We start from the raw sequence: 69,290 nt of genomic DNA, 5'->3' as shown, positions 1-69,290 counted from the left end.
CTCGTTGATATGGAAGTCGGAGACCACCTTTGGAAGAAAGGAAGGAACGGGCCAGAGAACCAGGAAGGGTTCTCTACAAGAAAGGGCCGCCAACTCAGACACCCGTCTGATGGAAGTGATAGCCACAAGGAAAACCACCTTCCAGGACAGGAGTCGGAGAGAAATCTCCCGTAGAGGCTCAAAGGGGGAAGCCTGGAGCGCTAGGAGGACTAAATTCAGATCCCAAGGCGGCAACGGAGGACGGTACGGAAGAACCGTATGTGCCACTCCCTGAACAAAAGTCCTTACAGGCCCGATGGGGGCCAGAGGGCGCTGGTAAAAAATAGAAAGCGCCGAGACCTGACCCTTCAAGGAGCTAAGGCTCAAACCAAGGTCCAACCCTGATTGAAGAAAGGAAAGGATCGTGGGGAGAGAAAAATGAAGAGGAGGAATGGTTCGGTTTTCACAGAAACCCAGGAAGGATCTCCAGGTCCTGTAATAGATCCTGGAAGAAGCAGGCTTCCTAGCCTGAATCATAGTGTGGATAACATCCACCGAAAAACCTCTTCGCTTTAGAATAGCGGTCTCAATAGCCACGCCGTCAAACGAAAAGACCTTAAATGCTGATGGAAGACCGGTCCCTGCGAAAGAAGGTCGTCTCTGAGCGGCAGCGACCAAGGGACGTCTCCCAGAAGAAGAACAAGGTCGGCGTACCACGATCGACAGGGCCAATCTGGGGCGATGAGGATCGTCGGAATGCCCTCCATCCTGATTTTTCGTAGAACCCTGGGCAGGAGGGGAAAGGGGGGAAACGCACAAAGGAGGGAGAACCCTTGCCAAGAGGAGATCAGAGCGTCCGCGCCGTAAGCTTCCAGATCCCTTGCGCGGGAAAGGAAGGTTGGAAGTTTCCGATTGAGCCTTGAGGCCATCAAGTCCCCGTCGGTGCGACCCCAATGGAGACAGATAGTCTCGAATACTTCCAGGTGGAGGGACCACTCACCCGGATCTATCGTGGTCCTGCTGAGGAAATCCACAGTCCAGTTCACCACCCCCGGAATAAAGATCGCTGAAATTGCCGGTACATGGGCTTCTGCCCACCGTAAGATCTCGGCAGATTCTTGCATCACAGCGAGACTGCGTGTTCCTCCCTGGTGGTTGATGTACACTGGACTCTGACTGGGCGCCCCTTCAAGAGGTGGGTCCAGTGCCGGAGGGACAGAAGAATCGCCCTGAGCTCTAGGACATTGATCGGGAGCTTGGACTCCGACCGAGACCACGTGCCTTGGACTGTCCTGGGAGGGAATACTCCTCCCCAACCCAGGAGACTGGCGTCCGTGGTAACAACCGTCCAGGAGATCAGAAGGAAGGACCTTCCCTGGACTGGAACCGACAGCCACCAACAAAGGGACGACCTCACCTGAGGAGAGAGGCGGATGGGATAGTCCAGACTCTCTGAAGATTTGTCCTAGGAGGACAGGATCGCTCTCTGGAACGTGCGAGAGTGGAACAGGGCAAAGGGAATCGCCTCGAAACAGGCGACCATCTTCCCTAACGTCCTCATGCAGAGCCGAATGGACGGAGGTCTGAAGTCGAGAAGTCTCCTCACGGAACTGTGCAAGGCCAGTTGCTTGTCCGGGGGAAGGCAAACCTGTGCCGTGGCCGTGTCCAGAAGCATACCCAGGAAGACCAATTGCCTGGAGGGCGTCAGAGATGACTTCTGCAGGTTGACCAACCACCCGAAAGGGCTTCTAGCGTGAACTGTACGCTGTTGGATGCCTGAGCAAAGGAAGGGGCTTTGATGAGGATGTCGTCCAGATAAGGCATAAGAAAGATGCCTCTGGAACGGAGCAGGGCGAGAAGAGGGGCCAGAATCTTTGTGAAGACCCGAGGCGCAGTTGCCAGCCCGAACGGGAGGGCGACAAACTGGTAATGACAGTCTCCTATCGCGAACCTCAGAAGCGCTGGTGACTCCGTGCGATGGGGATGTGGAGGAATGCATCCTGAATATGTATGGCTGAAAGGAATTCCCCCTGCTCCAGACAAGCAATTACGGAAAGAAGGGATTCCATCCGAAAACGCTGAAGGCGAAGGAACTTGTTTAGCAGTTTGAGGTCCAGGATGGCCTGGTAGAAGGCGGCTGCCCGCTCGGGGTCCCGTGGAAGACGGGATTGAAAAAACCTGTCTGGGGGAAGGGACAGGAACTCGATCAGGTATCCAGAGGATACAATCTCGACACGTGGACCCGCCAGATGTCCTGGAAGAGGAGGAGGCGGCCCCCCACTCGGTTTGGCGGGGGCGCACCTTCAGGCTGAGGCCTGTTTAGCCGCAGGGGGTCGAGCGGCCTGAGACGCCAGGAGGGCTGTGCCCGAAAGGACGGCTTCTTGTGTCGATCCTGTGAAGGAATGCCGCCGTCCCCAGCGGAGGAACTCGCTGTGGGGCGGGAAAAAGTCTGCCACGTGAGAAACCTGACCTAACGTGAGAGGCCCACTTGGCCCTAGGCTGTGGAAGATGAGTGGGCACCCATGGCCTCAGAAATAATTTCGTCTAGCCGAGAACCAAAGAGACAGGTGCCAGCAAAGGGGAAACCGACCAAAGAACGCTTAGAAGTCGCTGCCCACACCTTTAGCCAAAGCTCGCGGTGTAAGGTGACTGCAAGCGCCGAAGAGCGCGCGATGAGGGCGCCAACATCCAGGGACACTTTGCAGAGGAACTTTCCTGCCTGAATGATCAGCTGCATCAAGAATTCCATCCGACGATCTTCAGCGGACTGAAGAGAGGATCCATCGGCCATCGGAATAGCCGTATTTTTGGCTAGCCATGCTACGGGTGGGTCCACCTTAGGAGGGGATGTCCACGTGGAAACGCAGTCCGCTGGAAAAGGATATAGGACGTTCAGTTTTTGGGGGCGGAAAAACGCATATCTCGGCAATCCCAAGTTTGGGAAACCACTGCCGAAAAATCCTTATGGCGAGGAAACACTTTTGAGGCCTGTTTTGGACAGAAGAAGGACACCCCCTGCTGGTCAGTGGGGGGATGGGGATCGTCCTGCACCCGGAAGGTGTTGCGGTCGGCAGCAATGAGGCTATCCACAGTGAAGGCCAACTTAGAAGACTGCTCTGGTATCGAAATCCGAATACTCGACCTCACCGTCGGACGGCACTTCTCCAGGAGAAGAAAACCCAGAGCGAGACCGTACACGTGGTGGAGAGAGAGATGCGTCAGAGGAAGAAACATGGCGTACTCTAGGACGCTTTTGTGAATGCCGTGCACTGACGGAATCACCGGGAGGAAGAGATCTGGGGGGGGTCACCCGAGCCGGAAGCTCTGGAGGGTGCATCAGAGGGAGGCGCAGCCTGCAGCGTTGGCGGATTCTCAACCAAGCGACCCCTTATAGATAGGGTGGATTGGGAGATTTGAGCAAGGTTTTCCACCGCCTGAGAGAGCGTTTGGGCCCAGTCGGGTAACTCAGATGCCAAGGGGGAGCAGCGGTATGGGCTGAAGGGGGGGGGGGGGGGGGGGTCTGCCTGAGCGTCTTACAAGCAGTGCAGACAGAATCCTGTTGCCCGCAAGAGAGTTTAACCTGACATAAAGAGCAGGCATAGTGAATAGCCGCGGAAGAACCCCAGGTGGATCAGATATGGCGAAAACCGCAAGATATCCGAGATATCTGAGGCTAGAGGGATACAGTGACCTGAGGAGAGGAGTAACAGCTCTTACCAGGACCAGAGATGTCGAGAGAGAGACCGGAAACTGGCCGTGCGCTGAGGCGGGAAGATAGGCCACGCCCCCTCAGGTCCTGCATCCCTCCAGAGAGCCGCTCTTATGCGTGCACATGCGCGTTCATTAACCCCCTTTGCTGAAATCGCTTCTCTGTAGCAATCCCCTGGTCCCCCTGCTCTGCTAAGGCAGCGCTATTAACATGCGGCTGCCCGGTCCATGAAGCACAGGATCGCTGTGGGCCTGAGCCGATTCGGCTGTAAGCGCTCCTGCGCTTGGCTCCGCCCACCGATTGCCTGCACCAGAGAGCGGCCCATGTCTGTGCCCCAGCGCTACTCCACAAGGCGACCGCCCGTCAGGGGGGCACATGAGGTGGTAAAAAGTAATGTCAGGGCCCTAGTGTGTGCCCCAGAGTTTATTACATGCAGCTTACAAGAGGCAGTTGACTGGCTGGGGCTGGAAGGCGGGCGGGGGTAGGAACGATGGCCTGGAACAGGCTCTCTTATCTGTCCAGCCGTCATCTTCACCCTTCCTGGTCCAGCAGGGTCTCCCCTTCAGCCACTGGCACCATAGTGGCAGGAAGAGACTTGGACGGGTGACCCCTTGGCTGGCGGGATGCAGGGAGCGAGGCTGCCCTGGTCCACCTTGTCTTCTTGTGGGGGGGGGAGGCAGCGTGGCGAACCAATGCTGGCATGCTCCCCCCCGGGAGAACAGGGAGGCGAGGCGTCCACTGTTTCCTACCTGAAAATAAAATAAATCTTCAGGAGCTTCCCTCCTATTGACACAAGAAAAAAACTGAAGCTCTCTCTCCAGGGTGGAGGGGGTATAGCTGCCAGGGGAGGAGCTAATAGCTATCTAGTGTCAACACCTCCTAGAGGACATAGCTATACCCACGGTTCCTGTGTCCCCCAATGAATATGGGTGAAAAAAATGAGTATGTAGTAATTGCTGAGCCTTTTAGACATGCTTACTTAGCAAAACAGAAATATAGCTAAGCAAGCCTCCCATCTGCAACTAGCTCTTGCAGGACAAAAGCCCTTTACCAGAGCAAAGCAGATAGAATTAGCTTTTCTAGTTGAGAGACCTTGGAGGGACCTCTGGCTTGGTACTATTTCTATTATGGAGACCAGTTAATATACACATGATGACTACTGTAATTTAGCCCCGCCAAAAATAGAAGGCCACGCAATAAATATAAATAAATACTTTGTTTCATCATAAAATGGAATCAGGATAAAAAAATTCAAAAATGCAGTTTGGACTGGCGCCCTCAGGAGGAAGTTAGACAAAACGTACATCTGGGTTTCTTACCCCCCCAGACTTGGTCTGTATCTCATTATTTTCGCTCCATCATTTGTATATATGTTTATATTGAATGCAATCTGCACTTTACATGATGATATAAATACTATATAATGCGATTGTTGTGCAACATGTTGGTATGGCTATGATATAGGGATGATGACTTGTTAGTCACCCTTGTGATTCTTGTCCATTGTGCGATATCCTATATACACTTCTTTTGACTTTACCCAGTATCTTCCTACCACTGTGGTTATGTGCCACCCGTTATTTATGGTGTTGGGTGGGCTATATTAGACCTGGACTTTGGGAGGTGGACTTTGTCCAAATTGTAAGTCCAAATTGCATTTTATGTTGAAATAAAGGAATGTGCATTATTACACGTTGGTATTTGGTGTTCTACTGTAGTTTAGGCAACACTCCTCTTGGTTCCTGGGAAAAATATATGCAAATTAGAATGTCTAACATCAGATGGCAACAGAAAGAATTACCTCTCTCATCCTTCTGGTCTTTCTCACATAAAAGATAAAGCAATTCTTTCTGATGCCAGTTGATGTGAGACATGCTAATTTGCACATATTTTTTCCAAGAAACCAAGTGGAGCATTGCCTAGCCTACAATAGTCATCACATATACTAACTGGTCTCCATTATAGAAATAGTACCCAGCGAGAGGTCCCCCCCAAGACATCTCAACTAGAAAGGATGATTCATCTGCTTTGCTCTGATAAAGGGATTTTGTTCTGGATAGAACTATTTGCAGATATGAAGCTGGCTTACCTGTTTTGCTAGAAAGCCTGTTTAAAAAGCTGAGCAATGATTTGTAGGCAATGCTGTAGTTGTAAAACACTCAGCATTTTAAATTATTATGGAAAGAAAGCTGAATTGCACAGGTTTTTCGTGTACCAGGAATTCAATCCTTTCTGGGTAACTACTCTTTAACCGAGGTGAGCAAAGAAACTTTTCTTGGCTGCATACAAGGCCTTGGTAAGGGTACTATTTCTTTTTATGCCTGGTGCAGAGTATGCATGACATGTATCGTCAATGTTACTCTAGGATTTTGGGAAAAATATATGCAAATTAGCACATCTAACATCTCCTGGCATCAGACAGGCTTATTGAATATCTTTCCCAGAAACCCAGAGGGGCATTGCCTGGCCTTCAATACTCTACACATAATAGGCAGTCTCCGTAACAACAAAGAATAATCCCCAGAGAACGTATATATATATATATATATATATATATATATATATATATATAGCCAAGAAACCCAGAATAGTATACTAGGTGCTCTCTCATTTTTTAAAAAAAATTGGCAAACCAAATTTTAAAAGGTCTGCTCATCTCTAATATACATATTTAAGTCTCAAATAATAAAACAAGCAGACAAATAAGTTTTATATTTTATTAAAATATGTTCTGTAAAGGTGCAACTGAGCAATTTGTACATAACAGACATACAGTCATAGTACTGCTCCACTTCCGCACATCCAATAAATAGTTTTTTGCAATTAAAAAAATCATGGACAGTGGACTGTGATTGTTTCCATGTTGAAAAAGTTGAAACTTATCAAAACCACAGACAGGACTTTTCGTTATAGCCCGATCATATGGCATTTTATTCAAAAGTACTTTCGGATTTATTCATACCATAACTATATGGCCAAAAGCATGTGGACACTGCAATGGGTAGGACTAAAACACCTAAATAAGGAGCAAACAGTTCAACCAGAGCCGTGTAACCATATGTGGCACTCCTTTTTTCAATTTGTGACATTGGGTGGGTGGTTGAAGCAAGTGGCAAGTATACACTGTAGTCATCTGTTGCATCACCTCAAGCTGCCTTTGAAAGTGGCAGAACGGTGTCTCAAAAATGTAATGAAATGGGTTTCCATGGCCAAACACCTGCACACAAGTCTAAGATCACCATGTACAAAGCAGAGCTTAGTGTCAGCTGGAGTAGTGTAAAGCACACTGCCACCACTGGACTCTGGAGCAGTGGAAAAGTGTTCTCCGGAATCATGTAATTTAGGATTGGCGGAGAACAAGAGAACATTACTTACAGGAATGAATAATGTCTACTATAAAATGTACTATACGATAAAACTTGCAAGCCAGATTTTGACACATCAGAAATGAATAGGCACAAATTCCCAAAGACTCACTCTAAAATTCATGAAAAGCCTTTCCAGAAGAATAGAGGCTGCTATAGCAGGGAAAGGGGGCCCAATACCAAAGGGGTTGTCCACGTTCAATAAGAGCTCAGGCCACCCCTGTAAATGATCTATAATATAACTAAAGAAGAGATACTTACATCTTTTCTCACATTGTTTTCCAGTGCTGCACTCTGGTCCTGCCAAAGGTATCTGTGCAGCCAATCATCAGTACACAGGACCAGTAACTGCCTGCAGTGTTGACCTGTATGCACAGAACATTACCGCTGCAGCCAGGGAATCAACTGTAGCCTGGAGGACCGATGCGGCAGGGGAGAAAAGAGGTATCACCTATTTTGTCATTTCAGACCATTTACAGGGGCTAACCTCGTTTTTCTTGAACTCCGACAACACCTTTACCACCCATAGTATTGGAATAGAGTGTCCTGCAAGGTCATACAGGTTATGTTGCAGTATCGAACTACTTTTGGCCAACAGGATTGTTGCTGTAATGCCACTGTGGTAAAAAACTGAATCCAGCAAGAGGCAGGCTACATATTTATATCTTGTCAAAAAAACAAGTTCCAGGTAGATTTTTTTACCATAAAAAATAGCACATCAATAGGTCTGTGAAGGTTCTCATTTATCCAGGTCATGGTATATCTGTAAAGAATAAATCAAGGCAACTGGACTTACTGTAGATTTCTTGACAACGTTTCACTCGTTCTTCCAACGAGCTTTCTCAATTCTGAGTGACTGTGCAAGAATTCTCTGGGAATAAATATGTAACTGAATCAACATCTGGTAATTATACCCAGCATGGGGTCAGAGGTCATTATACCCAGCATGGGGTCAAAGGTGTTGATTCTATTATCCTAATTGGAGTCAGTAGGTGATAATAAACTCCCAGAAAAGGGTGTCAAGACAGCATTGTATGTGGCAGACAATAGATGTCTAACCCCCCCGCCTCTATTCATGCTTGGTTTCTCCATTTTTACGTAGATGGCCTCCTTCACACCTCGTTTGTACCAATCGGCCTCCTTGTCCAAAACACGTACTTAACTGTCTTCAAAGGTGTGACCTGTTTCTTTTAGATGTAAGTACACGGCTAAATCTTGACCAGAGGTTTTGGCTCTTCTATGCTGAGCCATACGCTGATGTAGTTGTTGTTTTGTTTCGCCGATACACAGTTCTGAGCATTCCTCATTGCACTGGACTGCGTACTATTGTCTGCCACATACAATGCTGTCTTGACACCTTTTTCTGGGAGGTCATTATCACCTACTGACTCCAATTAGGATAATGGAATCCACACCTTTGACCCCATGCTGGGTATAATGACCTCTGACCCCACCCTGGGTATAGTTACCAGATGTTGATTCAGTTACATATTTATTCCCAGAGAATTCTTGTACAGTCACTCAGAATTGAGAAAGCTCGTTGGAAGAACGAGTGAAACGTTTTCAAGAAATCTACAGTAAGTCCAGTTGCCTTGATTTATTCTTTACAGATAGCACATCAATAGGTGAACTTGGTCTTCATTATCTCCTATGACATTTAACACCAAAGATGAAATGCTATAGACCTTAAAATCATTTACGGTATTTCTGAACAGTTTTTAAGTCTATATAAAATTTGAGTATCATACAGTCCTTTCATTTACATTTCAAAGACATATTAAATTAAGGCAGAGGTGAGTATCCTAAATCAGACTAAGATGTCAGAAAACATTTATTATTATTACTCCTTAGGCATGTAAGAACAGCAGAGAAAACTAGGACATCAGGTGGGCCAAGATGATTTACTAGTTCAAAAGTGATCCTCCTCCTCATACATTCCTGAGATTAAGAGTGTCCAATGCACAGAACCTCAAAGAAGGCAGGACATTCTCTTCACAGTCTCCATTAGATCCAAAATACTAATCACTCATTTTCCTCAGAACTTGTTAATGGAGTCAGTTGCTCTTTGGTGATCAGCAGACCCTTCTCAAATAGCATACTGGCTACGGCAAGCTGAAATACAAATCAAATAATGAATTAATAAAAGCAGTGTTACTATATTCTCTTATTTTATATGCTGTTTTAGTATGTGCCCCCACCCAAAAAAAAAAGCTGGTGGATTCAAATATCTAGCCTTCATGGCTTCCACTGAAATAAAAACTCAGGTTTCCATAGGTAGGAGATTGGGGTCTACAAGGTTATGGCCAAGGCCACTTAAAGGGGTATTACTGTTATGACAAGTTATCCCCGGAATACCCCTTTTAATCATCGGTTCAGCGAAAAAGTAATCGTTTAAGGCCTCCTGCACACGATAGTGTCCATATTGTGGTCCCCAAATCAGAGATTCGCAAAACACGGATACCTTCTGTGTATAATCTGCATTTTTCTCACTCCTAAATTACAAAATACAGTCATGTGTATGAAGCCATAGAGGCATGTAGCAACACCCATTAGTAATAAGCGAACATGTCTACCTTGTCATCCAGGTCTCCACGGGGAATGCTTTCTACAGTCACATAATGAGGATAACAGTGGAGAAGATATTCTATTACTTCCACATGCTGCAATGGAAAAAGTTGTTATTGACAACACAAAGAGTCAGGATTTAAAAAATTCAGACTACAATCAAAGGCAATGCAGTGACGGCTATTACACGCTCGCACTCGTGACCATGACTCCAGCATATGTAAGAAGCCCGAGAAGCAGATTCTCTTACCTCAGCATTCACTTCAATAGACTTTGGCGCCTCCTGGTGGTACACTCTGGAATTATCTGTCGAGTAATACAATACACAGGCTTCTCCCTCACTACACAACCTGCAGAGAAGCAAAGATTGGGGTAAATTTCATAAATGCAGTGTGTATATCACAGACATGCATGACTTTCTAATCTCCTGCACAAATAACTAGATTCCATCAATACTACTCAGCTGTCTGCAAATTATTTGAAAAGTTCCATGTTGGCCCTTCCAACCACAAAGCTAAACTAATGTGTGTCCCTAGAACACATCTGAACAGGTACCTACACAAGGAAGCAGCAACATAAGGCAAAACAGTCCATAACCACTTTAAGCTCCCTGCGATGCTAGGGAGGCTCGTCCATTATAGGGGTTGGACCTTTAAAAAGGTCAATATACTCCAACTCTGAGGGCAGCATAAGGTAGTGACAGGCACTATGATTTCAGTGGTCTGTCACTAAAGGGTTGTGCCACTAATAAAACCTATTCTCTATCCTTTAGGCAACATTCACACGACCGTATGTGTTTTGCAGTCCGCAAATTCCGGATCAGCAAAACATGGATACGGCTGTGTGAATGTAGCCGGCCCTATGATAGAAATGCCTATTCTTGCCCGAGATTGCGGACAAGAATAGGACATGCTCTATCTTTTTTGCGGAACGGATCTACGGATGCGGACAGCACATTGTGTGCTGTCCGCATCTTTTGCGGCCCCATTGAAATGAGTGGGTCCGCACCCGTTCCGCAAAATTGCGGAACGGATGCGGAGCCAAAAATACGGTCGTGTGAATGCACCCTTAAACAGTAGTGGAGTTCTTTCACACGGTGGTGCGCTATACACGCAACTTACAAAAAGATACATGGGATTTAAAGAACAAAAGGGGCCCATTTCCAGGACTGGGTGAGAATCCAGAGCAGGTAAAAGATTAAATCGTTCTTCTGGAAGGAACCATTTAGACAAATACATTGTTCCTGTTTTGTGCCCATTATTTCAGACCATTTATATGCCAAGATGTCAATATGAAATCAGAGACATCTCCTAAATTAGGCCATCTAATAGCAATATTTCCTGCCTTATACATAAATAATTCAATCACTATAGTGAAATCAATGCATACAAAGTAAAATACTGCACAGAAAATCCTGAGCCATTCGTGGGCAGCATTTTTGCTATATTTTAATTATAGAAACTGGCACAGTCTCCAGCTTGACATTCTCAAATGATCCAACTGTAGTATATGAGACTATATGAAACTTTGTAATATATACTGTATATCTTATTAGTTAGAAGTGGCCACAAGTCTGTTGCTATCCTTTCCCTGCCTGCGGGCTCTGTGCAGGAGACCTATGCACCGTGAAAATGCAGTACAATCTGCAGGCAGCGTGTTATAGAGCAGGAGGAGCTGAGCAGATTGATATAAAGCTGTGGGAAAAGACCCAGTATCATTTGTATTTCATTCACTTAAATCTTTCGGAGCTCAGTAGCCATGAGGGCAGTCTTATCAGTGAGTGACAGCTTCCCGTGTCCGAGTACGTACACCGAGAAAGCCGTCAATCACTGAGAGGACCACCCACATGGCTACTGAGCTCAAAATGAGGAGGCTTTTAAATATATGAATTTAAAGTTTTCCCATAACATCATATATCAATCTGTTTAGTTCCTCCAGCTCTATACCATGCTGCCTGCAAGACTGTACTGCATTTTCATGGTGGCAGGTTCTCTTTAAAGGGATTATCCGGGAATATTGATGACCTATCCTCAGAATAGGTCATCTTTATAAGAATGGCAGAGGTCTGACACCCTAGACCAGGCATCCTCAAACTGCAGGCCTCCAGCTGTTGTAAAACTACAACTCCCACAATGCCCTGCTGTAGGCAGACACCTGTAGGCTGTCTGGGCATGCTAGGAGTTGTAGTTTTGCAACAGCTGGAGGGCCGCAGTTTGAGGATGCCTGCCCTAGACCCCCGCCGATCAGATGTTCAAAGAGGCTACAGCGCTTAGGCCTTTAGTCACTTCACATCAGTCACGCGGCCTAGGTGCAGCTCAGTCCCATTCAAGTCACACGGCGGTGTGCTTGGTAAGCAGTGAGGACGCCGCAGCGTTCACCGGAGCTCCGGTAAGCACAGCAGCCTCTTTAAACAGCTGATCAGTGGGGGTGCCGGGAGTCAGACCCCAAGTGATCTAATATTCTGAGGATAGGTCTTCAATATAGAGTTTCCAGATAACCCCTTTAAGAGCCAAAAGGTGGGACAGGATTGTGTCATGGGAGAGAAAAAAGGCTTTCTATATCCAAACCTGTCAGTCATTCTTACGATGATCGGGCCAATTACAGGGAACGAATGTGGTGATGAGCCGACAAGCTCATTTATCAGCCATTCGTTGTACTGATGTAATTGTATTATCCAGCTGGAGTAACGGCCCTCTTTGCAGGAACACCCACCAGAAATATTGGTAGGCACCAACAGATGTTCTCAGTCCAATCATTGCTATTGCTTGCCCCACTCACACTGGAACAATTTTTCATGAATTGGGCAAAAACTGTATGCAAAGTGCAGCTAGAGCAGTAAAACAGGACAATAAAGGCAGGAAATCTTGCAGTCTCCACACAGATGTGACATGGGCTGAAAAAGCGCTGACTGCTTTGGTTTTAATTATTTGCTTGAAGGAAAATGTAGATCACCTAGAATGGTTGCTACAAGGTTAATTATTGGTTTCAAGAGGGTGTTCTGTGTCACCAACATCATATCTGCGGGGGTCTGACTCCAGGTACACTCATGTGAGCGCCACGTCCTCTTCACTGTTTACCTGTACACCGTCTAGATTGTAATGGCGGTGCAGTGTAATTACAGAATATGCAATCGGCTGTGATTACAATACACTGAAGAGGATGCAGCGCTAGCGCAGCGGCCTCCTTAAACAGTTAATCTGCAGGGGTGCTGGGAGTTGGACCCCAGCAGATCTGATATTGATAACCTATTCTGAAGACAAGACATCAATATCATGACACTGCACAACCCCTTGGCTACATGCACACAAATGTTGTTAGTTTCAGTGTCCGTTCCTTTTTTTTGTGGATAGGATGCAGACCCATTCATTTCAATGGGTCCGTAAAAAATGCGGACAGCACACCATGTGCTGTCCGCATCAGTATGTCCGTTCCGTAGCCCCGCAAAAAAAAATAGAACATGTCCTATTCTTGTCCTTTTTTTTTTTTATAGCAAAAATCATTTTTATTGATTTTAAATAAAACTAGCAATAAAATACACAATGACCAAGATCCTGTCAGTCATTTACATGGACAGAAACTTGATGCAATGACATTACAGAGTAATACAAAGATTTTGTTAGATAACAAATTTAACTTAATTGAAGGAATTGGAAGAATGCCGTTTTGGGTAGGCCAAACTCTTCCTGAAGTTCAGTAAAAGATTTAAACACTCCATGAGATTGAATTTGGTCCAAAGAGAGTATGCCCCTCTCCTCCCATGGGGAAAAGCCTTCCAGCCTGAATATTTCTGGTAGCTGGGGGTTTCGCCATATTGGCGTAATGTCATTGAATTCTGTCAGATTCGTTAATTCTTTAAATTTTGCCCAAACCTTGGCCAAAAGGGAAAATGTGGGAAGTTTTTTACCCAGAGGTTGATGCCTACTTATTTCCAACGAGGCAATAGGCACTTTTTGTTTCATAGTCTGGGCAACAATATCAGCTGAAGGGTCTAAATTAGTTGTATTAATCCATCCCCTAACGTGTTGTAATTGTGCACCTATGTAATAGGACCATAGGTTCGGGAGAGATAGGCCGCCCTCTTCCTTACTTTTTTGGAGTGTTTCTATGCAAATTTTCGGTTGTTTCTTTTTCCATATCAGTGATCTAAAAATCCCCTGAATCTTATAGAAAATCCTTTGTGGGATCCATACCGGTGAATTGTGTAATATATATAATAGTCGTGGCATGAATATCATTAAGTAAGTTACAACGGCCAATTACCGTAAGGGGTAGTTTGCACCAAACATTAGTTAGCAATTAATGGCTCTAGATTCAGTTTTATGTATTCAGATGGTATCGGTGTTATCATCACCCCTAAGTATTTGAATTGAGTGGTCAGCTGCAAGGGAATACGAGTGAGGTCCAATTGTGGTGGGGTAGGATCCAATGGGAGAATTGTGGATTTGTCCCAGTTTATTCTTAGTCCAGAGTATTTCCCAAAATCGGTAATTTCGTGCATTATGGGGTCTATAGACTCCTGTAGATCTCCCACATACAATAATAAATAGTCTGCGTATAACGAGACTCTTTCATCTCGGGGCCCTATTGGAAATCCCTTCCAGTTTGGGGAGGTACATAAAAGACAAGCTAGGGGCTCAATTGCTATTGCAAATAGTAGGGGAGATAAGGGGCAACCCGGCTGTGTGCCCCTATGTAAATGAAATTGATTAGAAAGTATCCCGTTTGCCCTAATCCTTGCTAGCGGGGAGTTATACAGCAATTTGACCCAAGAGACAAATCCCGGTCTAAAGCCCATGACTTCCAAAACCTTCCATAGGTATTCCCATTCCCATCAAAAGCCTTTGCAGGGTCTAAGGAAATTATTGCCCGGCAACCCCTGGTATTTAATGGCCTCTGGATATTCAGGAATAATCGACGAAGATTACTGGCCGTGCTCCTATCTGGCATGAAGCTCGTCTGATCCTTATGTATTAAAGGAGTGATTACTTTATTAAGCCGGTTGGCCAATACTTTGGCTAGAAGTTTTTTTATATCATTTGATAGGAGAGAAATGGGTATATAGGAGTCAGGTCTTATTGGGTCCTTATTGGGTTTTGGAATAACCACCACTATTCGCCTCCCTCATAGATGTAGGTAATTATTAAAAGGTCTCTAAAAGATGCGGGAGGAGACGGTCTCGATACAGTTTAAAAAATTCCCCGGGCAACCCATCCGAACCTGGGGCCTTTTAATTAGGGAAGGAGCTCAAAGCTACTTCCAATTCCTCCAAATAAGGGGTTCATCCAGGTATGCAGCAGATTCTAGGGACAATTTAGGGATTGATATTCGCCCAAGATACTCCTTTATACAGTCCTGATCAAAAGTTTAAGACCACTTGAAAAATGGCAAAAAAATCATATTTAGCATGGCTGGATCTTCACAAGGTTCCAAGTAGAGCTTCAACATGCAACAAGAAGAAATGAGAGTGAGACAAAACATTTTTAGACATTCAATTTAATGAAAACAACGAATAAACTGAAACAGGCTGTTTTTCAGCTGATCAAAATTTTAGGGCCACATGCCTTTAAAAGGCCAAATCTGTGCAAAGATGTGGATTCATTGTCATTTTCTGTCAGGTAGTCACACGTTGTGATGGCAAAAAAAACCTCTCCCTTTTTGAACGTGGTCGGGTTGTTGAACTGCATAAGCAGGGTCTCTCACAGAGCGCCATCGCTGCTGAGGTGGGACGCAGTAAGACAGTCATTTGGAATTTCTTAAATGATCCTGAGGGTTATGGAACAAAAAAGTCAAGTGGAAGACCCAAAAAAAATGTCCTCAGCACTGAGCCGGAGGATCCAATTGGCTGTCCGTCAAGACACTGGACGATCCTCGACCCAAATTAAGGCCCTTACTGGTGCTGACTGCAGCCCCATAACCATCAGACGGCATCTGAGACTGAAGGGCTTCAAAAACAAAAAACGTCTTCAAAGACCTCGTCTCCTTGAACACCACAGAACTGCTCGTTTGGACTTTGCAAGAGAGCGCCAAACATGGGACATTCAAAAGGTGGAAGAAAGTTTTATTCTCTGATGAGAAAAAAATTTAACCTTGATGGTCCTGATGGTTTCCAATGTTACTGGCATGACAAGCAGATCCCACCTGAGATGTTTTCTACGCTACAGTGGAGGGGGCGCCATAATGGTCTGGGGTGCTTTTTCCTTCAGTGGAACAATGGAGCTTCAGGAAGTGCAGGGGCGTCAAACGGCCGCTGGCTATGTCCAGATGTTGCAGAGAGCATTCCTCATGACTGAGGCCCTCGTCTGTGTGGTAACGACTGGGTTTTTCAACAGGACAACGCTACAGTACACAATGCCCGCAGGACAAGGGACTTCTTCCAGGAGAAGAACATCACTCTTTTGGCCCATCCTGCGTGTTCCCCTTATCTTAATCCAATTGAGAACCTTTGGGGATGGATGGCAAGGGAAGTTTACAAAAATGGACAACAGTTCCAGACAGTAGATGGCCTTCGTGCGGCCGTCTTCACCACTTGGAGAAATGTTCCCACTCACCTCATGGAAACGCTTGCATCAAGCATGCCGAAACGAATTTTTGAAGTGATAAACAATAACGGTGGAGCTACTCATTACTGAGTTCATGTTTGGAAGTTGGATTTCTGTTTTGGGGGGGGGGGGGGGTTTAGTTTTTTTTTGGAGGTGTGGTCCTAAACTTTTGATCAGCTGAAAAACAGCCTGTTTCAGTTTATTCGTTGTTTTCATTAAATTGAATGCTCAAAAAATGTTTCGTCTCACTCCGATTTCTTCTTGTTGCATGTTGAAGCTCTACTTGGAACCTTGTTAAGATCCAGCCATGCTAAATATGATTTTTTGCCATTTTTCAAGTGGTCTTAAACTTTTGATCAGGACTGTATCATATCGTTCCATGGTCATTTTAGAAGAATATAATTCCTTATAATATTTATGGAATGTATCAAGGATTACTGAATTTTCCACCGAGAGTGCCCCATCCATGGTTCTAATTGTTGCTATTCTGGACGCACCCTCTTGTGACTGGACGACTCTGGCCAGTAGACTACCCGTACTCTCCCCTGCCTCAAAATATTTTTGTTTGATGAAAAAACATTTATTGTCTGCTATATGCAGTAAATGGTCAGATAGTGTAGATTGTGCATTTTTCCATACCATTTCAGATTGCTGGGAGGGTGTACTGATCTACAATTGCTCAATCCTTGTCACTTCCTGCTGTATAGCTTTGGCGAGTTCCCTAGTTTTAATTTTGCGTCTATTAATTTTCTGGATATAAAGGCCTCTTACATATGCTTTCATAGCGTCCCATATTGTCCCTATAGCTGCTGATCCTTTATTGAGATTGAAAAATTATTTTATTTGGTTCGTTAGGGGGTCTTCCTCGTCTAATAGCTGTATCCAGAAGGGATTGAGTTTCCAGAGCACTGAACCACAGCACCCTCTCATTTCCAAACCTCAATTCTATATTGATAGGTGAATGATCAGAGAGGCAGCGCGGTAGGTATTCTATAATAGAGATATAGGATAGTGCTTCTAGAGACCCAATGGGTAAATCTATTCTGGATAGGGACCCATGAGACGCAGAAAAGCAGGAATACTGCCGTTCCTGGGGGTATCTAGTTCTCCACAAGTCATGCAGGTCCAGTTCTCTGAGTAACTTTGCCAATGAAGTCTCACCAGTATTTGTTAGGTTAGGAGGCAGCGGAAATTTTTCCAAAGAAGGATCTAAATATTTGTTAAAATCACCCAGTATTGGCACCTGTGGCCCCTGAGATACCCATGACATTACCTTCCTTATGGCGCCGCAGGAGTATGGCGGCGATTCTTGTCCGTTTTAGGCATTGTTACAATGGATCCGCAAAAAAAAAGGCTGGCATAAGGATGTCATGTGTTTTTTTTTTTGCGGATCCGCTACAAAGAGACACGTAAAATAATATCAATGATCCTTCACCCTCTCCAGTAATTTTTTGAAAACTGGAAAGACTGACCTTGCTACCCCGCCTCTCAGAAATCGTACTGGTGTGTCCTTCTCAAGTTGTATGATGCCGTCTTTCACTTCTCCATTTTCCCATCTGGCTGGAGCTCCATGTACACTTTGGTCTCTCTCAGCTGCAAGGGAGACATACATAATGGGGGTGAAGATTCCTGGGTATGCCCGTCAGAATCAGCAGTGCAGTGCGAACTATCACTTAGTGCACATATCTGTTGGAATATGGTGCAGGTTGCTCCTGGCGATATTAATTTATCTAAACAGAGATGCAGTAGTAAACGTTCACTGACCAGCCTCAGACTCTTGGTCGGAGAAATACATCAGGAGAATTCTCAAAAAAACAAATTTTACATTGTACAGTTAAAGAGGTTGTGCAGCGATTTATATAGATAACCTATCCTCGGGATAGGCCATCAATATCTGATCGGCGTGGGTCCGACACCTCTGCCAATCAGCTATTTGACAAGGAGGCAGCGCTTCTCGGTCATTACATTGTGGAGCGGCGGCATAATGTAATTTCAAGCACTTGCTCCATTCAAGTGACGAAGTGCAGTGTAATGAACAGGAGCTCGCATGGGGCGCTGCTTCCTCTTCAAACAGTTGATCGGCAGCGGTGAGAGGTGTCGGACCCCGGCCAATCAGATATTGATGACCTATCATGACGATAAGTCATCAATATAAATCACTGCACAACCGTTTTAACTGTATGGTGATGCATTTCATCCTGAGTGAGACCAAAACATTGTCCTTTGTTGGCTAAATGTGGGCCTATGGCTACGTTCAGTGAATGTGCTTCTCCAGAGTATATGCCAAACTAGTTCACTGAATGCAATGTAGACATCGCCTTACTTAGCGAGCCTTGAAAGCCAGACCACCGGTTTACCTACTTTTGTCATTACCTTCATTTTATTTACTGTAATTATACTAGAAAACTGCCTGCACCAGTACACCTCCCCAAATGGACCCATCTACAATAACAAGGGCAGACAACAAAAGTGAATAAATTGCTCATAGTAACGTGACTAGAGAATTGGCTTTTATTTTTCCCTCCAGTGTGGAATAGAAAATAAGGGTGCTTTCACACACTGCAGATTTTGTTGCAGAAAAGTTATAGATTAGACGCAGTTTCATTCTTTGCACTGGAAAGGGTGAAACCCGCAGTATAAATTGACATGCTGTAGATTTAAAATCTGCAGGTCAGTTTCTACTGTTCACTCTGCTGGTACTGTACTCTGCCGTACGAAAAACAGTCACTTGTGAAACCAGCCTTAGAGTTTTTTTTCCCCGGCTATGACGCTCTGCACTGCGTTTGGACATCGCTACAGCCAGGGAGAGGGAGACGCCCATTGAGAAACCCTGGAGTCTCCTCCTCATTGTTCCGATGCTCAGTATTAGCATACTGAGTGGGAGAAATCCAGCGGGGCACAGCGGCGCATATTTTTTTTAAATCAGCAAGTACAGGTATATATCTGTCCCATAGCGCTGTGTGCTTTTATTGTGTTTAAAAAATAATTTTATAGATATGTAAATGAGCCTTGTAAGGAGCCCAAGGGGCTGTACTAACCTTCTTGGTGCCCAACCACGCCCCCTGTGAAGGAGCCCAGCACCACCTGTGTCCTCCGAATCTCCTCCTAGCTCACAGTTAGATCGCCATAATCTCGCGATGCGCAATGCCAATATAGTGTTCCTTCCCTGTGCTGGCATCAGCCTCAGGGAAGGAACTGCGCATCGCGAGATTACAGCGATCTAGCTGTGAGCAAGGAGATTCGGAGGACACAGGCGGTGCTGGGCTCCTTCATAGGGGGTGTGGCTGGGCTCCAGAATGGTTAGTGCAGCCCCTTGGGCTCCTTACCAGGCTCATTTACATATCTATAAAATCATTTTTTACACTCAATAAAACCACACAGGACAGGTATATTGCGGACATGCTAGCGGCGATCTAGCCGTGCATGTCCGCAACTCTAAAAGCCAAAACGAGGTGACAATCCCTTTAACAAAATTAACTCTTAATTCCTAAGAGCAATTCCTCAAAATAATAGGGCAGATTTACTAATCCTATAGATCTGTGATGGCTAACCTCCGGAACTCCAGCTGTGGTAAAACTACAACTCCCAAGATGCACACTTGCTTGGCTGTTCTTAGAACTCCATAAAAATGAATGGAGTATGCTGGGAGTTGTAGTTTCACCACAGCTGGAGTGCCGGAGGTTAGCCGTCACCGCTATAGATGGTGTAATCTTAGACCGGCTGTGTAGACCTGCATCGGATTTATCACAGGGGCTCCGGCTGGATGATAAATCTGGTAACTTTATACCCCCAACTGGGTGGCCTAGTTTGAGACAGAATTTTATGCCAGGGTTGTGGCCTAATTTTTGCACAAAATGTGGCACATTAGGCTACCCCTATTTTCCCATGAGGCCACATCCCTTTTCAATTAAGTCATGCCTCCTTGTCAGACTAGGTGCAGTAACATTTTAGTGAAATTTATGCCAAAATCTAGGTGCACTCACATTAGTAAATGTGAGCTCCTCCAATAAACTTTTTAAAAAACATAAGCAATACACCACACCACCATAGAATTAAAACTCTAGAGAAACACAATACATTTTACGAAAAAAAAAAACATGACCAGATCATACCAGGTGTCAGTACAGGAGGTAAGCAATCATGCAGGAATGCCTTAGCCTTCTGATCCACCGCAGCATCGACCGGCGCATATTCTGCCAACTTTCTCATCAGCACCCGAGTTTTTTCTATGAAATTCTTTCTCCGCGGGTCCGACTATACGAAAAAACAAAACAAAAAAAAAAAACATAAAAGCTATTAAAATAACTGATAATGGAACCAGAAATAACAGATTAAAAGGAAATGGGACAGTCGCAGCACCAGCCGTGCATCCATTGTAAATCATTAGCAGTTTTCTCAAGGCCACGTTCACATTTCCAACCATTTTTTTGTATGTCCTCAGTGCAGACTATGCAGCTCCATAGTAACTACTAGCAAACAAATGGTGTGTGTTAGGGTCCTGCAGCCTCACATTTCTTCCATTTGTCCCCTACTGTGTGAAAATGTACATCTGGAATGTTACCCAGAAGACAAATAGAAGGGAATAGGACGCAGGATCAGACTACACTGAAATCCGCAAAGTCCTAGAGTTTTGGGAGTCAGAGGAGTTTTTAAAACACAGCATTCTCTGCAAACTACTTATTTCTTGCCACACAAGCGAGTTTTCCGTACGGGTGCAAAGCTTGAATTGAACGCACTGTACCCGCACTGAATCCTGACCCATTCGTTTCTATGGGTCTGTGTACATGAGCGTTTATTTTCATGCGTCACCTCTGCGTTACGTGAAAAAAAATCGCGAAAGAATGGAGCTTCCGTGAAAAACGCATTGCATCCGGATACAAAGCGTTTTTCACTGATGGTTGCTAGTAATTCTTCCGTTTTTTTTGACGCGCGTGAAAAATGAACCAAAATAAAAAGAACTGACAAAACTGACAACTTGCGTGCAAGACCTTTATTTTTTTCACTAAACAGACCCTGAGAGAATCCGTAAAGCTCGTGTGAAAGAGGCCAAAGACTGTTTTCCACAAATTACTTCCGTATATACAGAAAACACTATGGGGGAGATTTATCAAAACTTGTGTAATGGAAAACGGATTTGGTTTACCATAGCAACCATGCAAATTCCAACTTTCATTTTTCAGATCGGCTGCTATTGGTAACTAAGCCACTTAGTTACTTAGAACATCCTTCTAGCCCAATTAAAGGGGTTTTCTGGGAGTACAATATCGATGACCTATCCTCAGGAAAAGCATCTAATGCAGCTCCGTACCCCACGGCTCTTCAATCCTACCTGGTCCTGACTGGACACACTAGAAATGCCAGGAAAGACCTGTTCAGCCATTCACTGGGCAGAGCGCTGACCCGTCTCACCTAATGCCCGACTGAGTGTGATATTCCTAGCGCCATGTCGAGGCAGGACCAAGACGTGAAGAGCTGCAGGGAACAGAGAAGCTTTGGAACGGTAGGCGGGATCAGTGAAGATGAGCAATAACTTTTATTTTTATTAACCCCTCCTGACCCGTGTTCTTAATACGACTAATGATTGAAAATGTACCAGTCTCTAAGTGAAAACAGAAACAAAACGCACTTACTGACTCCACGTTTTGTACTCCCATATAATCAAGGTAATCTAAAGGAAGTCCTTTGAATGCCCCTTTAAAAAGGGTCTCGTGGGAATAATGATGCCTGCCTCCATAAACAAAAGCTTCATACTTAGGCCTCATGCACACGACTGTTGTGTGTTTTGCAGTCCGCAAATTGCAGATCCGCAAAACACGGATGGCGTCCGTGTGCGTTCCGCAATTTGTGGAATGCCACGAACAGCCATTTATACAACTGCCTATTCTTGTCCGCAAAACGGACAAGAATAGAACAGGTTACATTTTTTTTGCGGACCACGGAACGGATGCGGACACCACACGGAGTGCTGTCGGCATCTTTTGCGGCCCCATTGAAGTGAATGCGGCCGCATCCAAGGCACAAAAACTGCGGCTCCGATGTGGACCAAAACAACGGTCGTGTGCATGAGGCCTTACCTGCACATCACCGCTGAAGCCAGTCATTGGCTGCAGTGGTTCATGTGAACACGCCCCCATGCGGCAGCGGATGTAAACACCACGGGGACTGGAACATTGACATGCGGGAGGCAGCGTGGAGGACCGGAGCAGGAGGCAGCGTGGAGGACCGGAGCAGGAGGCAGCATGCAAGTATGAATCTTCGGTTTACAGAGGCAGGCTGCAATAATGTCATGATTTCTGGACCCTTTAAGATGATAAAACGAAGGCTTGAGGAAACATTGTCTCAGATGGATCCTCTGATGTGTTCACCTTAATAAATGCCTTTACAAGCTTAAAGATACTTGAAAAACAATTGAGTCGCCTAATGCTTCACAGTACAACAAATGGTATTATGTGCGCTGGCTACCTGCCGCTTTCAATTTCCACTTAATGGCAGGCACTTACAGGCTCAGCTTGACATTGCTCTATGTTTTTATTTCTATTCTTAAAAAAATATAAAAAAATATATAAAACTAGCAGACGGAGTACAGGATACTTTATAACGACACTTTACTCTTAAAGAAAACACGCCTAATGACAGAGACTGATACATTTTCAAGGTGAAAACAGAAACAAAACGCACTTACTGACTCCACGTTTTGGACTCCCATATAATCAAGGTAATCTAGAGGAAGTCCTTTCCGAAACTCAACATCCTCTTCAGCAGCAATCTGGAGGGCAGCTGGAAGGAGCTGGAAAAAGGTCATTACAAAAGGAGACAGTCAGGAAATGTTATATAAAGAATGGCAACAGAAAATACAGTTAAAGGGGTTATCTGACTATTTGTAACTGATGACCACAGGGGAGCAGGTGGCATGGCAGGAGGCCCGGTTACACCAAGACTGGCATGGGAGGGCACATATGCACCAGGGTATTCTGCTTGGTTCTTTTTTCGCTACTCCCCTTTTTTTCCCACAGGTGAAATCCGCAAGCAAATCTGCACCAAAAGCCACAAGACTTGGTGCGAGTCTGAAGTAGCAGATTTCCCTGTAGACTAAATTGCTGCAAAAACTTTCTGTAGCAATACAGCCAAGTGTGCATGTGGCTTCACAGCTGGCCTCAGGAAAAAGAACATCCACAGCGTGAAATGCTCTTGGAATCTAAGCGGCATTTGTGGAATTGGCGCACTGGATTTCTACATAGATTTATCAATATGAGGGCTCAAGCACACGACCGTATGCCCTCCGAGACATACGGTCCATGAGCGGGCCAAATGTCCCGGAGCGGCATACATTGTGCGCACGGGAGTACACAGCATGATATTGTCCTGCACTCATATATCATATCATGAGTGCAGGACAAATCGCCCCACGGGCGGCCCAAAGCGCACAGCATCATAGTAACCTATGATGCTGTGTACTCCCGTGTGCACGATGTATGCCGCTCCGGGACATATGGCCCGCTCACGGACCGTACGTCTCGGAGGGCATACGGTCGTGTGCATGAGCCCTAATGAAGAGGACGTTGTTGAGCTTTTGTACCACTGGTACCGTTCTCACCTTGTCCAGCAGGTCCAGCCAACTGTTCCTCTGAAATGAAGAGACAGTTATGTGCAAGGAGTGAGCATCAGGAAGGCAGTCACCTTGGTGAATAAAACCTCTAGGAAAGTACAAAAGGTCTCCAGCTTCCAAAATGGTTTCTAGAATGGGCTCCCCAAGGTCACCGTCGGTGAAATTCACTGTTGGTAAAAAACAAAGCTCAGACCGGAAAACTGCAACAAAAAGCTAATTTAAAATACTTTAGGACACATTTATTAAGAACGGCATCTAAAACGCTAAGCCCTAAGCTGGCAGTGGTTCCGCTGAAAATGATGATTACACTTACCGGTAATCGGATTTTCCTGACCCCACGACAGCACCACTGAGAGATGGCTCCGCCTCCAAGGACAGGAAACCTGTAGCATAAAAAAGGTGGAGCCACTCTCCCACCTCAGTGGGTTTACAGAGTATGAGAGGGACTCCCCTTTTGGTTAATACAATATCTAAATCCTTTTTTTTTTTTTTTTTTTTGCATATCACCACGTGAAATCTTAACACCAACCACCACCTTAGGGAGGGAATTAGATGGGTGCTGTCGTGGGGTCAGGAAAATCCGATTACCGGTAAGTGTAATCATCATTTTTCCCCTCCCCCACGACAGCACCACTGAGAGAGATTTCATAGAATCTAAGGGTGGGTACCAACTTCTAACACCTTTGTGCCGAAAAGGAGGTCAGATATAGAATCAAGTTGTAATCTATAGTGCCTATAAAAGGTAGATGGAGAAGCCCAGGTGGCAGCTCTACAGATCTGATCAACTGACACACTGGACCTTTCTGCCCAGGAGGTAGATACCGCTCTGGTAGAGTGAGCCTTCAAGGATAGTGGAGGAGAAACCCCAGAACAAGAGTATGCTAGAGAAATCAGCTCTCGAATCCATCTAGCGATGGTACTCTTAGAGGCAGCATTACCTCTCCTAACCCCCGCATGTAGGATCAACAAAGATGAGGACTTTCTCCAGTCCCTGGATCTTTCTAGGTACTGGATCAGGCACCTTCTTACATCTAGGAGATGCCATTTCTCTTCATCCTCATTCTTTGGATCTGGAAAAAAAACTGGGAGAACTATCTCCTGTAACCTGTTGGTCCTAGAAGGGACTTTAGGAACGAATTTTGGGTCTGGCCTTAACACTACCCTATCCTCTCGTATAGTCATAAACGGTGGATTAATGGACAGGGCCTGGATCTCACTAACTCTTCGTGCTGAAGTGAGGGCTATCAGAATCACCAGTTTCAGAGTTAGATTTTTTATGGAGCTATCCTCGATAGGCTCAAATGGATGACAAGTTAAGGCTTTCAGAACTAAATTCAGATCCCAGGGAGGAAACCTAGGCCCCCTCACTGGAACAATCCTATCTACTGCCCTGAAAAATCTGACTATCCAGGGATCCATGGCCAGACTTCTACCACTTAATCCCGAGAGGGCTGAAACTTGAACCTTTAGGGTGCTTTTCGCTAAACCTAAGGTTAATCCCTGTTGTAAAAATTCCAACACCTGTCTAGTGGAAATCCTTTCTGGCCAAACATTAATGTCGAGGCCTGAAAAGGATAAGAATTTTCTCCAAATTCTAGCATAAATCGTGTTGGTCACTTTTTTCCTGCTTTTCAGAATTGTGGAAACGAGAGCCTCTGAAAAACCTTCCCTGATTAAGTGTGCCCTTTCAATCTCCAAGCAGTGAGATGGAGGGACTCTACCTCCGGATGCATTACTGGGCCCTGCCTTAGGAGATTCGGGATCTCGGGGAGAACCCAAGGTTCCACTACCGACATGGACCTGAGGAGGGAGAACCATGCCCTCTTTGGCCAAAAGGGGGCGACCACTATCATGTCCGACCTCTCCTCTCTGATTTTCCTGAGCACTCTGGGAAGGAGCTGAAGAGGGGGAAAGGCATACCCTAGATGAAACTTCCATTCCAAAAGGAAGGCATCCACCCCAACCGGAGATTCGTAAGGGTTGAGAGAGCAAAATTTCTCCACCTGCCTGTTCTCTCTGGTGGCAAAGAGGTCTATCTCTGGGACCCCCCATAATCCTACAATTTTTGCAAATATCAAGGGATCTAGAGACCATTCTCCCTGTCTTAATCGGTGGCGACTCAGAAAGTCGGCCTGGACATTCTCCCTTCCTCTTATATGAAGAGCGGATATGTGTGTCACCTGACTTCTTATCTCCCAAAATATCAACTCTGTCTCCCTCATTAAAGATCGGGATCTCGTACCTCCCTGACGGTTCAGGTATGCCACTACCGTCCTGTTGTCTGACATGATCCTGACATGCTGGTGATGAATCTCTGGAAGGGCTGCTCTTAGGGCCAATAACACTGCTCTCAACTCCTTCCTGTTTGAAGAGAATAGTCTCTGTAACGGGGACCACCTTCCCTGCCTTAACTGATCTTGGAAGTGTGCCCCCCACCCCCATGGGCTGGCATCTGTCGTAATGACTACCGGATCTGGGTAATTCCATGGGATACCCTGATCTAAATTCTTTACCTCCAACCACCAGTTGAGGGAGATAAGAGTCCTCCTGCACAGATTCATCTGGGAGTCCAAGGTAATCTCCTTCCGTCCAGTTACCTGCAAAATATTCTCCTGCAACTGTCTTGAATGGAACTGTGCCCACTGGACCGCTGGTATACAAGCTGTCATCAAGCCTAATAGAGACATGGCTTTCCGGACCGACATTCCCGGATTTTTCTGAGCTTTCCGGGCCTCGTTCCGAATTTTCTCTATTTTCTCTACTGGAAGAAAGGTCCTCTGTCGCAGGGAATCTAGCCGCAATCCCAAAAAGGTCTGTACCGTGCTGGGTTCTAATCTGGATTTTTTCATATTGATCATCCACCCCAGATGCTCTAGAATCCGAATCACTCTCTGGACAGATTTCTGACACTTCTCTTGTGATTCTGCTATTATTAAAAAATCGTCTAGATACGGCAGGAAAAGAATATCCTCCTTGCGGATAAATGAGGCCACTTCTGCCATTACCTTGGTGAAGGTTCTTGGTGCGCTTGATAGTCCGAAAGGCATAGCCTGGAACTGTAGATGTCTGGTCCTGCCCTTTCTGACTACCGCCACCCTCAGGAATTTCTGGAAGAAAGGATGCACCGGAATATGCAGATATGCATCTTTTAGGTCTAACACTGCCATGAAACACCCTTGGAAGACTAAATGAATTGCCGATTTTATGGTCTCCATTTTGAATTTTTTTATGACTAGGGATTTGTTTAATTGTCTTAAATTTATTATAGTCCGAAATGAACCGTCCGGTTTTTTCACCAAAAACAGAGTCGAGTAAAAACCTCTCCCCCACTCCATTTCTGGTACTGGTATCAACACCTTCTTGACTATTAATTGATCTACCTCTTCTGTCAATCTTTTGGATTCTCTGGTGACCACAAATCTTTGTGGGTAATGTCTCTTGAATTGCAGTCTTAAACCTTCCATCATAATATTTGTGACCCAAATGCCTGCTACATCTTTCCAGGCAGGAAGGAAGAATCTTAATCTCCCCCCTACCTGTAGTCTGGCGTCATTTTTTGGACATCTTATCCTTCTGGGAGGAGGAGTTCCCGAACATAAAGCCCCTACCTCCTGACCCCCTGGGTCTGGTGAACTGATCCCTGTCTCCTGACTGTCCTCTTCCCTGAAATCTTGATGTATTCCGAAAGGGACGCCTGTAGGGTCTAAATTGTGAAAAAGAGGATTCCTGTGGCATCCTCTTTTTCCTATCCGCTGCTTTCTCTAGGAGAGCATCCAGCTCTGGGCCAAACAGGAATTGACCCTGACAGGGAATACCACATAAGCGCTGCTTAGAAGCCATGTCTCCTCCCCTCCAGTTCTTCAGCCATAAAGCTCTACGGCCTGAATTAGAGATGGAAGCAGACCTGGCCGATAAACGAACCGCCTCAACCGAGGCGTCGGATAAAAAATCCGCCGCCTTCTGTAAGGTGGGTAAAGAAGCTAGAATTTGTTCCCTAGGACACTTGTCCCTTAGCTGTCCTTCTAGTCTTTCAAGCCAGATGGCTAATGACCTAGCTGTGACCGTTGCGGCTATGTTGGGCCTGAAGGAAGCCGTAGATGCCTCCCATGTATTTTTAAGGCAAGAGTCTATTTTTTTTATCTAATGGATCCTTCAAAAACCCCATATCTTCAAATGGTAGGGAAGATCTTCTGGACACCTTGGATATTGCCACATCTAATTTGGGCGCTTTGTCCCAGGACGTAGTGGCCTCTTCCTCAAAAGGGTATTTTCTTTTGAAATTTTTACTTATAAACGCCTTTCTGTCAGGTTTTTTCCATTCCTGATCTATTAGGGCTGAAATGCTTTTATGTAAGGGAAAACATCTCTTTTTCTTTTCCCGTAGTCCCTCAAAAACTGTATCGGCCATGGATATGTCCTCTCTGACGTCTTCCAATTCCAAAGTAGCTCTAATGGTCTTCAGGAGTTTTTCTGTATCCGTTACTGGAAACAGAAATTTTTTCTCTTTCTCGTCTTCTGATAAGGATGAATCCTCAGACTCCTCATCCCTATCCTCCTCACTATCATCTACTGACTCCACCTCTGAATCTACTCTTTCCGCTGCTTTTTTAGGTTTTTTTGAGGTTTTAAGGGACTCCTTAACCTCCGATCTAATGAGTGCTCTAATACCCTTCATAAAATTCGGGGATTCTTCTGCCAGTGTTCTGTCAATACATTCCTGGCATAGTTTTTTAGAATAAGATGAGGACAAGGGGCATCTACATAGTGCACATTCCTTATTCTTTCTCTTTGATGCGACCTTTTTAGGTGGTACCTAAGAAATGACAGCAGATACAAAGAACACCATCAGTATTTATATCAACCGTTGCCTCTTACCCCTTCAGAAGATTCTATACCGGCATCTGCTTTTCAGCGTCCACTTCTTCTGACCTCTTGTCCTCCTCCATAATATACCTAGAGGCATAGAGGTTTTTAGGAAAAATATGAAGCAGGGAACAGCACCTCTCCTTGGAGAGTTCCACATGTTCCCCGGGAGCTTTCTTGTGCCAGAAGTCACCAACCTGGTCCGGATGCTTTCTGAAAGGAAAAATGACTAGCAGCCCAGCGTTTAGGAGAATTCTCTGCAGGTTCAATGGTGCCTGCCAACACTGAGAACGCTGCACCGCCTGGTCTCCCCTTTTATTTCCGGTCATCTGACCGGAACTTGTATCTGGAACGCACGTCTCACCTCTGTGACGTCATTCCGCGACTTCCGGTTCCTGCTCCGGTGCGTTCCACTGCTCCTGCGTCGGCAGTCTGCAGCACACACGTGCGCACCCGGAACTATCGCCCTCTGGCGTGTTCCATGCGAGCCGCTCGTGCGGCCCCACGCGGTCTCACTCCTTTGAGGGACCGGTGTCCTCAGCCTCTGGAATGAAGAATCGGCCCCGGACCGACCTCCATCGTCCCTAAACAGACCCGGCACCCGGTCTCAGGCTGGTAAGACCCATGACTCTCTAGGCTTTCCTAGGACTTCCAAGCCATGGGCCTCCTAGAAATAAAAACTACAAGTCTCCTGCTCCAGGGACAGGAAACCTCACTGAGGTGGGAGAGTGGCTCCACCTTTTTTATGCTACAGGTTTCCTGTCCTTGGAGGCGGAGCCATCTCTCAGTGGTGCTGTCGTGGGGGAGGGGAAAATTATGACTTTGGCGCATCCAGAGCCAATTCGAATTGTAAGTGCGTATTTCAGTATAATAAATGACCCTGGTTCCTACTTTGGGGGAGGGGGTCATAGATAGTTAAAGCGGTTCTGCAGTTTGTTTAAACTGATGATCTATCCTCTGGATAGATCATCAGCATCTGATCGCGGGGGTCCGACACCCGGGACCGCCGCCGATGAGCTGTTTGAGAAGGTAGCGGCGCTCCAGGAGCGCCGCGGCCATCTGGCTGTTTACCGCAGGCCCAGTGACATCACGACTAGTATCAATGGCCTGGGCGAGGCTAAGCTCCATTCAAGTGAACAGAGCTTAGACGCGCCAAAGGCCAGTTGAAAAAAAGTTGTGACGTCACTGGGCCTGCAGTAAACAGTGAGAAGGCCGCGGCGCTGCTGGAGCGGTTGTACTCTGGTGCTTCTGGAGTTGCCAGTTTTCTACTTTCAGATAAGTCTTGTCTTTTCTTATTATTTTGTGTTTGTTATATTCCCTGTTGTTTGTATCTAGGCCTGAGACAGAGACTTCCATTCGTCCATCTGGGGAGGAATGGGTTGTCTCTGGTCCTAACCTCATTCCAGGGCCTTATAGGGATATAAGGGCCTAGGTATCCAGCATATCAATATTCCTACCTTCAAGGTCTATTGATATTGATAGGTAGTTAGGGCCCAGATTAGGGTTGTCTAGGAGGTGACCTGTTCCTTCCCTAGTTTCCAGGCCCAGTTACTGTTCCCCTTCCCTCCTGTGTTTAGTGTGGAGTTTTTCCCCCACACTGATCGTGACAGCCGCACATGCTCAGTTTTATCCTTCAACTGCCTCCTGAGCTGCGATAGGGAGACCATAGACACGCCCCCTTGGCTGCAGCAGTAAAGACACTCCCCTTGAGCTGTCATCTTGATATAAATCTAGCAGAGCAATTACTAGGGAGATCTCTGGACTAATGTGAGGTACAGGGCTGGTTCTAGCTTGTCCTATACTAGGTCATCTCTGATTTTAATTTTTTACATTAATCATGGGATAACCCCCTTTAAAGCCCAAAGTAAAATTATTCTACTCAAAATATTGCATTAGGAGCCGCTCAGCAGTCTGATCTTCCACCTCTAATCTTGAAAAATACTCCTTATAACATTGCTACCAATTGTAAAATAGAAGACATTAAGGGTCCATTCACATGTCCACAAAATGGGTCCGCATCTGTTCCGCAATTTTGCGGAACGGGTGCAGACCCATTCATTTTCAATGGGGCCGGAATGTGCTGTCCGCATTTGCGGATCTGCACTTCCTCATCCGTGCTTCCGTTTCCGCAAAAAAATAGAACATGTCCTATTTTTGTCCACAATTGAGGACAAGATTAGGCATTTTCTATTATAGTGCCGGCGATGTGCGGTCTGAAAATTGAGGAATGCACATTGCCAATGTCCGCGTTTTGCGGATCCGCAAAACACTTACGGACGTGTGAATGGACCCTAACTGGTACACTGTAAGAAAAATGTCATCTACGCAGTAGAGCAGGCTGGTCCTTACCACTTGAGAACTGAGGAAGCATTTCAGATGAGTTCCTGTAACAAAAATACACCAACTGCATTAAATTAAACCCCTTCAGGACACAGACATTTTTCACCTTCAGGACGCAGCCTAATTTTGCAAATCTGACATGTCACTTTATGTGGTAATAACTTAAAAAATGCTTTTACTTATCCAGGCCATTCTGAGATTGTTTTCTTGTCACATATTGTACTTCATGACTGGCAAAATTTAGTCATTTTTATTTATAAAAAAAATACCAAATTTACCAAAAATTTTAAAATATTAGCAAATTTCAATTTCTTTAGTTTTAAAATAGCTAGTAATACCTCCAAAAATAGTTATTACTTTACATTCCCCAAATGTGTACTTCATGTTTGGATCATTTTGAAAATTACATTTTCTTTTTTTGGGACATTAGAAGGCTTAGAAGCAAATCTTAAAATTTTTAGAAAGAAAATGAGATGATTGTTTGATTGGTACTATTTTGGGGTGCATATGACTTTTTAATCACTTGGTATTACCCTTTTTGTGATGCAAGGTGACAAAAAAAATGCTTTTTTTTTTACACCTTTTAATATTTTTTTTACGGTGTTCACCTGAGGGGTTAGGTCATGCGATATATTTATAGAGCAGGTCGTTACGGATGTGGCAATACCCAATATGTATACATTTTTTATTTATTTATGTTTTACACAATATAATTTTTTAAACAAAAAACATGTTTTAGTTTCTCCATAGTCTGAGAGCCATAGTTTTTTTTATTTTCGGGCGATTGTCTTAGGTAGGTTATCATTTTAGCGGGATGAGATGACGGTTTGATTGGCACTATTTTGGGGTGCATATGACTTTTTAATCACTTGCTATCACACTTTTTGTGATGTAAGGTGACAAAAAAAAATAAAAAAAAATTGCTTTTTAGCACAGTTTTTATTTTTTTTTAAATTACGGTGTTCACCTGAGGGGTTAGCTCATGTGATACGGACGCGCCGATACCTAATATGTCTACTTTTCTTATTTTCCCTATTTTCTAAATTTTTTTTTTTTACTTGCAACTTATTTTTTTATTATAAAGAAAAAACAACTTTTTTCACTTTTTATATTTGTCCCACTGTGGGACTTCACGTTTTCAGGGTTTGATACCAGTTTCAATTCAGTTCAATAGCTGGCAGGCTCCGATGCCTGTGGAAGGCATCGGGGCTGCCATGGCAACCATTGGTCTCCTGCCAACGCAGTGTGTGGGGCCGATTGAGGGAGCCCCCTCCCTCTGTAAACCCTGCACGTGCCGCGGTCAGCGCTGACCGCAGGATGTGAAAGGGTTAATCTGCCGGAATCACCACATACAGCGATGCCGGCAGATGCAACAGGGGCCCGGCTATCCGTAACAGCCGGGCCAGTGATGATCACATCACGTACATGCACGTGGGAATGCGGTAAGGCACCACATTCCCCCACATACATGTACGTGATTTTGCAGGAAGGGGGTTAACAATTAAAATGAGAGGGGTTATTAAATTAGGTCATACTGGCCATACTTCTCCAAGTCGCAAATGCCCAAACGTCCCCATGACCTACCAGGATATAAGTATCTTTTCAGGCCCTGATTAGATAGGTTGTCTCATCAGACTGCTCCTGGTCTTACTCACAAAAAACTGCTGTAACTAGCAAAGCATTTCCCTTACAGAACCTTCTCGAGGTCAACCACACAGTGTGGAGTCCCAATGAAAGAACCTCTCTAGGATCCTACCATAATGTGCTATGCACACAATGTGAATATGCTGGACTCATTTACGACAACATGTCACATGTGCAGATCATAAAACATATTTAAAACGTTTTCCTTACCACTGTTTCAGCACTAACCTTGGATTGTAGACCCTCCAATGTTTCTTGCCTTCCAACTGAACCACAAAGGCCTCAATGTCATCATAATGTGGTGCAAACCCCTGAGTACCAGGAGGGGTGAGGTATCTGTGAAAAAAAAATCTAAGTATCAAGGAGTTTAGCAAAAAAAATCAAACTTAAATACGAATTATATGTAATCAAAGGCATATGAATAACAATTAACAGGCTATGAGAGAAGCATCCGATCGGTGGGCGCCCAACTGCTGGGTCCTGAGAGGATCATGACAATGTCTGAATGACTGGGGTGGCAGTCTAGCATACACACCAGGACTGTCATAGATATCAGGGAGAATCAGGACCTACATTCTCATGATGAGATGGGGGCTCGGCAGTTGGACCACCAACGACCAGATGCTTATCCCCAATCCTATAGATAAGGGATTTGGTTTTACCTTGGTCTAAACTCTTTTACTATGAGAAATACCTCTAGTTATTATTTGGTTACACTAACTCAACACGCTATATATAATTTAGTTACGCAGGGCACCAATCACATGGAACCTGGCTTTTTAATATTGATGAAGGGAGGAAATGCATAAAAAAAAAAAAAAAAGTTTTATCTACAAAAGTAGATATCCACTTAAAAGTGCCACATACCAGTAAATAGAAAAATAAGTTGCCCAATTCTGTTTTATTTCTATCTTGAATTTATTTAATAAAAATTTGTTCAAAAATAATAAGAAAATGTCTTGTCTTATATATGGTCTATTAGGGCATATGGGAGCCACAAAGGAGTTGGTCCTGGTTTGGGACTTTCCTTCTATGAGCCGGAACAGAGCCGAGGTGGGAATAACCAGAGTACGCTCCAGCTGGAAATAGGCGGAATCACAAACATCCGAGCCGGCGGTGCTTCGCTGTTTCTCCGAGTCCCATAGCTATAAATGTGTCCTACACAAACAGTGTAGCACTATATTGTTTCTGAAACCCCCGAGCTGTTTGCATAGCACCTATTCATTAGGAGAGGAGCACAGCCAGCTCAGATTTTTCCGTAACTCTGGCCACCCCACCCCACTGCTTATACAGGGTATATGAAAAGCAGAGATAGGAATACCCCAGTAGGAGTGATCCACATGCTGGCAGGCTCAAGCAGTCCACGTATCAAAGGGGTTGTCTCACTTTAACAAATAGCATTTTTCATATAGACAAAAACAATACAAGACACTTACTAATGTATTTTGATCTTCCATATTACCCCCTTCCAGCAGCCTTTGACTATAGTGTGCAAGCACGACCACAGCTGCTGGATTGTAGGGTGGTCATAACACCTGGATATGAGCAGTGTATAATGTGATGAAAATATGAATCAGGCCAGCAAAGGAATCAATATGGACAATCACAATACATTAGTAGGTGCCTTGTAATAACTTTGTCTACATGATGAATGCCATATGCTGAAGTGACAACCCCTTTAATACCACATTTTCACTGTAGAGCAGGGATCCGCAACCTTCGGCACTCCAGCTGTTGCAAAACTACAACTCCCAGCATGCTCCTTTTACTTCTGTGGGAGTTCAGAGAACAGCCAAGCAAGTGTGCATGATGGGAGATGTAGTTTCACAACATCTGGAGAGCCGGAGGTTGCTGATCCCTGCTGTAGAGTCTTCTAAAGGAGAGATGCTTGGCCGGTCGTAGCCTCTGCTGCAAAATCAGCTGTTTGTCAGGGGTGCCAAGACTCGGATCCACGGCAATTAGCTGATCCTTGTGGAGGCAATAAACAGAAAGGGTTGTTTCTGATGATACAGACCATTCAACCAGCAACCAAATCCGATTATAAAAGCGTACAGAAGGATATAGACTTCACTGGAATTCAAAGGTAACGTGCACAGTGCATAGCTGAGGCTAGTTCCACACTAGCGCTTTTGTATCCGGCAGGATCTCTCTGCATTCCCAGAAGCTACCACGTTGCCTTCTGGCCCTATTAACTATAATGAGGACCTGGTGGAGATCCGGCTGCACACAGCCAGGTCCATAAATATTGGGACATTGACACAATTCTAACATTTTTGGCTCTATTCACCACCACAATGGATTTGAAATGAAACAAACCAGATGTGCTGTAACTGCAGACTGTCAGCTTTAATTTGAGAGTATTTACATCCAAATCAGGTGAACGGTGTAGGAATTACAACAGTTTGCATATGTGCCTCCCACTTGTTAAGGGACCAAAAGTAATGGGACAGAATAATAATCATGAATCAAACTTTCACTTTTTAATACTTGGTTGCAAATCCTTTGCAGTCAATTACAGCCTGAAGTCTGGAACGCATAGACATCACCAGACGCTGGCTTTCATCCCTGGTGATGCTCTGCCAGGCCTCTACTGCAACTGTCTTCAGTTCCTGCTTGTTCTTGGGGCATTTTCCCTTCAGTTTTGTCTTCAGCAAGTGAAATGCATGCTCAATCGGATTCAGGTCAGGTGATTGTCTTGGCTATTGCATAACATTCCACTTCTTTCCCTTAAAAAAACTCTTTGGCTACTTTTGCAGTATGAAGCGCCGTCCAATGAGTTCTGAAGCATTTGGCTGAATATGAGCAGATAATATTGCCCCAAACACTTCAGAATTCATCCTGCTGCTTTTGTCAGCAGTCACATCATCAATAAATACAAGAGAACCAGTTCCATTGGCAGCCATACATGCCCACGCCATGACACTACCACCACCATGCTTCACTGAGGAGGTGGTATGCTTAGGATCATGAGCAGTTCCTTTCCTTCTCCATACTCTTCTCTTCCCATCACTCTGGTACAAGTTGATCTTGGTCTCATCTGTCCATAGGATGTTGTTCCAGAACTGTGAAGGCTTTTTAAGATGTCGTTTGGCAAACTCTAATCTGGCCTTCCTGTTCTTGAGGCTCACCAATGGTTTACATCTTGTGGTGAACCCTCTGTATTCACTCTGGTGAAGTCTTCTCTTGATAGTTGACTTGGACACACATACACCTACCTCCTGGAGTGTTCTTGATCTGGCCAGCTGTTGTGAAGGGCGTTTTCTTTACCAGGGAAAGAATTCTTTGGTCATCCACCCCAGTTGTTTTCCGTGGTCTTCCGGGTCTTTTGGTGTTGCTGAGCTCACCGGTGTGTTCCTTCTTTTTAAGAATTTTCCAAACAGTTGTTTTGGCCACGCCTAATGTTTTTGCTATCTCTCTGATGGGTTTGTTTTGTTTTTTCAGCCCAAATGATGGCTTGCTTCACTGATTGTGACAGCTCTTTGGATCTCATTTTGAGAGTTGACAGCAACAGATTCCAAATGCTAATAGCACACTTGAAATGAACTCTGGACCTTTTATCTGCTCATTGTAATTGGGATAATGAGGGAATAACACACACCTGGCCATGGAACAGCTGAGAAGCCAATTGTCCCATTACTTTTGGTTCCTTAACAAGTGGGAGGCACATATGCAAACTGTTGTAATTCCTACACCGTTCACCTGATTTGGATGTAAATGCCCTCAAATTAAAGCTGACAGTCTGCAGTTAAAGCACATCTTATTCGTTTCATTTCAAATCCATTGTGGTGGTGTATAGAGCCAAAAATTTTACAATTCTGTCGATGTCCCAATATTTATGGACCCGACTATGCCGAGAATCAGCCAGATGAAAATTGCTGCGCGCAGTGGTTTTCGTCCAGACGATTTTCAGAATGCTTGCCGGAATGCGGCCAGAACTCCACCGGTCCCCATTATAGTTAATTGGGCCAGCGGGTATCGGGTAGTGTCCGGCAATGCCAGATCCAGGTATCTCCAGCAGGCTGCTCCCTGCCGGAGATGTCTAACTATAGTGTAAAACTAGCCTGAGAGAAAAGCAGCATACATACGTGTTTGCCCCAACCATGCTACCAAAAAGTTCCTGTAGCATAGACAAGACATTCCACACGGTGGAGGAGAAGCTTTGTGGATTCAGTAACCTCAGCGAACATCCATTCTGCAAATAAAAGGAAAAGCACAGATTACAGTTACATAGCAGCCAGCTTTTATTACAGCTGAACATTTCTATGAGAAATGGGATCATATTCACTAAAGTTTACAAACGTTTGAAAATGTGTGAGAAGATATTACTGCATCATTATCGAGTAAGCAGAATAACGTGACCGACAGTGCAGCAACACCCAAACCAGCTGCTAGTATATGTATAGTGCTCTGGAGTAAAGACTGATGTAATCGATGAATAAACCCTCCCCAATAGGATACTGATGGCCTATCCTAAGAACAGTTCATCAATATTGCACTCTCAGAAAACACCTAAGTGCAAATTTTTTAACAGGTTCTTAATTTACCGTGTAGTAGTCCCATACGACCAAGGGTAAGGCTCTGCCAGGAGGATTGTGAGTCTCTCGCACCCCTTCAGTGTAACTGGTAACATCCAAGTTAACCCCAAATTGCACATTATCCTAGATTTTAAAAAGGTAAAATATGTCAAATGAGCATTATACAGTCAAAGCCATCAAGCTCATTTTTTTTTATTTCGATGTGCAAGTCACAAAGCTTTTTAGGGATGACAAATTCCCAAAACAACTTTAGGATCACCCCCAACTTTATAGATGTCATCACTGGAGATTCTGGACACCTAGAAGCCATATAAGCTACAAGCCTTCCACATTTCAAGCTCATTTTTAATAATAATAATAAAAAATAAAAAAAATACTTATGTAGGCTTCCCTTCTCGCCAACCACCTGAGTGAGGTGCCTTACAGTCATTTACGCAATGAGTTATTGGGTGGTGTTGGAAATGTACTAGACCACCAACAGAAAATTACTGTATTTTTCACCCTATAGGACACACTAATGGGGTGAATACTAATGAGCACTTCCATTATGGAAGTGCTCATTAGTACCGTAGCTCCATAAAGCGGTGAATGCAGCGCTCCCCGGGCTCTGTACTCACCGCTTCCTGGTCCTCTGCAGTCGGCTGTGCTGTGAGCTCATGCTGTGTGTCAGACTATAGCACAGCGTGCGACAGGAAGAAGAGAGCTGGATCCTAGGAGTGGTGGCGTCCGGAGCAGATGCAAGTTAATTTTTTTTTTCATTTTATTTGCTCTGAGGCATGGGGAGGTGTGCCTCATCTAAGGTCTGAATGGAGGGTCTTATTTATATTGGGGCTCTTATGTGAGGTCTGATTGGGGGTCATTCACATTGGGGTCTGAGCTGAGGTCTGATTGTGGGGCTGATCTGAGATCTTATTAGGGTCTTATTAACATTGGGGGTCTTATCTGGGATCAAAATTATTTTTTTCGGATTCTCCTCCTGTAAATCCTAGGTGCGTCTTATGGGCAGGTATTCGTACAATAAAATTATAAAATAGCCAGCACAGTCATAAAAGAAGGCTTTTAAAACATAATGTCTTCGTGACAAAAGGAGATAGAACAGCCTGATCTGCCAGAATCTGCTGTGCCACATTGAATTCATGGTAGGGCACATCCCACAATGCCCTCTGCATTCTCCAGTCTAGTCAAATATTCAAACCAAACACTAATTCTGTATGTTAGCAGGGTTTCTATAACACCATGATCAAAAGGACATTGAATACTGAGAAAATTACAGGAAAATACCTTATGGTTGTTGACTATGCGTCTCATGAGGTACAAAACCCCATAGTGACTGCTACATATGCTTATAAAAAAATCAAATACCATTCCTTTGGTCTGTCATGCAGTTGTGCTCCAGCCATAAGGATTTTTGTTACATTAAAGCCACAACTCTGACCCGTCAAGGCGAGGATTCCATAAGACTACTGAATGTGTCCTGTGGTGTCTGGCTCCAGGACATTAGCAGCAGATCCTTTAGGTTGTGAGGAGGGACTTCAATTTTCTGACTTTCCAGCACATCCCAGAGACACTTGATCTGATTGATATCTGGGAATTTGGAGGAGTCAACATCTTAAACTCTTTGTCATGTTTCTCAAACCATTTTAGAATAAAGCCACTGCTATTAGGAAATACTGCTGGCATGAAGGAATGTACTTGGTCTACGGCAATGCTTAGTTAGGTGGAACATATCAAAGTCACATCTACATAAATCCCAGAACCCATGGTTTTCCAGCTAAACATTTCCCAGATCATCATCATGTCTCACCAGCTTGCCTTCTTTCCCATAGGGCTTTCTGGTGCCCTCTCTTCCCCAGCTTAGTGCCACTAACGCACCTGGCAGTCCACATTATCAGAGAAACCGATTCAATAGATCAGGCCACCTTCTTCCATTGCTGCATGGTCCAGTTCTAATGCTCACATGTTCACTGTAGGTGCTTTCAGTGGTGGACAAGGGTGTGCATGGGCTCTGATCGGATGCTACACAGCCTCAAATGCAGCAAGCTGTGATGCCCTGTGTGTTCTGACTAGGGTTGAGCGAACCCGAACTGTAAAGTTCGGGTTCGTACCGAACTTTAGGATTTTTGGACCCCGGACCCGAACATTTCTGTAAAAGTTCGGGTTCGGCGCTTTCTTGGCGCTTTTTGAAAGGCTGCACAGCAGCCAATCAACAAGCGTCATACTACTTGCCCCAAGAGGTCATCACAGCCATGCCTACTAATGGCATGGCTGTGATTGGCCAGAGCAGCATGTGACCCAGCCTCTATATAAGCTTGGGTCACGTAGCGCTGCACGTCACTCTGCTGTTACAAGTGTAGGGAGAGGATGCTGCTGGACTTGTGATTTCAGGGAGAGCATAGGAGAGAATCTAACTCAGCGATCTACAGAGAGATAGTTGTGTGGGTGCAGGGCACTATCGTTTTACCCTGCCCTGAGCGCATTGACCAAAAAATACTAACTTTTTGAATTCTGTTAGTTAGGTGGGTGGCAGTGGCCATTTTATGCATGCTCAGAGCACCAGCACTGCATCTGAGCTTTTGGGACATTGCAAATCACCCTTTTTTGGGGGCAAACTACAACATCTGGATTAGTCAGTGTGCAATTTAACCAACTCCCGACCGCCTAACGCAGGGATGCGTCCTGCGGGCGGCCGGGTTTTTCCTCCTGGATATACGAGTCATCAAAAGGCGCACAAGGAGTTGGTCACCAGCCTGCCAGCCAATGATCAGCGCTGGCATGTTGGTGACTTTTAAAATAACGAACCACCAGCCATATAACACATTATATTTATAAATATGTGTTAAATGGCTTCTGTGCTCTCTGCTGGGTCCTTTTCGGCGGTTGGTCCCAGCAGAGAGCACAGATTACAGTGAGTACACCAAGCACTACATATTTAGCACCAGATCACCCCCCCCCCCCCCTCACCCCAATTAACCCCTTGATCACCCCTGTCAATCACTAGTGAAAGGGAAAAAAGTGATCAGTGTAAACTGTCACTTTTTTTTTCCCACCAGTATTGACTGTTAGGTTTAGGTTAGTTTAGGCCCCTTTGTTAGGTAGTTAGCTTCAGTTAGCGCCCAGCCCACCGCAGTCACTGATTCGCGTATCGCTAATCAGCATTTGTACTTTTATAGTATCTGTAAGTGATCAGAACTGATCACAGTCAGATCTATAATTGTATTAGTGTCACCTTAACTCGCCCTCCACCCAAAACGCAGTGTTTGCCCGATCAGGCCTGATCGGTCGCCCACACGTGCGTTCACCCATGCCCGCCGCAGTGACAAAAAATTATTTATTTATTTTTTATCACTGCACAATCACTACACAAGCGCTGCGGCGATAAAAAATAAATAAATCTGTTTTGATATTTTTTATCAATCGCAGCGGCCTCCGTTACTTCGCTAGCCTCCCATTTGTAAGACAGACTTACTTTTTTTCTTGGGTAGTCTCAGGGAATACCCCCTAAATTTAGTTGACCAAATGGCAAGGAAGGGGTATTCTTCTGAAGAGGCCTACAGGCTTCTGACCCAGTCGGATGAGGAATGGGAACCCTCATCTGACGAATCCAGCGGGTCAGGATACGAACCTGTAGAAAGCAGTGGCAATCTGACCCAAAGTTCGGACGATGAGGTTGAGGTCCCTGATACCACCAGGCGTACCCGGCCCCGTGTCGCTAGACCACAGGTTGTGCAGGATCCGCTTCAAGAGCAGCAGAGTGGGGCTGGCGCTGTCGGATTACGTGGTGAGGCATACACCAGCAGCGCAGCCCATCCTGGACCTAGTACCAGCACTGCCGTAGAACATGGTGAAGAAGTGGCGAGCACCAGAAGGGCAGTTGAAGCTGGTATGGTGGCACGTGCATTAGTTCCCCCATCGCAGCCACCGCACAGACAGGCCCGTAGAGCCCCTGAGGTGCTGGCAAACCCTGATTGGCAGCCCCCAACTTCAGCCGCACCAGTAGTTCCCCCTTTCAACGCCCAGTCTGGAGTTCAGGTTGAGACAGCTCAGATCGGATCGGCACTTGGGTTTTTTGAGCTGTTCTTCACTGCGGAGCTCTTTGACTTAGTCGTGGCAGAAACAAACCGGTATGCCACTCAATTTATAGCGGCCAACCCGGGAAGCTTTTATGCCCAGTCTTTCCGGTGGAAACCCGTCCAAGTTTCCGAACTTAAGACTTTTCTGGGCCTTCTCCTCAACATGGGCCTGACAAAAAAGCATGAATTGCAGTCATATTGGTCCACAAACCCAATTCATCACATGCCCATGTTCTCTGCTGCCATGTCCAGGATCAGAGATTTTTTCATCCACATTGATCGATGCGAATGAAGAAATCTGTGCCGTTCATTTTTTCTTTCAGCCCAGGGGCTGAACGGAAAAAAAATCTCATTACCTATATGCTCAATACAAGGAGAATAGCAGAAACTCCTAATGCTGGCCATACATGTAATGATTGCGGAGACCCTCAAATGCCAGGGCAGTACAAACACCCCACAAAAGACCCCATTTTGGAAAGAAGACACACCAAGGTATTCCGTGAGGGGCATGGCGAGTTCATAGTGTTTTTTTTTTTTTTTTTTTTGGCACAAGTTAGCGGAAATTATATATATATATATATATATATATATATATATATATATATATATATATATAAATTTCCGCTAACTTGTGCCAAAAAAAAAAAAAAAAAAAACACTATGAACTCGCCATGCCCCTCACGGAATACCTTGGGGTGTCTTCTTTCCAAAATGGGGTCACATGTGGGGTATTTATACTGCCCTGGCATTTTAGGGGCCCTAAAGCGTGAGAAGTCTGGAATCCAAATGCCTAAGGCTGCGTTCACACGGGCGAGATTTCCGCGCGGGTGCAATGCGGTAGGTGAACGCATTGCACCCGCACTGAATCCGGACCCATTCATTTCAATGGGGCTGTTCAGATGAGCGATGATTTTCACGCATCACTTGTGCGTTGCGTGAAAATCGCAGCATGCTCTATATTCTGCGTTTTTCACGCAACGCAGGCCCCATAGAAGTGAATGGGGTTGCGTGAAAATCGCAAGCATCCGCAAGCAAGTGCGGATGCGGTGCGATTTTCACGCCTGGTTGCTAGGAGACAGTCTATTCACTGTATTATTTTCCCTTATAACATGGTTATAAGGGAAAATAATAGCATTCTGAATACAGAATGCTTAGTAAAATAGGGCTGAAGGGGTTAAAAAAAAAAAACAAATTAACTCACCTTCTCCTCTTGTTCGCGAAGTTCCCGGTATGATGAGTTGTGGGCTAAAGGACCTTTGGTGACGTCAGATCACATGCTCCAATCACATGGTCCATCACCAAAGGTCCTTTAGCCCACAACTCATCATACCGGGAACTTCGCGAACAAGAGGAGAAGGTGAGTTAATTTGTTTATTTTTTTTTAACCCCTTCTGCCCTATTTTACTAAGCATTCTGTATTCAGAATGCTATTATTTTCCCTTATAACCATGTTATAAGGGAAAATAATACAATCTACACTACAACTAACCCAAACCTGAACTTCTGTGAAGAAGTTCGGGTCTGGGTACCACAGTCGGTTTTTTATCACGCGCGTGCAGAACACATTGCACCCGCGCGATAAAAACTGAACATCGGAACGCAATCGCAGTCAAAACTGACTGCAATTGCATTCCTACTCGCGCGGGTTTGCCGCAACACACCGGGACGCATCCGGACACGCTCGTGTGAACCCAGCCTAAAAATGCCCTCCTAAAAAGGTACTCATTGGAATTTGGGCCCCTTTGCGCACCTAGGCTGCAAAAAAGCGTCACTCATGTGGTATCGCCGTACTCAGGAGAAGTAGGGCAATGTGTTTTGGGGTGTACTTTTACATATACCCATGCTGGGTGAAAGAAATATCTCTGTAAATTGACAACTTTGTATAAACTTTTTTTTAAAGTTGTCATTTACAGAGATATACCCATACTGTGTGTGAGAGATATGTATAAATACACCCCAAAACACATTGCCCTACTTCTCCTGAGTACGGCGATACCACCACGTGAGTGACACTTTTTTGCAGCCAAGATGCGCAAAGGGGCCCAAACTCCAATGAGTACCTTTAGGATTTCACAGGGCATTTTAACGCATTTGGAAAGAAGACACCCCAAGGTATTCCGTGAGGGGCACCGCCAGCACCTCAGAAGGCAGGGTTAGCATGGCCGATATGTGGAAAAGCTTTGTCAGCACGCCACAACAACCAGCACCACCAACTGATATGGAACGTCTTAGCAGGAGGCAGCATTTCACCAACATGGTGGAGCAGTATGTGTGCACACGCCTACACGTACTGAATGACGGGTCTGCCCCCTTCAACTTCTGGGTCTCCAAATTGGGCACATGGCCTGAGCTTGCCCTTTACGCCTTGGAGGTGCTGGCCTGCCCTGCAGCCAGTGTATTGTCTGAACATGTATTTAGCACGGCAGGAGGAGTCATTACAGACAGACGCAGCCGTCTGTCCACAGCCAACGTGGACAAGCTCACGTTCATTAAAATGAACCAGGCATGGATCCTACAGGACTTGTCTGTACCTTGTGCAGAATAGACATTTATACCACCATCAAACATACATTCTTGTACTCAAGTCAAGTGCAATGATTCTTTGTTTTCATATTTATTATTATTTTATTTTTTTTATTTGTCCCAATATTTTGGGGGCTACCTACCCCAATAAAAAAAAAAAAAAAAAAAGATTTGTTGGCTACCTCCTCCTCCATTGCTGCCTCCACCTACAACACTACATTCACCGCCTCCTCAACCTCCAACTCCATATCCACCTCCTTCTCTGAGTTGCAGGTTAATAATTTGTAATTTTCAGTTATTTTATTTTAAGTTATTTCCCTATCCACATTTGTTTGCAGAGCAGTTGCCATGCTCTTAAGCACATTTTACATTCCTCTAGCCTTTTCAAGGACTATTTTAGAGCCATTTTAATGCAAAAAAGTGCCAATTTTAGTGCCCTAAATTGAAAAAAATTCTTATTTTCAATTGTCGGGTGACATTTAAAATTTTTTTAGCGTATACAAACCCCTGGGTGACAGGGGCCTTAATCTCTCAAAATCCTCTGTTCTATTGCTGGGTGACATGAACCCCCTTTTGCCGTGAATGAACCCCTGCTCTGCATTGCTGACAGGGAACAAAATTTAGTGAAAACATTTGTTACTGATCGGAAGATGCGCGACTACAAGCGAACGCTGCTGATGGCATTCCCACCTGACAGCGGGGGCACAGTGGAAGCACAAGGCGAAGGCAGAGGAGGAGGAAGAGGTCGCCAATGCAGTTGGGGCACCGCCAGCACCTGAGAAGGCAGGGTTAGCATGGCCAAAATGTGGAAAAGCTTTGTCAGCCTTGGAGGTGCTGACCTGCCCTGCAGCCAGTGTATAGTGTGAACGTGTGTTTAGCACAGCAGAGAGCATTATCACAGGCCGCAGCCAATGTGGACTAGCTTACGTTTATTAAAATGAACCAGGCATGGATTCCACAGGACTTGTCCGTACCTTGTGCAGAATAGACATTTATACCAGCCTCAACCATCCATTCTTGTACTCAAGTGCACTTATTCTTTGTTTTATTTTGTTATATGTCCCAATATTTTGGGGGATACCCCAATTTAAAAATAAAAAATAACACAAATCAGTGTTGGCTACCTATTCCTCCTTCACCGCCGCTTCCACCTACATCGCCACGTCAACCTACACCGCTACATCCACCGCCTCCTCAACCTCCTACTCCTAGATCCAGATTGTTATTTTTAATTTTTCTGTATTTTATGTTATTTTAAGTCATTTCCCTATCCACATTTGTTTGCAGAACAGTTGCCATGCTCTTAAGCACATTTTGATGCCTTTTGCAGCCCTCTAGCCCTTTCCAGGACTATTTTAGAGCCATTTTAGTGCCCAAAAGTTCGGGTCCCAATTTACTTCAATGGGGTTCAAGTTCGGGTCCCGAACCCGAACCTTTTTTTCCAAGTTCGGCCGAACTCATCAAACCCGAACATCCAGGTGTCCGCTCAACTCTAGTTCTGACTCCTTTCTATGATAGCAAGCAGTAACTTTTTCAGATATTTTTCCTACAGTAGCTCGTCTTTGGGATTGGAGCATGCAGACTAGCCTTCACATCACTTGCATCAATGAGCCTTGGGCATCCATGACCTAGTCACAGGCTGCCCTTCCTCGGCCTAATTTTGGTAGGTATTCAATAAGTTGCCTTAATTGAACTCTGGTTCAGTTCCAAGGCACCACTCGGAACCAAATTCGAAATGTTTTTTTCCGTACGCCTCCCACAACGGCACTTCAGCAGGAGGGTACCCCGCCCCCAGGGACAGGAAACGATGTAGAAAGCAGAAGTTTAAATGCCTCCTCCCCATTACCTTCTCCAGTCGTTTCCTGTCCCTTGGGATGAGTGGAAAGCAGGCAGGCTCCCTCCTGCCGAAGTTCCATGCGCCCAGCCTGCGGTGAGTATTCCCTGCTTTGCAGGAGGGCTGTGGCAGAGCGGCGGACGCTGGGGGCGAGATACGGCTCCCATTGCATGCTTGTGGCGCAAGTCCTGACTTCAGGCAGCCCCCGGACGTTGCCACAAATTAATTTAGGAAGTTATTACGTGAAGTCTCGCGAGACTTCAGAGGTAATAACTTCGGCTCATCAGAGCCAATACATTCTAATGCTGTACGGAGCTCCTGCTCCGTACAGTATTGGAACAAAGTTTTATGCGAATCGACTTCGGATGTTTCATCCGAAGTCGATTCACTCATCCCTAGCCCTGATAGCTGTAGGCTGTACAGGCATGCTGGGAGTTGTAGTTTTGCAACAGCTGGAGGGCCACAGGTTGGGCATCCCTGGTCTACAGCATGCCCATCACATTGCATCTGCTGTAATATCATTGTGGTGGAGTGGAAAATAAGTCTGAAGGCATCTTGCTTTGAGTATGGGGCTCTCAAATGACTCTTCAGTAGCCTCCTGTGAGGAGTATCCAACCTACAGACTTTAACACCAACTTTCCATACAACTAAGGGCTCATTCAGACGGCCGTATGCTGTCCGCAAAAATGTGGATCCGTTTTTTTTTGCGGCTTAGATGCTGTTCTATTTACTTTTATGGGGCTCTTTTCTTCCATTGCATGGCTCAGCAAAAAAATGAAACATGTCCTATACTTGAAAATCAAGACATGGCCCTATTGATCAGCAAAAAAACAGTATGCAATCCGTTTTTTTGCGGACATGCTGAACTGTCCCCAAAAAAAACAGATCCGCATTTTTGCGGACAGTATACGGCCATCTGAATAAGCCCTAAAAATGAGGATTTCACAGATCAGAGGGCACTCACTTCTCGGAGAATCCGGTGAAACTCTGAAGTGGAAAAGAATCCATCGTAGTATTTGCTGTTGTGACGCTTAATCAAAGCGGGCTTATTCTCCCAAATACATCTGTAAAAAAAGAAAATACCAGAAAAAGGGAACATACATACAGTACAGAAAAAGCCGCCACACAAGAAGTAATCCAATATAGGGAAAAAGATCCGGCCATCAGCACATTGACAACCAGATATGGTGGAATGACTACATTTATGGCCATCTCAAGAGGCCTGGAAGTGCCAGGCTCATTTGTCTACATCACGAAGGCCAAACATGAAGCCCAACATCTGGTCCATGCAACTGTTTAAAGGTTTCACCAGCAGAAAAAACGCACTTGAATCCATATGCAAATGAGGACTCGCAAGTGCCCAGGGGCGGCGTTCTGTGTGTACAGTCGTGGCCAAAAGTTTTGAGAATGACAAAAATATTTGTTTTCACAAAGTTTGCTGCTAAACTGCTTTTAGATCTTTGTTTCAGTTGTTTCTGTGATGTAGTGAAATATAATTACACGCACTTCATACGTTTCAAAGGCTTTTATCGACAATTACATGACATTTATGCAAAGAGTCAGTATTTGCAGTGTTGGCCCTTCTTTTTCAGGACCTCTGCAATTCGACTGGGCATGCTCTCAATCAACTTCTGGGCCAATTCCTGACCGATAGCAACCCATTCTTTCATAATCACTTCTTGGAGTTTGTCCACCCGCCTCTTGAGGATTGACCACAAGTTCTCAATGGGATTAAGATCTGGGGAGTTTCCAGGCCATGGACCCAAAATGTCAACGTTTTGGTCCCCGAGCCACATAGTTATCACTTTTGCCTTATGGCACAGTGCTCTATCGTGCCGGAAAATGCATTGTTCTTCACCAAACTGTTGTTGGAAGAAGTTGCTGTTGGAGGGTGTTTTGGTACCATTCTTTATTCATGGCTGTGTTTTTGGGCAAAATTGTGAGTGAGCTCACTCCCTTGGATGAGAAGCAACCCCACACATGAATGGTCTCAGGATGCTTTACTGTTGGCATGACACAGGACTGATGGTAGCGCTCACCTTTTCTTCTCCGGACAAGCCTTTTTCCAGATGCCCCAAACAATCGGAAAGAGGCTTCATCGGAAAATATGACTTTGCCCCAGTCCTCAGCAGTCCATTCACCAAACTTTCTGCAGAAGATCAATCTGTCCCTGATGTTTTTTTTTTGAGAGAAGTGGCTTCTTTGCTGGCCTTCTTGACACCAGGCCATCTTCCAAAAGTCTTGGCCTCACTGTGCGTGCAGATGCGCTCACACCTGCCTGCTGCCATTCCTGAGCAAGCTCTGCACTGGTGGCACTCCAATCCCGCAGCTGAATCTTCTTTAGGAGACGATCCTGGTGCTTGCTGGACTTTCTTGGATGCCATGAAGCCTTCTTAACATGAATTGAACCTCTTTCCTTGAAGTTCTTGATGATCCTATAAATTGTTGATTGAGGTGCAATCTTAGTAGCCACAATATTCTTGCCTGTGAAGCCATTTTTATGCAACACAATGATGGCTGCACGCGTTTCTTTGCAGGTCACCATGGTTAATGGAAGAACAATGATTTCAAGCATCAGGCCTCATGCACACGACTGTTGTGTGCATCCGTGTCCGTTATTCCGTTTTCCGTGATTTTCTGCGGACCCATTGACTTTCAATGGGTCCGTTGAAAACTCGGAAAATGCACCGTTGTTCATCCGCGTCCGTGATCCGTGTTTCCTGTCCGTCAAAAAAATATGACCTGTCCTATTTTTTTTGACGGACAACGGTTTGCGGACCCATTCAAGTCAATGGGTCCGTGAAAAAACACGGAGGCAAACAAGATTGCCATCTGCGTCCGTGATCCGTAGGCTACTTTCGCACAGACGGATCCGCAGATCCGTCTGCAGAGAGCTTTTTCCGACAGTATATTCTAACACAGAGGCGTTCCCATGGTGATGGGGACGCTTCAAGTTAGAAAATACTAAGAACTGTGTACATGACTGCCCCCTGCTGCCTGTCAGCACCCGATCTCTTACAGGGGGCTATGATACGCACAATTAACCCCTCAGGTGCCGCACCTGAGGGGTTAATTGTGCGTATCATAGCCCCCTGTAAGAGATCGGGTGCTGACAGGGGGCTCACCCCCCTCCCTCCCTTGTATTTAACTCATTGGTGGCCAGTGCGGCCTCCCCTGTATTTAACTCATTGGTGGCCAGTGCAGCCTCCCCAGTATTTAACTCATTGGTGGCCAGTGCGGCCTCCCCTCCCTCCCTCCCCTGTATTTAACTCATTGGTGGCCAGTGCGGCCCCCCCCCCCCTCCCCATCATTGGTGGCACGGAGAGTTCCGATCGGAGTCCCTGTGCGGCGCATTGCCTATAGCACAGACCTGTCACTTACCAGTAGAAGGTCACAGACAGCGCAGGTAAGTATAATGCTTCTAAAATTGCTTAGTAACCATGGCAGCCAGGACTGCAGTAACGTCGTGGTTTCCATGGTAACCGATCGGAGCCCCAGCGATTAAACTGGGACTCCGATCGGAACTCTCCGCTGCCAGCAATGATGGGGGGGTGGGGGAGGCCGCACTGGCCACCAATGAGTTAAATACAGGGGAGGGAGGGAGGGCCGCACTGGCCACCAATGAGTTAAATACAGGGGAGGGAGGGAGGGCCGCACTGGCCACCAATGAGTTAAATACAGGGGGGGGAGGGAGGGCCGCACTGGCCACCAATGAGTTAAATACAGGGGAGGGAGGGAGGGCCGCACTGGCCACCAATGAGTTAAATACAGGGGAGGGAGGGAGGGCCGCACTGGCCACCAATGAGTTAAATACAGGGGAGGGAGGGAGGGCCGCACTGGCCACCAATGAGTTAAATACAGGGGAGGGAGGGAGGGCCGCACTGGCCACCAATGAGTTAAATACAGGGGAGGGAGGGAGGGCCGCACTGGCCACCAATGAGTTAAATACAGGGGAGGGAGGGCCGCACTGGCCACCAATGAGTTAAATACAGGGGAGGGAGGGGGGCCGCACTGGCCACCAATGAGTTAAATACAGGGGGGGGGGGAGGGGGGGGGGGGGGGTCCGCCCCCTCCTGCCTGGCAGCACCCGATCTCTTACAGTGGGCTATGATACGCACAATTAACCCCTCAGGTGCGGCACCTGAGGGGTTAATTGTGCGGATCAAAGCCCCCTGTAAGAGATCGGGTGCTGCCAGGCAGCAGGGGGCAGTCATGTACACAGTTCTTAATATATTCTAACTTGAAGCGTCCCCATCACCATGGGAACGCCTCTGTGTTAGAATATACTGTCGGATCTGAGTTTTCACAATATAACTCAAACCCGATGGTATATTTTAACAGAGGCGTTCCCATGGTGATGGGGACGCTTCAAGTTAAAACATACCATCGGATTGGAGAAAACTCCAATCCGATGGTATAATAGGGACTCCTGACTTTACATTGAAAGTCAATGGGGGACGGATCCGTTTGGAATTGCACCATATTGTGTCAACGACAAACGGATCCGTCCCCATTGACTTGCATTGTAAGTCAGGACGGATCCATTTGGCTCTGCACGGCCAGGCGGACACCAAAACAACTTTTTCCCTTCATGTCCGTGGATCCTCCAAAAATCAACGGAAGAAAAAACGGACACTGATCACGGAACTAGTTTTTGCGGACCGCAAAAAAAAAAACGGTTGTGTGCATGAGGCCTCACCCTCCTTTTAACATGTCAAGTCTGCCATTTTAACCCAATCAGCCTGACATAATGATCTCCAGCCTTGTGCTCGTCAACATTCTCACCTGAGTTAACAATTGTGTTTTTTAATAGAAACATTTTTGGGAACAGACAGTTGTATTAAAACCTTAGGCCCCTCGCAGACGAGTGTTCCTCCCGCAGCGAGTCCGCATCGCAGCACCCGGCCTGACCTCCCAGCACTGATGGGATTCACATGGCATTATATTGATTTATGATGCTATGTAACCCTTATAGTTCTGGAATGTACTGGATAACACTGGCAGCATTATGCCAGTGTTATCCAATACATTCCATCATAAATCAATACCGGCAAGTATTTCCTGAAACAAATGGAGGAGCGCGTAGACGTACCCGACCTACCGGAAGAAGTCATCTGGTTTCACAGGAGAAATAAGCCATTCAAACATGGCTTTAGCTCTTTCCTTGCTGTTCTGGATTTTTCCCAAGTCCTGCAGCACAGAGTTTAGCGGGGGTCCCACATGCCGTCTGCTGCTGCTCTCTGTGCCCTGGAACAAGGAGACAATAACGAGGACTGATATTAGAAAACACATAACGTACATGGAAATTCTCTCCTGGATGGACATAGTCCTATGATCACACACATTAGTGTCTCGCTCTATATCAGGGGTAGGCAACCTCCGGCACTCCAGCTCCCAGCATGCATACTTGCTCTGCTCTTCTCAGGACTCTCATAAAAATGAATGGAGCATGCTGGGAATTGTAGTTTTACAACAGCTGGAGTGCCGAAGGTTGCCGACCTCTGCTCTATATCCTTTTCCCAGTTAAAGGGAATCTGTTAGCTCCCAAACTAGAGTAAGAGGCACATAGTGTAGGTGGAGTAGAGTCCGGTTATGTGATTTTTTTATCTGCATACTTACGCTGCGCTCCGACAAACCAGCAGTAACATGCACTGAGAGGAGTCCTCTCTATTATGAGCCCAGGAGTCCTCTGTGTATTTTACTGCTGGTTTGACAGAGCACAGCATCAGAAAGCAAGTGACTAGGACGATAAAAATGACATAACCGGACTCAGGGTCACTTACACTATACACAGCATACTCTGGTTTGGGGCTGTTTCGGAGCCTACAGATTCCCTTTAATAAGATGGTGACGTGTCTTTCTTCTGCTTTTCTCCACTCCTTTTATATTGATGGGCTATCCTCAGGATAGGCCATCAATATCTGCTCAGCAGGGGTCCGACACCCCGCACCCCCACTGATCAGGAGAAGTTCCGCGATGAAACTACACAACTACGTCCACTGGATGGATGGAGTGCTGGTCCCATTGCGGTATGATGGGGGCTATCACCTTGAGTCGCTGAGGTGGCACTTCTTTCCCGTTGGTGATCTTGCTCGCTGCTTTGCCCCCTTTAGTTAAGCTCTTTTTCTTGTTTGAGGAAATAAGTGGTTGTAGTGTGCAGGAGCCATCTCCTTCTTGAGCTTCAGATCTTCTTAATAATGCCTTACTCCTTGGCTTCTTTTTCTTTTTCAACACCTTTTGTGAAGACTTTGAGATTCCGCCCTTGTTCTTCTTCTCCAAACCCAACTTGAATAAAAACAAGACATCAGAGTAGGTAGAAAGTCTACATAGTTAGGTCACATGCCACAAACTGTACCTGACATGGATCCAGAGATCTCCACATTCACTTACTAGATTTTCTTCAGCTCCCTGTATCTGTCACAACTTCTAATAGTAAATATGGCTGCGGGTAGTTAAAGGATGGAACTGAGCATGTGCGACCTCCTCAGTGATGTTACTGAGGTGGACAGAGAAGTAAAGAATAGAACAAAACAGCAGGTGGCGCTATACAGATAGATTTTATACAGGACTCTTGCCCCAGGAAGTTTGATTTTCATCTATATTTCTTAGTAGGGACAGATGGGTTTGCTATAGGCAGGTCTGGGACTCATACTGGTGGTTTAGCGGCCCCAAGATATTCTGTGCCTGTGTCATATACAATACAAATGAAAATCAAACTTTTGGGGACAAGAGTCCAGGACTGTTTTCTAGTGGCAACAGGCGCATGCTAGTGATTTAGTGGCCCCAAGCCAGGTGACAGGTTCCCATTAAAGGGATTGTCTCACGAACAATATTCTATATTTTTCAAATCAACACCTGGATACTGAATACTTTTGTAATTGCATGTGATGTGAGTCACTGAGTTATTTAATATAATATTTCTGTATAGCGCCACCTGCTGTTTGTTCTTTTCATTACTTCTCTGTCCACCTCGGTAACATCACTGAGGAGGTCGCACATGCTCATTTCCATCCTTCAACTACCAGCAGCCATATTTACTATTAGAAACTATGACAGATAAAAGGTGAGAGCTGCAGCAGAAAGGACGTGCCCCTAGAAAGAAGAGGCCCCCCCCCCTCCCGCAACGACTGGGGAGATCCCTGGATCCACGAGCGGTACAGGGCTGGTTCTAGCACACATGCAAAAGATCCCAGCCCAGAGAGTCTATTCACACAGTGAGGTCAAAAGGCATTTTTCGCCCCAGAAAAAAATAAAAATTACAGCAGAACACAGTAGTTCTGCAAAATTTTTGTTAAAACAATGGGATTGGATCCCACTGAGTGAATAGTCCCTTCGGCCACCCGTAGACGACCATAGTACAAACCCTATGGGGATCTAAACTTGGTTCAGTAGTAAAGCAGGAAACAAGTGTAGGAGGCGCATGAACAGCGGGCGAAACAGGACTTATGCTGTAGTTGGCGGCTGAGAATTCTGGAGGCATGCCAATTTCTGTGTGCGTTTTTTCTCCAAAGGCGTGTAAGGCTACTTTCACACTTGCGTTATTGTTTTCAGGTATTGAGATCCAGCAGAGAATCTCAATACCTAAAAAAAAAAGTTTCCGCTCAGGACGCTTTCCATTCCGTCAGCATTCTGTTTTGTGACTGAACACAATACCGTTGCAAGCTGTGGTTTTGTTTCCGGTCATAAAAACAGAAAAAATATAAAATAAAATAAAATGAAAAAAAGATGTATTCAGCACTGAAAACAATGTAAGTCAATGATGACGGATCCAGTTTTTTTAGGAGCCTAAAAAAAAATAAAAAATTATAAAAAAAAAATATGGATCAGGCACCCATTGACTTTCAATGTTTTTAGTGACGGATCCGTTTTTTCAATTTTGATTTCACACAACCACACCCTAACTGAACAGACGAATCCTGATGTGCAAAATCAAAACGGATCCGTTTAATTAAGGTATTGAGATCCGGCAGCGGAATTAACAACGCAAGTGTGAAAGTAGCCTTAATAAAGAAACCAACTTCAAGAAATGCCACCCACACGTCCAATACACTGCACCCTGGCATGTGTGCCATAGTTATAAAGCCCAGCAGATGCCCTTCTAAGGCCCCGTTCGCATACGTGGATAATCCATCTGCGTTTTATCCTTGTGTCGTCCATATTCCACGGACACTGCTCACCTGAAAATTAACTTCCAAAGCAACTCCTACCAACGATCCGTGATACACTGACAGAACATGGAAGCCATCTGTGTTGCGTCAGTGTTTTGTCACAGACCCATAGACTTTAATGGGCCTGTTTGGACCGCATCACTGACCAAAGTAGAGCAAGTCTCCGTGATTTTTTTCACTGACTCACGTTCATGCTCTGTAAATTAAAGGGGTATTCGAGTTTTTGGAAGGGGATAGGGGATAAGCATCAGATTGGTGGGGGTCCTACCACTGGGACCCCCACCGATCACAAGAACAGGAGGGCCCCATAACCCCTCAGAAATGAACATGTGCATGGCCGCTTCATTCAGCTCTATGGGAGTCCAGGGGATAGCCGAGTACAGCGCTCACCTATCTCCGGAACTCCGATAGAAAAGAATGGAGCGGCCGCACGCTTTCCTGACCGGTCGCTCCGTTTACTTCAGGGTAAGCAGTGTCCGTGGAATACGAGGGGCATCCAAACGTGGATTCTTCCCAGACAAAACACGGACGTCGAACAGACACAGAAATCTGAACGAGGCCTTAGATAAGTCTGCACCTACGCGTTTCTGATGGTCTGTGACCAAGGAACCCAATAACCCTCATTTATAATCATAATCATGCCAATAATTCTACAGGTCATTGGCATAAAAAATCTGCAAATATTCTCCATTAACTTAACCCTTTAACCTCCGAGGCCAAGCCCATTACTTCCAGCATGTTACACACAGTCAAGGCAAAGCCATGACTGAGATAAAAATCGAAATTGACCCTCGTTTGCGACACTTATTATCGCACTTTGCGTGCTTCCAAACTTCTGCTGTTCTCCTTGGCACAATATGTAACTTGTAGTCCCACCACATCCGAGAGCATGATCTAAACGCTCCAGTCACGGCAACCAGCAGTGTATGACAGACCTGAGCGCGGTATAACTCACCTGCGGCTTCGGCTCCTGCTTTACCTGCTGAAATACAGAGAATGCTGACACACGTGGGGGAGCCATAGCCACCATCTACAGATGTCTAGTAAGGGAGAAGTCACGTACGAAGCAGCTTCAGTTGCCAGTATTACGGCCTGACGTCACCGGACGTCTTAAAGAACACGGGTAAAGTAAGAGACGTTTGGAAAGTGCTCCATCTGGTGGCGAGTAGTGCCATAGCAAGCGCGTGCAGGCAAAATGGGTATGGAGCTCTTTTTATATAGTTCTTGTTACTTTTTCCACTCTATGAATTTATGATGATGTTTGTTGAACACATGGCTTAATTGTTTTAAAGAATATGTATCTATATACAGCTGACAAAACTTAACTTGGGGCCATGATAACCTACTCTTCCCCACTCCCTTCATGATGTGACAACCACCTCCCGACTATAAACGTCCGTGAGGTGGTTCTCTATCTCTGAATGTCCATTCAGAGATCGCAGCTGCACGCTAATCGTGCAGCTGCAGATCAAGTTGCCCGACAGCAGGGCAACCCTTAGAGAAGGCAGGGACAGTTCCCAGGTCCCCCTGCCTTCTAGATCGCTATGCGCTTCCTGTTCCGGCCCGGTGGTCACGTGACCGCCGGAGCCGGGTGAGTGCAGGAGCTGTCGGGTCTTTCACAGACATCGATCAGCCCCGCACTGAGGCTGAACAGTATAGTATTATTGCAGCACGCCAGACCTGCAGGGTATTGCGATTGTGAGGTCACGGTTATGGGCAATCGAGGGTTACTCACAGTTCTGAAGACGAACCCTGGGCAGGCATGCGACAGTGAAGGAGAGGCTGGCACAGCAGTCCTCTGGGGCACACTCTGTATGTAGGGACCAGGCCTGATGGTGGATGAGGTGCCCTGGATGTTGCAGGTGTTTTATGTGCCTGGGGCAAGGTCCCTTTAAGGATCGTGACGCCAGTGCCTGTAATGGGGGCACACCGATTTATAGTGGCAATAAGTGAGGTACACAGATGGTATGATGAACCAAACTTTGCTTTACTGGAGAACAGTCCTACTTTGTACAATATGATGGTAATACAGTCCCTTACATCAAGTGCTTCACAAGCAGGCTAATTTCAACACTTATTGTGTTTTAAAATTTTAAAATTTAAGTTTTTATAAAAACCAATGTTCTTAAAAACAAAAAGTATAAATAAAGGAAAATGAGTCTATAGAGATATATGTATTAACTTAATGCATTGAAGATATAGTAAAGGGTCAAATGTGAACACTATAAATCCATGCCGGGTTTCTGTGGGGTTTTTGAAAGCCGGAGTATATAAAGAAGAGGGTAGTAGTACTCGCATTATAGCCACTGAGGAAGAGGGAGAACCCTTGAAACGCGCCTGGCTGGTCCTGCGAGTGATAAACTACCCACCTGAACCCGAACAAAGACCTATCCAATATTGGTCAACATAAGATCTTCATACAGATCTAAACGCCAGTGAAAGAGAAACTGGTTCAACGTATCGCGAGACTACGCGAACCCTGCAGAGTGCTTCCTGGACGGTGACACGCAAGGAGACCACGTGGAACGCCGAGACCAGAGAGCAACAAGCAGGAAACTAAAAGTATCGGATTCTATTTTGGGAGATATAAAGGCCCCAGCGACTATTGGAGCATCAACTATATAAGCGACAGGCATTCTAAAGGGTAAGGTAAGAGGGTTTATAAATAGGGGGACGCCCCAATTACAAAACCCGATCATCTCTTATACTTTAATGTATATGCCTTACTTAACCCTGAGTGCGGACTCTGTATGCTGTTGAAATCTACAATACCAACAGAGTAAATCCGTTGATCTATATTGCTACATCAGCGTTACATTGTATGGACACAGCTTTCACATCAGAAGATATTATTAGTTATCTATAAGAACTTTTTTCACAGGATATTGATCCTATTTCTCATAGGACACTTTCTTTTATATATTTTTTCACAGGATATTTTTCACCAATCACTTGTATGCACAACTATATGAATTATTTCTGGCGTTTATTTAGTCTATTAATTTAACTGGTTGAAGCAATTATTCTTTGAAGAATATTGTCACAAAGCAATATTTCCATCCTGCTAGCTATATATAGAGTGAATAAGATCGAATTACATGTGCCAAGACCACTGATCCCAGTGCATATTGATTTTATGATACATTGTATTTTGTATTTTATATTCCATTTTATGTGTGATTTTATTACATAAATATTATCTACTATAGACATACCAGCTGGTGAGTGCCTGTTTTTATTCTTTTCATTTTAATTTCAATACTGGCAGGTATAATGTTTGCAAGATACTCAGAGGACAATAATAATCCACACTCAGACTAGGCTGTACCTTCTCCTCAGATATAGTGTACACTGTTCCTTAGAACTCCTGTCTGGCTTTTATCCCAAGGCCCGGATACCTCAATGCTGGCTTTTATCCTTGGCAAATAATCTTCCTCCCGTATTTATCCTTGCATTTACTTAATTATTCTTCTGCCCTTCAGCTTACTTGTCTTAGCTGGACACACTGGCTCTGCTTGGCTTGAGGGTACTGCAGGTTTCTCCCAGGAGGAACATCTCTTCTACTGGGGTAGATAGATTCTTCTTGTGCTGTCATGGGCTCTTCAGACAGGCTTTAATCCTTCACTAGCCTCCTGGTAGCAACTAGCAGCCTGGACTATCCAGCTGCATGTCAGGACGAGGCCCTCAGCATATCTCTGGATAAGATGCCCTCTCACTTCTGTGTCCACAGACTCCTGACTACAGACTAACTCCTCCCTGTCTGGGCCTGAACATTTATACTAGGGGCTCCCTATCTCCCTCTAGTGTCTAGGATGCCTAACTACACCCTAATAGGCATGCTATACATATCACAGGGGAACAATACATATAAAAGCATATAGAAAATACATTCAAATGGACGGTTAAATATACTGCCACTGTCCCTCAGGAGTAGGAGTACCACGTGGCCCAATTGACCCTTGTGTAGTGTCCACATTCACCTAGTGGGACACTACATTATGCTGTACAGCCTCTATGGGGGATGTATTTCCCCTGTAACAGGGGCTACTATGTCAGCCCCAGTTACAGGAGAAATCAATAGTGATAAAAAAAAAAAGTGAAGTTGAATGTCCCCCAGAGGTCTTGTATGACCTTATGGGGGACGAAAAGTGTAAAATAAAAAATAAAAAAATAAAGTGTTAAAATAAAAAAAATAAAAAAGGTTTCACATGTAAAAAAAAAAAAATCCCCAAGTAAGAAATTAAAAAACATTTAAAAAATTGAAAAAAATAAATAAAAAAGACATATTTGGTATTGCCGCGTCCGTGACGGTCGGCTCTATAAATATATCACATGATCCACCCAGTCCGATAAACACTATTAAAAATTTAAAATGTGTCAAAAAAAGCCATTTTTGTCACCTTACATCACAAAAAGTGCGACACCAAGTGATCAAAAAGGCGTATGTCACACAAAATGGTAGAAATAAAATTGTCACCTCATTCCGCAAAAAATGAGCCCCTACATAAGAAAATCGCTTATACAAAAACTATAGCTCTCAGAACATGGACACATTAAAACAATTGTTTTGTTTAAAAAAATGCTATTATTGTGTTAAAGTGAAATAAATAAAAAAAGTATACATATTAGGTATCGCCGCGTCCGTAACAACCTGCTCTATAAAAATATCACATGACCTAACCCCTCGGATGAACACCGTAAAAAAAATACAATAAAAACTGTGTCAAAAAAAGCCATTTTTGTCACCTTACATCACAAAAAGTGCAACACCAAGTGATCAAAAAGGCATATGTCCCACAAAATGGTACCAATAAAACCGTCACCTTATTCTGCAAAAAATGAGCCCCTACATAAAAAAATCGCTCAAAAAATATAAAAAACTATAGCTCTCAGATCATGGACACATTAAAACATAATTTTTCTGTTTAAAAAATGCTATTATTGTGTACAGCTTAATTAAATAAGAAAAAGTATACATATTAGGTATTGCCATGTCCGTAATGATCTGCTCTATAAAAATGTCACATGACCTAACCCCTCAGGTGAACGCTGTAAAAATAAATAAATAAAATAAGCTAAAACAACCAATTTTTTAGTCACCTTGCCCCATAAAGTGTTATAATGAATGATCCAAAAATCATATGTACCCAAAAATAGTACCAATAAAACTGGCACCTTATCCCCTATTTCTCAAAATTGGGGTCACTTTTTGGGAGTTTCTACTGTAAGGGTGCATCAGAGGGGCTTCAAATGGAACATGGCATCTAAAAAAAAACTGTTCAGCAAAATCTTCCTTCCAAAAACCATGTGGTGCTCCTTTTCTTCTGCGCCCTGCCGTGTGCCCATATAGCAGTTTATGACCACATGTGGGGTGTTTCTGTAAACCGCAGAATCAGGGTAATAAATATTGAGTTTTGTTTGGCTGTTAACCCTCAATGTGTTAAAGAAAAAAATGGATCAAAATGGAAAATCTGCCAAAAAAGTAAAATTAAAAAATGTAATATCCATTTTCCTTTAATTCTTGTGGAACGCCTAAAGGGTTAACAAAGTTTGTAAAATCAGTTTTAAGTAACTTGAGGGGGGTAGTTTCTACAATGGGGTCATTTATGGGGGTATCCACTATGTAAGCCCCACAAAGTGACTTCAGACCTGAACTGGTCCTTAAAAAGTGGGTTTTGGCAATTTTCTTAAAAATTTTAAGAATTGCTTCTAAAATTCGAAGCCTTCTAACGTCCTAAAAAAATTAAATGACATTTCCAAAATGATGCAGACATAAAGTAGACATATGGGGAATGTTAAGTAATAAATATTTAATGAGGTATCACTTTCTGTTTTAAAATCAGAGAAATTGAAATTTTGAAAATTGCTAATTTTTTTAATTTTTTGGTAAATTTGGCATTTTTTCGTAAATAAAGGTGATATATATTGACTCAAATTTATGACTATCATGAAGTACAATGTGTCACGAGAAAACAATCTCTGAATGGCTTGGATAAGGGAAAGTGTTCCAAAGGTTTTACCACATAGTGAGATATGTCAGATTTGCAAAATTAGGCCTGGTCAGGAAGGGGGCAAATGGCCCGGATGTGAAGTGGCTAAATAGAAACATAGAATGTGTCGGCAGATAAGAACCATTTGGCCCATCTAGTCTGCCCAATATACTAAATACTATGGATAGCCCCTGGCTTTATCTTATATGAAGGATGGCCTTATGCCTATCCCATGCATGCTTAAACTCCTTCACTGTATTTGCAGCTGCCACTTCTGCAGGAAGGCTATTCCATGCATCCACTACTCTCTCAGTAAAGTAATACTTCCTGATATTACTTTTAAACCTTTGCCCCTCTAATTTAAAACTATGTCCTCTTGTAGCAGTTTTTCTTCTTTTAAATATTCTCTCCTCTTTTACCTTGTTGATTCCCTTTATGTATTTAAAAGTTTCTATCAGATCCCCTCTGTTTCGTCTTTCTTCCAAGCTGTACATGTTAAGGTCCTTTAATCTTTCCTGGTAAGTTTTATCCTGCAATCCATGTACCAGTTTAGTAGCTCTTCTCTGAACTCTCTCCAAAGTATCAATATCCTTCTGGAGATATGGTCTCCAGTACTGAGCACAATACTCCAAATGAGGTCTCACTAGTGCTCTGTAGAGCGGCATGAGCACCTCCCTCTTTCTAATGGTAATTCCTCTCCCTATACACCCAAGCATTCTGCTAGCATTTCCTGCTGCTCTGTGACATTGTCTGTGTTTTAATCTCTTTATTAGGAAGTAAGGTCACTTTTAATTGATTCGGGAGTGGGGAACATAATTTGCCTGCTCCACCTAGGGAGCCAAAATACTGCGTGCAGGCCGCAGGCGGTTGTCGATCAGCTGCGCACACTGAGTTGTGGCACATATGGTGATTAGGGATGAGCGAATCGACTTCGGATGAAACATCCAAAGTCGTTTTGCATCAAATTTCGTTCTAATACTGTATGAAGCAGGAGCTCAGTACAGTATTAGAATGTATTGGCTCCAATGAGCCGAAGTTATCGCGAGACTTTGCGTAATAACTTCATAAATTAATTTGTACTGTAAAAAAACATTTCCAAAACTCGGGTTCGGTTCCAAGTGGTACCTTGGAACTGAACCCAAGATCAGGAAATGTTTTTTTACAGTACAAATTAATTTATGAAGTTATTACGCAAAGTCTCGCGATAACTTCGGCTCATTGGAGCCAATACATTCTAATACTGCACGGAGCTCCTGCTCCGTACAGTATTAGATCAAAGTTTTATGCGACTTGACTTCGGATATTTCAACCCCTTAGCTCATCCCTAATGATGATAGTATGTATATATGCGTGTTTTTTTTTTTTATTAGCACTTTTAAAAATAAAACCATTAGTTATTAATTACTCCCACCAGGGGACATTGTTTTTATAATGTATCGGTATGACTTGTTGCATTAATAGGGGTCAGATGGTGACAAAGGGAACCCACTCCCTCTGTGTAACTACCTAGATGCATTGGTCGCTATTGACCAGGGCATCTAGGGGGTTAAGTAGCCAGGATCAGAGTTATCTTCGATCCTGGCCACTGCAATGGGACATTGACTTCAATCAGTGTCGGGCTCCTGCAGTGATCCAGAGCAGGGTATCAGCACAGTCTGCGTAGGTTCTGTTCAGTCCCTGCTGCCCGTACCAGGATTAATGGTGCAGATGACAGGGACTAAACAGACACACACTGCACTGATACACTGCTCTGGACAAAAAATTGGATTTTTCGATTTTACTGAAAATGATATCATCTGACGCAAAAAGGGCGAGTTAATTCCATATCACCCGCCCTAGCATAAACTAAGGCTACTTTCACACTTGCGTTGTTAATTCCGGTATGGAGATCTGGCAGAAGATATCAATACTGGAATTAAACGGATCCGTTTTGATTTTGAACATCAGGATGCATCCGTTCTGTTAGGATGCGGTTGTGTGAAATCAAAAAGCAAAAAAATGGATCCTTCACTAAATACATAAAAAATGTATGGGTTATGGATCCGTTTTTAAAAAAAAAATGGATCCGTCATCATTGACTTACAATATATTGTTTTCAGTGCTGAATCCTTTTTTTCCATTTTATCACCTGACACAAAAGCTTGCAACACTTGCAGCGGTTTTGGGTCTGGTCACAAAACGAAATACTGACGGAACGGAAGACATCCAGATTAGGCATGAGCGAACTTGTAGTGTAGTCATCTTCCTTTTGCAGGTCCAGCAGAAAGGACTCACCCCACCCCCCTCCCAATCTTACACAACCCCTTTAAGGGCAACTAGCTCTAAAACAGTTGTCTGCAGATGGCTGTCTGGTGTGGCTTACAGTTGAAGTCATACAGTACATGTACCTTAGGCACAATTATTAAAATTCATGAAAGTTTTTCACAATTCCTGACATTTAATCCTAGTACACATTCCTCTGTTAGGTCACTTAGGTTCACTACTATATTTCAATGTGAAATGCTGGAATATTACTAGAGACAATGATTTATCTCACTTTTTATTTCTTTCATCACATTCCCAGTGGCTGAGAAGTTTGCAAACCTCAATAAGACTGTGCCTTTAAATCTCTTGCAAAATTCCAGAAAACGATGTCACGGCTTTAGAAACCTCTGCTACGTTGGCATAATTAGAGTTAATTGGAGGTGAATCTGTGGCATTATTTTTTTAACAATATAGTGCCGTTTTACAGATTTGTATAATAATACATTCATATAACAAAATGCATAATATAAAAAAGGTAAGGATGGAATCCAGATGGGCCCATAGATTTCTTTAGAGCCCTTCTCATGTAGCAAGGAGAGAGAGCTTGTCTTGTGCACTGCACTTCTCTCCCCTTGTTCTAGAGTTTGGTGGGGGTCAAAACTTTGATATGTCTCTATGACAGTTTGGGAATCTTATTATAACTACTGATAGATGCAAACAAAAACAGGCCAAAATGTGTTATTTATGAGTGAACCTTGTACAATCTACAACATATGGATGTAGCCCATGGCTACAAATAAATGGACCTTAACTACTTAGACCAATAGCTAATTCAACTTATCTCAAACCGTTGTCTCCTCGTGCATGAGAGACCGTATTATCTCTATGTGAGCTTCATTGCCTTACCGCCTGAGGGTCATACCTGTGGATAGACTTGTGACCTCAAGCAATGGTTTGTACAGCAAGAAGGTCCATAAATACCTAAGCAGCCCCTCCAATAACCATGTGTAGTGTATCTGCTGTGTAGAGTAGACAACCTCTCTATGCTGAATAGACATACGGACTGTGTTACTATTGCACTCCACTAAAACACTACAACAACCAGGTTCTGTATCAGTAAACCTTATTCCTCCCCTCTTGTTGGTGATCACATCACCACACTGAGGGCTATTTACATTGATCACATATTCTGGCCATTATATGGGGTATCACTGAAGGTTACATATTAGGGCCAGAACTTTAGGGATCCCAACCATAAATCTAAACAGATTCCCAGTAGAGGTGTCCATTGTACCGGTGTCTTGTTTCAGCCCTATTTCATAGATACAGTACATAGTTAATATGGTTGAAAAAAGACATAGGTCCATCAAATGGGGGACATCCTCTGCGTTTGGAGGAAAGAAGGTTTGTACACAAACATAGAAGAGGATTATTGTCACGAGGCTATCGAGAACCACGCCTGACTCCGTTATACCCGGGGTCAGGAAGTCGCAGCGGTTGGCTGCACGCTCTATTTAAGATAGGGCTGTTTTCCTTATGGTAGCTTTCTGGGTTTGCTTTGCAAACCCTTTTGGCTCACTCAGGGATCCGTAGCTCCTTCTCCTCAGCTGTTCCTTGTCCAGCACTCCCAAACCTCCTTATATTCCTCTCTCACACTTCTCTGGTTGCCAGAGATAGAACTTCCTGCCTGGACATCTATTCTGACCTTCTGGTGCTGTGTTGCTGCGTTCTCTGGTAGTTGGTCCAGAACGCTACCCTCCGGATCCCTGTTGGACCTTTGTGGTCTATTGTGATCGCCCACCTGGGTGTATGTGTTTGTCTGTTTTGTCTGTCCTCTCCCTGGTGTTTCCCTCTTAGTGATAGTGGTGCGGACTAGCGATCCCATCGGCCCGTTCACTATCTAGGGCTCATTTTAGGGAAAGCCAGGGTTTAGGCACGTGATCGCCGCACGGGTGAGGGACGTCAGGGCAGTCAGGTGGCAGCCGCAAGGTGAGTTAGGGGTCACCACCTTTCCCTTTCCCTTGGGCAGGGCTTTCCCTTTTATCCTCCCTGTGCGTGACGTCGGTCATCACATTATCTCTGGCCCTTATTTTGTGTAGGTAAAAAAAAAAAAAAAAATTTTTTTTTTTTACCTACTTAGAATCCAGTATGGATCAAATTGCTGCTCTGTCCAATCAATTTCATGGCCTGTCTTGTGAGGTGGCAGGATTGAAGGCGTCGGTCCTCCAGCAACAGCAGCGATTACAACTGACCGCAAGCCCAGCGGTTGCTACTGGTAACCAGGTTGTTGCGGAACCCAAGGTCCCTCTCCCTGACAGATTTTCTGGGGGAAGGGACAAGTTTTTGACATTCCGTGAGGCCTGTAAGTTATATTTTAAACTGCGCCCTTACTCCTCAGGTAATGAAGAACAGCGGGTGGGGGTTGTTATTTCCCTGCTGCAGGGGGACCCGCAGTCCTGGGCGTTCTCTTTACCTACTGATTCCTAGGCTCTTCGGTCAGTGGATGAGTTTTTCGGGGCCTTGGGTCTCATATATGACGACCCTGACCACACTGGCTGAATCAAGATTACGGAGACTCTTACAAGGAGAGCGGCCGGTAGAGGAGTATTGCTCTGAATTCCGTAGGTGGGCTACGGATACCCAATGGAACGACCCGGCTCTCAGGAGTCAGTTCTGCTCTGGGTTATCCGAAAGGGTTAAAGATGCGATTGCATTATATGAGACCCCCTTTTCCCTTGATGCGGTTATGTCCCTTTCTATCCGTATTGAGAGACGCCTTAGGGACAGGTTGAAAAAACCAGAGCAATTGGTAACCCCTCCCAAGCAGCAGTTAGTCTGTACGGACTTAGACGAGCCTATGCAGCTAGGAGGAACTACTCGTCAGGTCCGTCCCCCTGAGGCTCGCCGTAGGCGTGGGGTTTGTTTTTTTTGTAGGGAGAGGGGTCATTTTATTAATGTCTGTTCTTCCCTCCTCAAAAACAAAAGACCGTCGGAAAAACTACTAACCCCAGGCTGTGTGGAGGATGTCAGCCGGGGGGTATACGTTTCCTCCATACGTACATCGCAATTTGTGTTGCCAGCGGTTATTATTTTTGGTGATAAGACGGAGACTATTTCTTTCTTTCTAGACAGTGGAGCAGGGGTAAATTTGATTGATGCCCATTTTGCCCGCACTATGGGTTTGTCTCTCTGTACGTTACAGAGACCCATTCCCATATTCGCTATTGATTCTGCTCCCCTGTCTCAGAGAAACCTCACCCACATTGTTCATAATTTACACCTTCGGGTAGGGGACCACCATAACGAGATGCTTTCAGGTTATGTTCTGGAGGGGCTTCCCACTCCGGTAGTGCTGGGTATTCCCTGGTTGGTAGCGCACAATCCAGTGGTGGATTGGCAGGCCAGGGAGATATCGGAGTGGAGTGAGCAGTGCAGAGAAAATTGCTTAAATAGCAATTGCTTAGTCGCCTCCATAACTACCCTACCTACATTTATTTCGGATTTTGAGGATGTTTTTTCTGAAAAGGGTTGTCAGAAGTTACCACCTCATCGTCCTTATGATTGCCCGGTTAACCTTGTTCCCGGCGCAAAATTACCCAAGACCAGGTTATATAATCTTTCGGGTCCAGAGAGACAAGCCATGAAAGATTATATCTCAGAGAGCTTGGCTAAGGGACACATCAGACCCTCTTCTTCACCCGTGGCTGCAGGGTTTTTCTTCGTTAAAAAGAAAGATGGGGGCCTGCGTCCTTGCCTAGATTTTCGCGAATTAAATCGGATAACCATCCGAGACCCATACCCTCTTCCTCTCATTCCTGACCTGTTTAACCAGATTGCGGGTGCTAGGTGGTTCTCCAAACTTGATCTTAGGGGGGCCTACAATCTGATTCGTATCAAGGAAGGGGATGAGTGGAAGACAGCGTTTAACACCCCTGAGGGGCATTATGAAAATCTAGTTATGCCTTTCGGTCTGACCAATGCTCCTGCCGTCTTTCAACATTTCGTTAATGACATTTTTAGTCATCTAATCGGCAGGTTTGTGGTAATATACCTAGATGATATTTTAATTTATTCGTCTGATCTGAAAACACATGAGGTGCATGTCAGACAAGTACTGCAGGTCCTACGGACGAATGAATTATATGCTAAAATTGAAAAATGTGTCTTCGCCGTTCAGGAGATACAATACCAAGGTTATTTTTTATCTGCTTCAGGTTTCCGTATGGATCCTAGGAAGGTCCAGGCAATTTTAGATTGGGATCTTCCTGAGAACCTCAAAGCACTACAATGGTTCTTGGGCTTCGCAAATTTCTATAGGAAATTCATTAAAAATTATTCACTTATTGTAAAACCGCTTACTGACATGACTAGGAAGGGGACAGATTTTTCTAAATGGTCTGACGCCGCTAAAGTTGCTTTTTCCTCTCTAAAAGAGAGGTTTACCTCAGCACCTGTACTAGTCCAACCTGATGTCTCTCAGCCTTTTATTGTTGAAGTCGATGCGTCAGAGGTGGGAGTGGGGGCGGTGCTGTCTCAGGGTCCGTCTCCTGGCAAATGGCGTCCTTGTGCTTTCTTTTCTAAAAAACTATCTGCAGCAGAAAAGAACTATGATATCGGCAATAGGGAACTATTAGCTATTAAACTTGCGTTTGAGGAGTGGCGTCACTTCTTAGAGGGGGCAGTCCACCTGTGATTACGGACCACAAAAATCTTCTGTACCTCGAATCAGCTAAGCGTCTCACCCCTAGACAGGCTAGGTGGTCGCTATTTTTTACCAGGTTTAACTTTGTGATTACCTATCGTCCTGGGGCAAAGAACACGAAGGCTGATGCACTATCTCATTGTTTCCCTGGAGGGGGTAATGTGAGTGATCCGGTGCCCATTCTTCAAAGAGGAGTGGTTGTTTCTGCGGTACACTCTGTTCTGGAGGGGAAGGTGTTAGAGGCCCAGGGGGACGCCCCGGTCTCTTGCCCCTCAGAGAAATTGTTTGTACCGTTGAACCTACGTTTCGAATTATTAAAGGAACATCATAGTTCGGCACTTGCTGGGCACCCGGGTAGTAAAGCAACCTTGGAGCTATTGTCTCGTCGTTTTTGGTGGCCAAGGTTGCGTCAGGATGTATTGGATTTTGTGTCTTCTTGTTCTACCTGTGCGCACGCAAAAGTTTCCCATACACGTCTTGCAGGGTCTCTATTACCACTCGTCATTCCCAATAGACCGTGGACACATCTGTCAATGGATTTTATCACTGACTTACCTTTGTCTGCGGGTAAAACAGTTATTTTGGTAGTAGTGGACAGGTTTAGCAAAATGGTACACTTCATTGCGTTACCCGCACTACCTAATGCTAAGACTCTTGCTCAGGTATTAGTCAGTGAAATCGTGAAGCTTCACGGGGTCCCCTCCGATGTTGTTTCGGATCGGGATACCCAGTTTATTTCTACATTTTGGAAAGCTTTTTGTTCCCGTTTGGGGGTACACTTGTCCTTTTCCTCAGCTTTCCATCCTCAGTCGAATGGACAGACTGAGCGTACCAACCAAAACCTTGAGACATATCTAAGATGTTTTGTGTCTGAAAACCAAGAGTTGTGGTCATCATATTTACCGTTAGCTGAGTTTGCCATAAATAATCGTCGTCAGGAATCCACTGGCAAGTCACCATTTCTTGGTTCATATGGTTTTCATCCCCAATTCTGTACTTTCAAAGAGGGGGGGTCTTCTGGGGTTCCCGAAGAGGAACGGTTTTCGTCATCTCTTTCATCTGTATGGCAGAAGGTGCAAGCTAACTTGAAAAATATGGGAGGTAAATACAAATGCATGGCTGATAAGAGACGGTCGCCAGGTCCGGACCTAGGAGTGAATGACTATGTGTGGTTGTCTACTAGGAATATTAAATTGAAGGTTCCCTCTTGGAAACTGGGTCCTAGGTTTATTGGCCCTTACAAAATTGTAGCCATCATCAACCCCGTGGCTTTTCGCCTGGAGTTACCTCCAGACTTTTAAAATTCATAATGTTTTTCATAAGTCGTTACTCAAAAAATATGTTCCACCTCTAGAACCGTCACCGCTGCCACCCCCTCCTGTTGTCGTGGATGGTAATCTAGAATTTCAGATATCCAAAATTGTTAATTCTCGTCGGGTCCGCCGCTCTCTTCAATATCTGGTGCATTGGAGAGGTTACTGTCCCGAGGAAAGAATGTGGGTTCCTGCGTCTGAGGTAAACGCCGACAGGCTAGTTCGGGTTTTTCATGCCTCTCATCCTGAGAGACCTGGTCCTGAGTGTCCGGAGGCCCCTCGTAGAGAGGGGGGTACTGTCACGAGGGTATCGAGAACCACGCCTGACTCCGTTATACCCGGGGTCAGGAAGTCGCAGCGGTTGGCTGCACGCTCTATTTAAGATAGGGCTGTTTTCCTTATGGTAGCTTTCTGGGTTTGCTTTGCAAACCCTTTTGGCTTACTCAGGGATCCGTAGCTCCTTCTCCTCAGCTGTTCCTTGTCCAGCACTCCCAAACCTCCTTATATTCCTCTCTCACACTTCTCTGGTTGCCAGAGATAGAACTTCCTGCCTGGACATCTATTCTGACCTTCTGGAGCTGTGTTGCTGCGTTCTCTGGTAGTTGGTCCAGAACGCTACCCTCCGGATCCCTGTTGGACCTTTGTGGTCTATTGTGATCGCCCACCTGGGTGTATGTGTTTGTCTGTCCTCTCCCTGGTGTTTCCCTCTTAGTGATAGTTGTGCGGACTAGCGATCCCATCGGCACGTTCACTATCTAGGGCTCATTTTAGGGAAAGCCAGGGTTTAGGCACGTGATCGCCGCACGGGTGAGGAACCCGTCTAGGGACGTCAGGGCAGTCAGGTGGCAGCCGCAAGGTGAGTTAGGGGTCACCACCTTTCCCTCTCCCTTGGGCAGGGCTTTCCCTTTTATCCTCCCTGTGCGTGACGTCGGTCATTACAATTATTTTCGGTAAGAGCAGTGAGACTATGGAACTCTCTGCCTGAGGAGGTGGTGATGGTGAGTACAATAAAGGAATTCAAGAGGGGCCTGGATGTATTTCTGGAGTGTAATAATATTACAGGCTATAGCTACTAGAGAGGGGTCGTTGATCCAGGGAAATATTCTGATTGCCTGATTGGAGTCGGGAAGGAATTTTTTATTCCCCTAAAGTGAGGAAAATTGGTTTCTACCTCACAGGTTTTTTTTGCCTTCCTCTGGATCAACTTGCAGGATAACAGGCCGAACTGGATGGACAAATGTCTTTTTTCGGCCTTATGTACTATGTTACTATGTTACAATGGATAGGTGGGGATGAGAATT

At 44.9% G+C, this 69,290-nt stretch overlaps 1 protein-coding gene across 1 annotated transcript; it reads right to left on the bottom strand.

Moving 5' to 3' along the window:
• Window positions 1-8,558: 8,558 nt before the first annotated feature.
• RIOX1 (ribosomal oxygenase 1) lies at window positions 8,559-54,817 on the bottom strand. Its single transcript, XM_040429586.1, has 15 exons — window positions 54,696-54,817; window positions 51,621-51,857; window positions 50,674-50,819; window positions 46,537-46,636; window positions 37,155-37,268; window positions 36,696-36,802; window positions 32,839-32,946; window positions 30,976-31,010; window positions 23,752-23,930; window positions 22,840-22,944; window positions 20,270-20,411; window positions 17,630-17,750; window positions 9,869-9,968; window positions 9,627-9,713; window positions 8,559-9,165 (listed from the first exon to the last, which is right to left on the bottom strand). The coding sequence occupies exons 1-15, from the start codon at window positions 54,768-54,770 to the stop codon at window positions 9,076-9,078; spliced, it is 1,746 nt and encodes a 581-aa protein (XP_040285520.1). The 5' UTR covers window positions 54,771-54,817; the 3' UTR covers window positions 8,559-9,075.
• Window positions 54,818-69,290: the final 14,473 nt, after the last annotated feature.

This window comes from Bufo bufo, chromosome 4, assembly GCF_905171765.1.
Source record: "Bufo bufo chromosome 4, aBufBuf1.1, whole genome shotgun sequence".
NCBI classification, from domain to species: Eukaryota; Metazoa; Chordata; class Amphibia; order Anura; family Bufonidae; genus Bufo; species Bufo bufo.
The sequence above is the reverse complement of the archived record's forward strand: the minus strand, read 5'-3'. Positions and strand labels throughout refer to the sequence as shown.

Excerpts from the sequence above, each read along its gene's own strand:
- RIOX1 (XM_040429586.1), bottom strand. The coding sequence starts at position 54,770 with ATGGTGGCTATGGCTCCCCCACGTGTGTCAGCATTCTCTGTATTTCAG. Across the intron at positions 23,931-30,975 it reads GCTTCCTCAGTTCTCAAGTG|TGAATTTCACCGACGGTGAC; the intron begins GTAAGGACCAGC and ends TTTTACCAACAG. Across the intron at positions 22,945-23,751 it reads GGCTGGACCTGCTGGACAAG|CTCCTTCCAGCTGCCCTCCA; the intron begins GTGAGAACGGTA and ends ACCTTTTTCCAG.